Source organism: Pongo pygmaeus, chromosome 21 (genome assembly GCF_028885625.2).
Source record: "Pongo pygmaeus isolate AG05252 chromosome 21, NHGRI_mPonPyg2-v2.0_pri, whole genome shotgun sequence".
Lineage (NCBI taxonomy): Eukaryota > Metazoa > Chordata > Mammalia > Primates > Hominidae > Pongo > Pongo pygmaeus.
The window spans coordinates 39,920,482-39,991,128 of record NC_072394.2 but is presented as its reverse complement, the minus strand read 5'-3'; the positions used below and the strand labels follow the sequence as shown (position 1 = coordinate 39,991,128).

The window sequence follows — 70,647 nt, the reverse complement described above, 5'->3', positions numbered from 1 at the left end:
CATTTCCTAAGTCTAGAGACAGGCTTGGTGCTGTGGAATTTGGGACTGGAATTTAGGAGGTCTGAGTAGCCTCCCTTCGCCTCCCTGGGCCTCAGTTTCCCCTTCCTGGGGGCTCTGGGCGTCAGGCAGCCCGAGCGTGGTCTCTGGGGCCGCAGCCGCTCTCCGCGGAGCGCTGGCGCCCCCTGCGGGAGCGGAACGGAAAGAGCAGGCCGGGCTCTCGCCGCCGCCGCGATTTTCCCACAGTCTCCTCCCAGGCTCCGGGAGGTGGCGGGCGCTGCCTGAAGGCGGAGGTCGGCCTCTTGGGGTCTGCAGCGCCACCGGGCCCGGAACCACAGACGCGACAGATTTACAGACACACAGAGACACAAACACCCACCGACCTCAAAGACTCCAGACCCCTAAACCATGCACACAGGTCCACCCACCCTTTACCCAGGCAACCCCGGCCACTTCCCGCGGTCCCAGGAGCCCCGAAGAGGAAGGGGCAGCTGTTGGCAGAAGGCGTGGACAGAACTCGGACACGCGGGCCGGGTGTCCTCACGCGAGTGCGTCCTGGAGGCCGCTTAGAGGGTGGGAAGGAGAAGGGGAGGGGCTGGGCCTGCATAAGCCCCCCATACAAGAGACAGCCTCGGTCCCCATGTAACCACCCCGTGGGTTCACTTTGCCCGCTGCCCGGAGACAGCCAGATTTCTCAGAGCTGGCTGGACATGGGAGTTTTATTTGTACTCAAATCGGCCTCCCTGAAGATTCTGAGGCTAGAGTTTTTCAAGGATAGTTTGGCGGGCCAGGAAATGGGTGCCGCTGACTGGCTGGGGATGCAATCCCAGGGGTGTGGAAAATTGTCCTGGGGTGCTGAGTCCGCTTCTGGGTGGGGCCACAGGACTGGGGTGCCACGCGCACCCCCATGCCCCAGCCATTGGTAGTAAGAAATGCCAAAAAACCTGAAAACTTATCTCAAAAAGTCGATCTTAGACTCTCCAAGAGTGATGTTATCTGCAGGAGTAACCGGGGAAGTTGCGAATCTTGTGGCCTCTGGAATAATGACTGATAACCGGTTACAGCTCCACCTTAGCAGAATGTAGGCTCCTCTCATCCTCCTAAACCACTGCTCTTTCATTATCTTTACAAAGGCGGTTTAGTTTGGGAGATGGGCTATTATCATTTAAACTATAAACTAAATGTCTCCCAAAGTTAGCTTGGCCCAAGTCCAGGAATGCCTAAGGGCAGTTTAGAGGTGAAAGGCAAGATAGGGGTTGGTTAGATGGGTCTCTTTCACTGTCCTAATTTTCTCACTGTTATAATTTCTGCAAAGGCAGTTTCATCAAGGGAGAAGAGTGGGGCCGGGGACACAGCTGCCCCATCTCAGCATCACAGGAAGCCCTAAGGGAAATTCCAGGTGTGGGACAGAGACCCCTGGCGTGACTGTGGTGACCCCTCTCCTTTGTCAACCTCAACAGGGTTCACAAAAGTGTCCAGGCCCCCTCCCCCAACTCCCCTCCCCTCCCAGCCCCCACACCTGCCAGGATTCCCAGCAGTAGCCTGTGGATGGGGAGGAGGCAGAACAACAAATTCCTGGGTGTAGCCCTTATGTTTGGAAATCAGGCTGGCTGGCTTTTTATTCATTCAGGTGGACTTGCAGCACTGGCTACATGCCATGTGTGTGCTGGGCACCGTGCACATTCTGTAATGAGCAAAGTCTCTGTCCTCCTGGAGCTTACCTGTATAATACCTCATATTATATAGGTAATGTAATGCCAGTTGGTAATCCAGCACTTGCACTGTTAGGTATACCCAAGAGACATGAAAACATACAGATATGTCCCTGTATGAAAGGTGTGTAAACCAGAGCAACTCCATCTTGAATGGGGCTAGGTAAAAGGAGGCTGAGACCTACTGGTCTGCATTCCCAGACGGTTAAGGCATTCTAAGTCATAGGATCAGATAGAAGGTCAGCACAAGATTCAGGTCATAAAGACCTTGCTGATAATAGAGGTTGCAGTAAAGAAGCTGGTCAAAACCTGCCAAAAGCAAGATGGTGACGAGAGTGACCTCTGGTCATCCTCACTGCTACACTCCCACCAGCGCCATGACAGTTTACAAATGCCATGGCAACGTCAGGAAGTTACCCTATATGGTCTAAAAAGGGGAGGCATGAATAATCCACCCCTTGTTTAGCGTATCAAGAAATAACCATAAAACTGGGCAACCCGCAGCCCTCAGGGCTGTTCTGTCTATGGAGTAGTCATTCTTTTATTCCTTTACTTTCATAATAAACTTGCTTTCACTTTACTCTGTGGACTTGCCCTGAATTCTTCCTTGTGTATGATCCAAGAACCCTCTCTCGGGGTCTGGATTGGGACCCCTTTCCTGTAACACCTATGTTTGCACAAAGACTTGCATGCGAGTGTTCATAGCTACCTGCTTGCTTTCTTTCTTTCTTTTTCTTTCTTTCTTTCTTTCTTTCTTTCTTTCTTTTTTAGACGGAGTCTTGCTCTGTCACCCAGGCTGGAGTGCAGTGGAGTGATCTCCGCTCACTGAAACCTCCACCTCCCGGGTTCAAGCAATTCTCCTACTTCAGCCTCCCAAGTAGCTGGGATTACAGGTGCATGCCACCTTGCCCGGCTAATTTTTTGTATTTTTAGTAAAGACGGGATTTCACCATGCTGGCCAGGCTGGTCTTGAACTCCTGACTTCATGATCCACCCACCTTGGCCTCCCAAAATGCTAGGATTACAGGCGTGAGCCAGCGTGCCCAGCATGCTGCTTTATTTCTGATAGTTGAAAACTGGAAACAGCCCAGCTGTCCATCATCAACAGGAGAGTGGATAAGCAACCCGGTGCATTTGTACGATGGGATACAGCTTGGCGATAAAACAGAATGAACCCCTGGTACACGCAACAACATACGTGAATCTCAAAAACATCATGCTGAGCAAAAGAAATCAGACACAAAAGAGGACATGCCAGATTATTCCATGGGTGTGAAATTCTAGAAAAGTAAAGCTAAGCTATAGTGATCCAACGCAGATCAGTGCCTGTACTACAGGAAAGGGGTCCCGATCCAGACCCCAAGAGAGGGTTCTTGGATCTTGCACAATAAAGAATTCAGGGCGAGTCCACAGTGCAAAGCAAAAACAAGTTTATTAAGAAAGTAAAGTGGTGAAAGTACAGCTACACCATAGACAGAGTAAGATGTTCCCGAAAGTAAGAGGAGGAGGCCAGGCGTGGTGGCTCACGCCTGTAATCCCAGCACTTTGGGAGGCCGAAGCAGGCAGATCACGAGGTCAAGAGATTGAGACCATCCTGGCCAACGTGGTAAAACCCTGTCTCTACTAAAAATAAAAAAATTAGCAGGGCATGGTGGCGCGTGCCTGTAATCCCAGCTACTCGGGAGGCTGAGGCAGGAGAATCACTTGAACCCGGGAGGCAGAGATTGCAATGAGCCGAAATCATGCTGCTGCACTCCAGCCTGGGTGACAGAGCGAGACTCTGTCTCAAAAACAAAACAAAACAAAAAAGTAAGTGGAAGAATGCATCCACCCTAGGTACAATGGTCGTATATATGGGGAGATGTGCTCTGCTACAAGGGTTTGTGATAAAGAATTAATTTTCTTAATTACTGTATTTCTCAAGAATCAATATTATCTTTAGAGTAAAATTAGAAACGCCTTTGTTCAGCCAGGTGCAGTGGCTCACTCCTGTAAACCCAGCACTTTGGGAGGCTGAGGTGGGCAGATCACGAGGTCAGGAGATCGAGACCATCCTGGCTAATGTGGTAAAACCCTGTGTCTACTAAAAATACAAAAAATTAGCCAGATGTGGTTGTGGGTGCCTATAATCCCAGCTACTCGGAGGCTGAAGCAGGAGAATCACTCAAACCCGGGAGGTGGAGCTTGCAGTGAGCCGAGATCATGCCACTGCCCTCCAGCCTGAGCAACAGAGCAAGACTCCATCTCAAAAAAAAAAAAAAAAGAAAGAAAGAAAAAGAAATGCCTTTGTTCTCCAGATATTGGGATAGCTGGACATTCCCAATCTGGGTCTGTTTAGTGAACATTATTAATTTGTTCCCTTAACCATAAACCTCTAAGAGTCTAGGAATGCCTGACTTTCTGGGAATGCAGCCTAGCAAGTCTCAGCCTCATTTTCCCAGCCCTCACTCAAAATGGAGTCACTCCGGTTCAAACACCTCTGACACCTGGGGCAGGGAGGGAACCTTCTAACTGAACCTTTTGGGGTGATGGAAATGTTGATTGGATGGTGGTTACCAGGAAATACGTATTTGTCAAAACTCCAAACTGTACACTTCAAGTGAATGTATTTTATTGTGTGCGAATTATTCCTCAATAAAGTTGATTTTTAAAAAGATATAATGCCAGGAGCTATAACGACAATAGGATGAAAGAGAAAGGGGTATATTTAAGATAATGTGGTCAGAGAGGCCTCTCTGAGGAGATGCTGTTTGAGACTGAATGAAGTGAGGGATCTGGACTTAGGGCTATCTTAGGGGGAAACATTCCAGGTGGCAGAATCAGCAGTTGCAAATGCCCTGAGGCAAGAAAGCCTCTTCCTCCATGCCCCAAATAATTGAAACAAAGGTTATGCTGGTGTCTCCGGAAAGGGGTCCCAATCCAGACCCTAAGAAAGGGTTCTTGGATCTCGAAGTGAATTCATAAAGTGAAAGCAAGTTTCTTAAGAAAGTAAAGGAATAGGAGAGGCATGGTGGCTCACGCCTGTAATCCCAGCACTTTGGGAGGCCAAGGAGGGTGGATCACTTGAGGTCAGAAGTTTGAAACCAGCCTGGGCAACATAGTGAAACCCCATCTCTACCAAAAATACAAAAAATTAGCCTGGCGTGGTGGAGCACATCTGTGGTCCCAGCTGCTCTGGAGGCTGAGGCAGGAGGATCACCTGAACCTGGGAGGTGAAGGTTGCAGTGAACTGAGGTTGCACCACTGCACTCCAGCCTGGGTGACAGAGCGAGACCCAAAAAAACAAAGTAAAGGAATAAAAGAATGGTTACTCCAAAGGCAGAACAGCCCTGAGAGCTACCGGGTGGTTACTTTTTGGTTATTTCTTCATCATATGCTAAACATGGATTATTCATGAGTTTTCCAGGAAAGGGGTGGACAGTCCCTGGAACTCACAGTTCCTCCCCCTTTTAGACCATATAGGGTAACTCCTGGACATTGCCATGGCAATGGTAAACTGTCATGGCGCTGGTGGGCATGTTGTCTAGCATGCTAATATATTATAATTAGTGTATAATGAGCAGTGAGGACGACCAGAGGGCACTTTCATCGCCATCTTGGTTTTGGTGGGGTTTGGCCGGCTTCTTTACCACATCCTGTTTTATCAGCAGGGTCTTTGTGACCTGTATCTTGTGCCAACCTCCTGTCTCATCCTGTGACTAAGACTGCCTAACCTCCCGGGAATGCAGCCCAGCAGGTCTCAGCCTCATTTCACCCAGCCTCCATTCAAGATGGAGTTGCTCTGGTTCAAACACCTCTGACTCTGGCATGTACCCAAGGGCTGCCAATTGTTGACTTAATTAAAACAATTAAAAAGGGGGCCTGCTCCGCCCTCACTCCGATCGTGGGCCTCCAGTTGTGTCCACAAAGACAGCTGCATGTGGTGGGCTGTGAGGGCCCATATCAGCTGGAAAAATGACGCCTGCAGCTCCAGAGGAGGCTGGGGAAGTAGTGGTGACCCTAACGTTTCTTGCTTGTTTTGTTTTGGGGTTCCCATGAAAGCAGACCCTGAGGCAAAAATTTGGGTGCAGGTGGTTTCTTTGGGAGGTGGTTCCAGGAAGCACAATTTGAGAGTCAGGAAGCCATCCAGGGAAGGGAATGAAGCCAGTACAGGGCGCTAATGAATGGGTTCCTGCTGTGGACAGCAGGGGCTCAGTTTGGCTGAGGTCCCTCTGGGAAACTGCAGACCACACCTCAGAGCTATGCCACTGAGAGGAGAGGCTGGGCCATTTACCCAGCTCCCATCTTCTGCTGGACCATGACGAGTCTGGGACGTGTGTAGACTGAGCTGGCCCTGGCCAGAGAATGCCCTTGGGCAGAGAGACACAGAAAGCTGCTGGTGAGCACGGTACTGTCTGCACGTCAATTCCAAGATGGGTCAAGGGAAGGGTGTGGACAGGGTGCCAATCACGTCTGCTACAGCATTTGACTGGGGACACGGGAAGGAACCCTTTTGTCACACAGAGGTCTGCAAACTTTGTTTCGTTGCAGTGAATAAGAATCCAAGTCTTAGAAAAAGAGGTTCTGTAACATGCCCAACTGTGACACCTCCTGTTAGAAGCAGCCTGGTACCTTCAATCCCCAAACCAGGGCATCCCTCAACTTCTGGCCCACTTCATTCCCACATCCAATCAGACTCCCAGGCCTGTAGATTCTCCCTTCCTCCCGGTCCCACAGGCCCTGGCCTCATGCCTTCCAGCCTAGTGCACGTTCCCCAGTCCATCCAGTTGGGCCTTCAACTCCAGCCCCACCGCCCTCTTCCCTCATTCTGTCCTTGCTGAGGTTCCCACCATCCACAGCAGCATTTGCCAAATGTCTGCCCTGGGGTTTCACCTGTATTTATTATTTACTTAATATATTTCTTCAAGTCGACTTGCCTTTTTGATTTATATACATTTATCTTTAAAAGGAAACTATTAAAATGATTTACTATTTTAAAATCCTTATAAAAGGATTTACTGCTATAAAATCCTTATGAGTTTGGCTGAGCATGGTGGCTCACACCTGTAATCCCAGTACTTTGGGAGGCCGAGTTAGGAAGATCACGTGAGCCCAAGAGTGTGAGATCAGCCTGGGCAATATAGTGAGACCCTGTCTCAAAAGAAAAAAAAGAAAAGAAAGAATTATGAGTCCTACATCAAATCACCCAGACAGGCACCACCTCCTCTCTCCAGTGAAACTGACTTCACACTAAGAAGACTGCTGGAAGTTAGAATCAATCTTTAGCTGAGTGTTAAAAACCTTTTATTTAATTAAATTAATTAATTAATTTATTTATTTTTGAGACAGGGTATCACTCTGTTGCCCAGGCTGGAGTGCAGTGGCACAACTGTAGCTCACTGCAAACTTAACCTCCCAGGCTCAAGTGATCCTCCTGCCTCAGCCTCCCAAGTAGCTGAGACTACAGGCGCGCCACCATGCTCAGCTAATTTTTCATTTTTTGGGTAGAGATGGGGTCTCGCCACGTTGCCCAGGCTGGTCTTGAACTCCTGCGCTCAAGTGTTCTCCCTGCCTTGGCCTCCCAAATTGCTGGGATTACAGGCATGAGCCACCATGCCTGGCCTTAAAAACCTTTTGTGTCCAGGGTTCTACCTGCACCTCCAGATTCACACCCTACCACCCTACACACACACACACACACACACACACACACACATTCACACTCACACACATATGCACACACATGCACTCACACAGCCAGAGGCAGTGGCTCTTATCTATTCCAAACTCTTCTCTATGCTCTTATCTCTGCCTGAGATTTTCTTCCAATGTCCTTACGTACCCAGTGCTCTCCTATTCATCCTTCAAAACCCAATTCACATTGCACTTGCTCTCTAGATTTTCTTCCCTCTCTGAGCTCCCAGAATTAATTTCTGCCTCTTTTAGCTTCCTGCACTCCTCTGCTCACCTGCCCGTCATAGCACAGACCACCTGGTACCACAGGTGCCTGCCTCAATGCCTCCCTCCCCCACTTAGGAGTGCTTGTTTAGGGGAGCAGGGCCAGGGGTGTGTTGCATTCATAAGGCACCTGACAAGCATTTATTGAGCACCACCTATGTGCCAGGCACAGAGAAGGGTATGGTGGATACAGCCACGAGCAAAACAGACCCAGTCCCTCTCTCCTAAATCTCACTGCCTGGTAGGGAAGACAGACACTAAATACTTAGAAAAACAAATGAGTACACACTTTCCGAATGAAGATAAGTGCTATTAAGAAAATATTCTGAGTGTTATGAGAGAGAATAATGGAGAACATTTTGGGACAGGGCAGGAAGAGAAGCCCTCTCTGAGGAGGTGACATTTGGGCTGAGTCTTGAAGGATGAGATAGGAAGGGGGTGGGGACAGTGCTTCAGGGAGGAGAAACAGCCTGTGTGAGGGCCCCAGGGTGGGAAAGTGGTGTATTCCTTGAAAGAGAACCGAGGCCAGGAGGAGAAGAACAGGGAAGATGGTGGTAGCCAGATGACACCAAGAATGGCAGACGCTGACAATGCCACAGACATCGGTGGCCACGCAGCCTGATGGCTTCTTGTGTCTTAGCCCAGGGGAGTCACCCGCCCACAGTCCTGAGCTTGGATGGATACAGAGGGCAAGCCAGGAGAGTTAAACCCCAGAATCAGAATTTAGAGGATAAATACCCCCATCTTCCACCAGGACCAGGACTAGGGTGTAGCAGGGAGGTACAAGGGCACAAAACATGAGGCTCTCACCCTCAGGCTCTACAAGGGCAGAAGCAGCACCTGATGGTGGGGGCCCTCTTAAATGTTTGTTGTTGTTGTTGTTATTGTTGTCATTGTTTGTTTGTTTGTTTTGAAATGAGTCTCACTCTGTCGCCCAGGCTGGAGTGTAGTGGTGCGCTCTCGGCTCACTTCAACCTCCGCCTTCAGGGTTCCAGTGATTCTCCTGCCTCAGCCTCCCAAGTAGCTAGGATTACAGGTGTGCACCACCACACCTGGCTAATTTTTGTATTTTTAATACAGACAGGGCTTAACCATGTTGGCCAGGCTGGTCTTGAACTCCTGACCTCAAGCAATCCACTCACCTCAGCCTCCCAAAGTACTGGGAATACAGGCATGAGCCTCTATGCCCAGCTTAAATGTTTTTATAACAACGTTATTGAGATATAATTCACATACCCCAAAGTTCGCCCTTTAAAGTATACAATTCAGTAATTTTGAGTATATTCACAAAGTTTTGCCTTTCTATATAAATTTTAGAACAAGCTTGTCTATGTCTACAAAAACCTCTCTGGGACTTTTACACGAATTGCACTCAATATATAAATCAATTTAGGGAGAACTGACATCTTTACTGTGTTAAGTGATCCAATCCATGAACACAATGTCTCTCTCTTTATTTAGATCTTCTTTGAATTTGTTCATCAGCATTTTGTAATTTTCAGCATACAGATCCTGTATGTGTTTTGTAAGTTTGTACCTTAGTATTTCATTTTCTTTGAAGATACTTTAAATGGTACCATTGTAATTTGGGGCTTTCACATGTTCGTTGTTAGTATATAGAAACAAAACAAAGTTACCTGATCTTAGAAAAATTTTAATATGGGATTCCATTTCTGCTTAGGATATAGAAAGCTGCAACAGAAGGCCAGCCACGGTGGCTCATGCCTGTAATCCCAGCACTTTGGAAGGCTGAGGTGGGTGGATCACTCGAGATCGAGAGCTCGACACCAGCCTGGCCAACATGGCAAAACCCCATCTCTACTAAATATACAAAAATTAGCCAGGCATGGTGGTGCGTGCCCGTAGTCCCAGCTAGTCGGGAGGCTGAGGCAGGAGAATCGCTTGAACACAGAAGGCAGAGGTTGCAGTGAGCCAAGATTGCACCACTGCACTCCAGCCTGGGCAACAGAGCAAGACACTGTCTCAAAAAAAAAAAAAAAAAAAAAAAAAAGGCTGCAAGAGAATGGTGCACTTATCCTAAAAAAGAGAAAAAGATAATTTATTTATAAAATCATAACTTTTCTTGAGCTCATCAGAGAACTGAGATCACAATGTGAGCAGTGGTAAATCTGTATGGGTCTGCAGCAACCTCAATTCTTGCCTCCTCAGAGGAAAGAATTCAACTGAGGGCCATAAGACAGAGCGGGAGACCAAGGCAAGTTTTAGAGCAGAAGTAAACGTTTATTAAAAAGTTTTAGAGCAGGAATGAAAGGAAGTAAAGTACACTTGGAAGAGGGCCAAGCTGGCGACTTGAGAGAGTCAAGTGTGTGGTCTGACCTTTGACTTGGGGTCTTATACTTTGGCATGCTTCTGGGGTTGCGTGACTTCTCCCCTGATTCTTCCCTTGGGGTGGGCTGTCTGCATGCACAGGGGCCTGCCCGCATTTGGGAGGGGCCGCATGCGCAGTGTATTTACTGCAGTTGTACACATGCTCACTTGAGGCATTCTTCCCTTACCATTCGAGTGTTCCTAGAAGGCCACATACCAGTTAAACCCCACCATTTTGCCTTTTAGTGCGCATGCTTGAGCCCACTCGCCCAACTCCTGAGATCTTATCGGTAAGCTGATCACCCATTTCAGGTGTTTTTATCTATTGGGAGACTGCCTTTCCCTGGCGCCTGCTGCAACCAATTATTATTTTAAAGCAACAGTTTTAACAGCTGTCTGAACATCACCTGATGGTTGCCTGACATTCCTGGGTTTGGGGGGCCTCTCCTGCCCTGCTTGTGTCTGAGTAGCTACTTACTTACCTACTGTGACAACAAGGTGACCAAATGAATTGAGTTCTAAGGAGTAATAATCTCCTTGAGGAAGAGACAGGACCTGCTGTAAAGCAGGTTCACTGTGCACTGGTTACCACCTCAGCCCCCTGCATCTTAGTCTGTGCTTTGTTGTTTTGCTCAAGTCTATTGAGGCAGAATGCTCACACACACAAGTTACATGAAGATTTATTACTTACAGATAGCAGCAAGGAACAGTTAAAGCCTAGGATTCATGATGAGCTGGTCCTCCAAGGCTGAGGAGAGCTACCCAAGGCAGGTGGAGACTCATAGCCCAAGCCCAAAACATTTCATCCAACTGCTGACAAATATACATTCTACTCATCTGCACGTGGAACATTCTCCAGGACAGACCGTATTTTAGACCACAAAACAAGTCTTAACCAATTTTTAAAAATTTAAATTATACCAAACATCTTTTCTGACCATAATGGAATGACACTGGAAATAAATAACGAGGAACTTTTGAAATTGTACAGATACATGGAAATTAAACAACATGTCCAGGAATTTGTCCATTTCTTCTAGGTTTTCCAATTTGTTGGTATACAGCTGTTCATAATACTCTCTAATGATCCTTTGAATTTCTGTGCTATCAGTTGTAAGGACTCCCTTTTCATCTCTGATTTTATTTATGTAGGTCTTCTCTTTTTTTTAATTGGTTAGTCTAGATAAAGGTTTGTTAATTTTGTTTATATTTTCAAAAAACCAACTTTTTGTTTCATTGATCTTTTGTATTTTTTTTATTTCAGCTTCATTTATTTCTGTTTTTATCACTATTATTTCTTTCCTTCTAGTAATATTGGGTTTGGTTTGTTCTTGCTTTTCTATTTCTTTAAGGTACATCATTAGGTTGTTTATTTAAAGTCTTTCTACTTTTTTTTTTTTTGAGACTGGATCTTGCTTTGTCACCTAGGCTGGAGTACAGTGGCACAATCACAGATCACTGCAATCCCAACTTCCCGGGCTCAAGGAACCCTCCCACCTCAGCCTCCCAAGTAACTAGGACCACAGGCATGGGCCACCATACCCAACTGATTTATTTTTTATTTTTTATTTTTTCTGTAGAGACAAGGTCTCACTCTGTTGCCCAGGCTGGTCTCAAACTCCTGGCCTCAAGTGATCCTCCTTCCTTGGCCTCCCAAAGTACTGGGATTATAGGTGTGAGACAGTGCACCTAGCCCTTTCTACTTTTTTGGATATGGGTGCTTATTGCTATAAACCTCCCTTTTTATACACTATTTTGCTGTATCCCATACGTTTGGGGATGTTGTGTTTCTATTTTCATTTGTTTCAAAACAATTTAAAATTTTCTTCTTAATTTTTTTATTGACACATTGGTTGTTCAGGAGCACTAACTAATAAAAAGGAGAGAAGACCCACCTAAATAAAAGCAGAGATGAAAAAGGAGGCCTACAACCGATACCACAGAAATTCAAAGCCTCATTAGAGAGTATTATGAACAACTGTATACCAACAAATTGGAACACTTAGAAGAAATGGACAAATTCCTGGACATGTACAATCTACCAATGTTGAACCATGAAGCTATACAAAATCTGAACAGAACAATAACGAATAGCAAGATGAAATCAGTAACAAAAAGTCTCCCATCAAACAAAAGCCTAGGAACTGATTGGCTTCACTGCTGAAATTCCACGAAACATTTAAAGAATACCACTTCTACTCAAACTATTCCAAAAAATTGAAAAGGGAATACTTCTAAACTTATTCTGTGAGTCCAGAATTACCTTGATACCAAAACCAGACAAGGACGAAACAAGAAAATAAAACCACAGCCAATATCTCTATGAACACAGATGCAAAAATCCTCAATGCAATACTAGCAATCAAATCCACCAACACATTAAAAACATCACTCACCATGATCAAGTGGGTTTCATTCCAGAGATACAAGGATGAGTCAACATATGCAAATCAAAAGACATGACACATCACATTAACAGATTCAAGAACAAAAGCCATGTGATCATTTTAATAGATGCTGAAAAAGCATTTGATAAAATTCAGCATCCCTTTATAACAAAAACTCAACAGTTTTTATAGAAGGAACATACCTCAAAACAATAAAGGCTACGTATGACAAACTCAAAGCTAACATTATACTGAACAGGGAAAATGTGAAAGTATTTCTCCTAAGATCTGGAACAAGGCAGAGATTCTCACTTTAGGTCTCAGCCAGAGCAGTTACACAAGAGAAATAAATTAAGGGCATCCAAATTGGAAAGAAAGAAGTCAAATTTTCCTTGTTTGCAGACAACACAATCTTTATTTAGAAAAATGTAAAGATACTAAATATTTTTAGAACTGATAAGGAAATTCAGTAAAGTTGCAGGATACAAAATCAACATACAAGAATCAGTAGCATTTATATATGCCAACAACAAATAATCTGAAAAAAAAATTAAGAAAGTGATTCTATTTATAATAGCCACAAAAAATACCTAGGAATAAATTTAACCAAAGAAGTAAAAGATTTTTACAATGAAAACTGTAAAACACTGATGAAAGAAATTGAAGAGGAAGGGCTGGGTACAGTGCCTGTAATCCCAGCATTTTGGGAAGCCAAGGCAGGAGGATCACTGGAGCCCAGGAGATCAAGGTCAGCCTGGGCAACATAGGGAGACACCATCTCTACAAAAAATAAACACATAAATTAGCTGGGCTTGGTGGCACATGCCTGCAGTCCCAGCTACTCATGAGGCTGAGGTAAGAGGATCTCTGGAGCCTGGGAGGTTGAAGCTGCAGTGAGCCATGATCATGCCACCACTGCACTTCAGCCTAAGCAACAGAGTGAGACCCTGTCTCAAAAAAAAAAAAAAGAAAGAAAGAGAGAGAGAGAGAAAGAAAGAAAGAAAGAAAAAATAGTTGAAGAGTACACACACACACAAAAAAGGAAAGTTTATCACATGTTCATGGATTGGAAGAATTAATATTGTTAAAATATTCATACTACCAAAAGCAATCTACAGATTCAATGTAATCCCTATCAAAATTCCAATGACGTTTTTCACAGACATAAGAGAAAACAATACTAAAATGTGTAAAGGGGCTAGGCATGGTGGCTTATGCCCGTAATCCCAGCACTTTGGGAGACCGAGGTGGGTGGATCACCTGAGGTCAGGAGTTCAAGACCAGTCTGACCAACATGGAGAAAACCCATCTCTACTAAAAATACAAAATTAGCTGGGTGTGGTGGTGCATGCCTATAATCCCAGCTACTTGGGAGGCTGAGGCAGGAGAATCGCTTGAACCCAGGAGGTGGAGGTTGCGATGACCCAAGATCACACCATTGCACTCCAGCCTGGGCAACAAGAGCAAAACTCCGTCTTAAAAAAATAAAAATAAATAAATAAATAAAGTATAAGGAACCACAAAAGACCCCAAATAACCAAAGAAATCCTGAGCAAAAAAACCAGTTGGTAGTATCACACTAGCTGACTTCAAAATATACTACAAAGTTAACCAAAACAGCATGGTACTGGCATAAAAACAGACACTTAGACCAATGGAACAGAATAGAGAACCCAGAAATAAATCCATGCCTTTACAGCCAACTCATTTTTGACAAAGGCACCAAAAGCATACATTGGAGAAATATTAATAATAGTCTCTTCATTAAATAATGCTGGGAACACTGAATATTCATATGCTGAAGAATGAAACTAGACAACTTTATATATTTTACCATATATAAAAATCAAATAGAAATAGAGTAAAGGCTGAAATAAAAGACCTGAAACTATGAAACTACTAGAAGAAAACATTGGGGAAATCCTTCAAGACATTGGTCTGGGCAAATATTTTTGAAGTAAGACTTCAAAAGCACAGGCAACAAAAGTAAAAGTAGACAAGTGGGATTTCATCAAGCTAAAAAGCTTCTGCACAGCAAACGAACAATCAACAAAGTGAAAAGAAAACATACAGAATGAGAGAGAATATTTGCAAGCTATCCATCCAACAAGGGACTAATAAACAGAAATAAAAGGTATTCAAACAACTTAACAGCAAAAAAAAAAAAAAAAAGAAAAAAAAAAGTCAAATTATCAGTTTCAAAAATGGGCAAAATACCTGAATAGGCATTTCTATGTCCTCAAAAGAAGACATACGAATGGCTAACAGGTATATGAAAAAATCCTTAACAGCACTAATCATCAGGGAAATTCAAATCACAACCACAATGAAATATCATCTCAACCCATTAAAAATGGCTATTATCAAAATGACAGAATAACAGATGCTGGCAAGAAGGCAGAGAAAGGGGAATGCTCATACACTGTTAGTGGGAAAGAAAATTAGTACAGACACTATGGAAAACAGTATGGAGTCTTCTTAATAAAACTAAAAATAGGCCAGGTGTGGTGGCTGACACCTGTAATCCCAGCACTTTGGGAGGCCAAGGAGGGTTGATCATGAGATCAAGAGTTCAAGACCAGCCTGGCCAGCATGGTGAAACCCTGCCTTTACTAAAAATACAAAAAAAAAAAAATTTAGCAATTAGCCGGTCATGGTGGCATGCACCTGTAGTCCCAGCTACTCAGGAGGCTGAGACAGGAGAATTGTTTGAACCCAGCAGGTGGAGGTTGCAGTGAGCCGAGATTGAGCCACTGCACTCCAGCCTGGGTAACAGAGCAAGATTCCATTTCCAAAAAAAAAAAAAAAAAAAACTAAAAATAGAACTACCGTATCATTCAGCAATCCCACTATTGGGTAGCTATCCAAAGGAAAGGAAATCAATATATCAATGAGATACCTGCGCTCTCATGTTTATTACAGCACTATTCACAACAGCTGAGATATGGAATCAACCTAAGTGTCCATCAACAGATGAACGGATAAAGAAAATGCAGTATATACACACAATGAAATATTACTCAGCCATAAAAACTATGAAATTCTGTCATTTGCAGCAACATGGATGGAACTGGAGGTCATTATGTTAAGTAAAATAATCCAGGCACAGAAAGACAAATATCACATGTTCTCATTCATATGTGGGAGCTAAAAAAATAGACTTGATGGATATAGTGAGTAGAATGTTGGTTACCAGAGGCTGGGAAGGGTAGAGGGAAGGGTGGATAGAGAGAGTTTGGTTACTGGGTACAAAAATACAATTAGACAAAAGGAATAAGTTCTAGTGTTCGACAGCACAATAGGGTGACTACAGTTAACAATAATTTGTTATGTATTTTAAAATAGCTAAAAGAGAAGATTTGGAATGTCCCCAGCACAAGGAAATGATAAATGTTTGAGGTTCCTAATTACCCTCACTTGATCATTATCCATTGTATACATGTATCGAAATGTCGCATGTATTCTATAAATATGTACAACTATTAGGTATCCCAAAAAAAGACTTTCCAGGCAAATAGAAGCAGAGATATTTCATTTGCAGTAGACCTTCACTACAAGAAATAATAAAGGAAGTTCTTCAAGCAGAGGAAGTAATAAAGAGCTGAGATTACAGATGTGAGCCACCACACCCGGCCGATATATTTTTTTTTTTTTAATTACTCTGGTTATTTTAGGTCCTTTCCATTTCTATATAAGGTTTAGAATTATCTCATCAGCCTTTACAAAAGTCTTTTGGAATTTTCCTTGGGATTGTGTTTAATTTGTAAATGAATTTGGTAAGAAATAATTTCTTAATATCAAGTCATAAGGCCCATGAACATAGCATGTCTCTCCATTTATTTCAGTCTTTTGAAATTTCTCTCAGCAAGGCTTTTTCGTGTCGAGGTGTGGTGTTGTATATACTTCAGTTTTTGCCCACTGTTCTTGGCTCCTAACTCCCACAGCCCTTGTTACAATCTTTTGCGATCATGTTTCTGTCAGGCCTCAGGTGGGCCTCTTTCTGGCCTTCTCCTGCCCTCCTTGCTCCTGCCCTAAGGCAGGATTCTAATGTTCACCTACTTTTCTGATTTGGGGTCTTAAGATCCTTCCATGACAGGGTCCTACTTAGGGAAAGGAATGCTGATGTCATGAAGCTTCCAGAAAAACCCAAGAAGACAGGGGTCGGTGAACTTCTAAATAGCTGAACACTGGGAGGTTCCTGGAGGGTGGCGCCCTGGGGAAGGTATGGAAGTGCCTCACCTCTTCCCCCAAATCTCACCCTTCACTCTCTTCATCTGTATCCTATGCAATATCCTTTATAATAAATCAGTAAACATAAGTGTTTCCCTGAGTCCTATGAGCTGCTCCAGCAAACTAATCCAATCCAAAGAGAGGGTCGTTGGAAGCTCAACTTGAAGATGATCAGTCAGAAGTTCTGGAGGCCTGGACTGGTGGGCACGGGTGGATGGGCACGGGTGGCAGTCTTGGGGACGGAGCCCTCAACTTGTGTGATCTGACACTGTGTCTGTGTAGACAGTGTCGGAACTGAATTAGAGGACACCCAGCTGGTGTCTGCTGCTTGGTGTGTGGGGACAGAACCCCACACATTTGGTCACAGAAGTCTTCTGCATTGATGACTGTTGTAGTGTGAGAGCAGAAGAAAAACACGGTTAGAGAGAGTTTTCCCTACACAAAATGTCTTGGATATCTTTTGTGAAATTCATTCCTAAATATTTTATTTTTTGATGCTAGTGTAAATGGAAGTTTAAAAAATTCATTTCCAATTATTTGCTGCTAGTAGATAGGAATTTATTCATTTATTCATATATCTTTTATAGAATTTTTTTAATTTAAGAGTATAGCATGTGAGTGCATAAGCTTCTCAGTAAGGAGAAAGCAATGTTTATGATCAGTCAGAACAAGCCTGTCAGTGCTGCTTTGTTTTGGATGAAGATGAAGTTCTAAGCCAAAGTAATTGGATGATTTTAGATTTTTTAAAAATCCAGCAGTAAGAATCCCTCCTCAAATGTATATCCACTCAGAAAGTACTCAGATTCATTCAACAAATATTCACTGAGCACCTATACTATTTCACCAGGTACTATGCTACAAAGAAAGAGTTACATCAGTGAACACAACAGGCAAATATCCCTGCCCACATGGAGCTTTCGTTGTAGAGGAGGAGACAGGTGATAAACACTAACCATAGCTGCGAGCGGTGGCTTACGCCTGTAATCCTAGCACTTTGGGAGGCCAAGGCGGGCAGATAACTTGAGGTCAGGAGTTCAAGACCAGCCTAGGCAACTGGTGAAACCCAGTCTCTAACAAAAATACAAAAATTAGCTGGGTGTGGTGGTGTGGGCCTGTGGTCCCCGCTACTCAGGAGGTTGAGGTGGGAGAATCGCTTAAGCCCAGGAGGCATAGGCTGCAGTGAGCCACAATTGTGGCACTGCACTCCAGCCTAGGTGACAGAGTGAAGTCCTGTCTCAAAACAAAAACAAACAAACAAAGCAATAAGCATACTAAATAAAAATTACGTAATATCTTACCAGGCCATCAGTGCTACGGGGAAAAACATAGAGCAGGGGGAGAGGGATTCGAGGGTGGGGGTAGGTTGCAGTTTCAGAAAGGATGGTCAGGGTCAGCCTCTTTATAGGACATACTTAAGTAAAGACTTACAGGACATGGGCTGGGCATGGTGGCTCATGCCTGTAATCCCAGCACTTTGGGAGGCCGAGGTGGGCAAATCACGAGGTCAGGGGTTCGAGACCAGCCTGGCCAACATGGTGAAACCCTGTCTCTACTAAAAATACAAAAAATTAGCTGGGCGTGGTGATGTGTACCTGTAATCCCAGCTACTCGGGAGGGTGAGGCAGGAGAATCAATCGCTTGAACCCGGGAGGTGGAGGTTGCAGTGAGCCAAGATCGCACCACTGCACTCCAGACCGGGCAACAGTGCAAGACTCCCTCTCAACTGAAAAACAAAACAAAACAAAAAAAAAACCTTACAGGACGTGAAGGAATGAGTCATGAAAATATCTGGGAAGAGCATTCCAGCAGGGGGAACGGCCAGTGCAAGTTTGTAAGTGGGGAGCATGTCTGCAATCTTCACGGAATGACAATGAGGCTGGAGTGGTGTGAAGATGAGGTCAGAGGGATAGGAGAGAGCCAATTCGCAGAGGGTCTTACAGGATTTAGTATTTAATTCTGGAAGAGATAGAGGGACAGCGAGAATTTTGAGTACAGTATTAACATAATCTGGTTTTTGGTTTTGTTTTTGCTTTGAAACAAGGTCTCGCTCTATCGCCCAGGCTGGAATGCAGTAGGTTGATCCCGGCTCAAGTGATCCTCCCACCTTAGCCTCCCGACTAGCTGGGACTACAGGTGCGTGCCACCACACCTGTCTAGTATTGACATAATCTAATTTATTTTTAACAAAATTACTCTGGCTGCTTGTCTGGACTATAGCAGAGCAAGGCTAGAAACACGAAGGGCAGGAAGGAGGCATTTGCAATAATCCAGGTGAAAGATGTTCATACCTTGGACCAGGGTATTACTCATAGAAATGGTGAGATGTAGTTGGATTCTGGAGATGTTTCAAAGGTAGAGTCACAGAGATTGACCAGATGTAGAGAAAGAAGAGTGAAGGATGATTTGAAGGTGTTTCACCTGAGAAAATGGAAGGATGGCATTACCATCAATGAGACAGGACCACAGGTAGAGCAGTTGGGGATCAAGAAACAAGGGTCAAGATTTCTGTTTTGGACGTGTTGGATTTGAGATGCCTGTTAGACATCCAAGTGAAGGTAACCAGTAGACAGTTGAACATACAAACTTGGAATCCAGAAGAATGATATTAACCCCCTTCTCTGATAGAGGTGGACACTGATAATTCATTCCTTATCAAAATGATGTAATGACTTTTGTACAACAACCTTTTGTTTCTGGAAGCCATCTAAAGCAATCTCCAGAATCTGTCCTTCCATAGAGTGTGTCAAGTTATTCACTGCTGTCCACAAAACGATGGAAGAAGGGTTCTTATCTACTCACAGCTGCTTTCCAGCTTGGGAAAATACTTACGAAGACCTTTTAATTCAATCATTTAAATGTCTCTTCATCGTGTTCAAAATACTTTCACCAAGTTCTTCAGCTGAGTTTATAACCTGATCATTGAGACCACAAAAAGGTTTTCAGCATTTGTCTTACGGTTTACAAGTGTGTGGGAATAGAGATCTCCTTCACAGGACCCAGAAGTTTGCATGGGATCCCAGGGGTTGCAAGGGCCACTGCTGCTTCCTGGGTGTTCTCTGTATGCCATGTCCTGTGCCAAGCACTGCATCTGCATAAACACATTGAATATCACAACCATCCCGGGAGAACAGTGCTATGATTAGACCTGTACAGCTGAGGAATCTGATGCTTCAAAAGGTAAAGTGACTTGCCCAAGGTCACACAGGGCATGAATGTTGCAGGCAGGACTGAAATACTCTGAGGGACCACAGAGATGTCCTTGAATCCAAGCTGCTAAGCTCTGCTGGCTTAGTGCAGTGGGGGCTGATTCAGGGTCGGGGGTATTGGAGGCTCTAGCTTCCCTCTCTGAGCCTTGGCTGAGGGCTGGGCCACCCAGCCCTCTAGGACCTGGAGCCATTCTGGCCTCCTAGGCCTGGCCTCAAGATACATGTCCCTGCTAGTCTGTAGTCCCCATGGAGGGGCCGTGGGGACAGGACAACCACTGCTAGGTGTGCGTGGGAAGGCACTAAGGATCAAAAAGAGTCCCTCAGAGCCCCTGCTCTCATTTCCCCTTCTTTTCAGACCTCCTTCCTTGCACCACCTAGGATGCCCCCGCATCTCCACGTTTTAAAAACAGGTAGGGTGTTGAGGGCAGGAGAGGGTTATTAATCACTTTTTCTGAAAAATCAGTTTTTCCCTGATTATCACCCTGATAATCCTTGAGATCCCCCTCCGTCCTCCTCTCATCACCACCAGCCCCATTCCTAGGAGATGGACAGACAGGGAAGGAGGAGGTCAAGGTGATCATGAAATTGGAGCGAGGCCCAGGAAAGCTGGTGGTGGGGAGTAGTGGCAGGGAGGGTGGCATTCTGATAGGGACCTTTCTGTTGAGTGTGAGGTGCCTCTCAAACTTGGGAGATAGGTGATACAACCAGCCACAGTCCTCTGTAGGTATATTTGTGTTTGGGCCTGGAAATTAGTGTCTAGCATGCCATGAGCAGTTGAGTGCGATGTATATTGCACAAGCGCATTCAGCCAAGGAAGGACAAAAATCTAGCTTTGTTTCCTCGCTGTGAAACTGTATCCAGCCAGAAGAGGGAGTGACTGTTTCTGATTCACACAAACATGCTATATGGGCTGGCAGTCAGTGAATTTTTTTTGAAGTCTTAAAATGCTAGATACAAAGCCTCAGTGTTTTATTTTAACTTAAAACATATAAACGTGTATTCACTCTCCAATCTTTTGAAATGGGGCTAAGGCTTTTCTTTGAGGAGTCCACTGATCAGAATTCCAGTTCATTACTACATCTATGATTTCCAATTTTTGCGTCTTTAAAATGCAATAAGAACTCAAGACTTGTAAAGTGACCTGCATGCAGACTTCTTGAAAATTTCTCTCTCACAGTTGCCCTGCTCATGTCTTACTAGAGAGCAGTATTCTAACAACTTGCCAATATTGGGTCTTTTGCTTGTTTTTTTCTCCAACATTTTAAATGAAACATTTCAAACTTACAGAAAATCTTAAATAATTTTACAGTTAATACCCTCATATATCCCACCTAGATTCTGCATGTAACATTTTGTTATATTTGCTTTATCAAATGTTGACCTCTCTGTCCATCCATTCATCTTATTATTATTATTATTTAGACAGGTTCTCACTCTGTTGCCCAAGCTGAAGTATAGTGGCACAGTCTCAGCTTACTGCAGCCTCAACCTCCTGGGCTCAAGCAGTTCTCCTATCTCTGCCTCCTAAGTAGCTGGGACTACTGACATGTGCTGACACCTGGCTAATTTTTAATTTTTTTTGTAGCGGGGGCAGTCTCACTATGTTGCCTGGACTGGCCTCGAACTTGACCACCTGGGCTCCTGCTTCTGCCTCCCAAAGTACTAGGATTACAGGCATGAGCCTCCACGCCCAGCCATCTTTTTGATGCATTTCAAAGTAAGTTGCAAATATCAGTATGCTCCTTTCTAAACCCTTCAACATCTGTATATATTATTATTATTATTATTATTGAGGCAGAGCCTTGCTCTGTTGCCCAGGCGAGAGTGCAGTGGCGTGATCTTGGGTCACTGCAACCTCTGTCTCCTGGGTTCAAGCAATTCTCCTGTCTCAGCCTCCTGAGTAGCTGGGATTACAGGCATGCGCCACCACGCCCAGCTAATTTTTGTATTTTTAGTAAAGACAGGGTTTCACCATCTTGGGCAGGATGGTCTCAAAATCCTGACCTCCAGTGATCTGCCTGCCTTGGACTCCCAAAGTGCTGGGATTACATGCATGAGCCACCATACCTGGCCTCAACATCTGTATCATTAACCAGAGTTCAATATTTGCTTATGTAAAAGTTACATGTGATGGAATGCACAAATCTTAACCGGATCATTCTGAGCTTTGGCAAATTCACACACCTGTGTAACCCGAATGTGTATGAATGTAGAAAAATACCTGTTGCATGGCAAGAGTGACGCCATCTTGAAGTGAAACCATGATGACCGATGTTTGACTCCTGCATACCAACGTGTTCCTGTAGCATAGACAATCCCTCATAAACACACAATGCCTATAGCACAGGTCACCCCTCATAAAGATGTTTATCTAACCTCCACAGGGGTCACGAGTTTCAAAAGAAAGTCTGAGACGTGACCAGCTGCACAAGCTTTACTCTGAAAGCTTGCTATAAAAAGGATATTTTCAGGAGGGAAGGTGCAGGGAGCCACCATCCTGAGGCTGCCCAAGACATTGCTTTTGCTTGTAAGTCCCTATTATATGTTTCTGAGAAACTAGATTTGTCTGCCTGTTTCTTGGGTCTCTCAGCTCCCTTGTGCTTCCTGCTCACAAAGGAACAATGAAGATGTAAAACAAGGCCATCAATCCAGAAAGTTCCCTCATGCCCCTTCCCAGCAATCCCTGACCCCAAAACCATCGTTCTGATGTTCCACCATGGATTAGTTTTGCCTTTTCTAAAACTTCATGTGAATGGAATCAGATGGCATGGACTCTTTTCTGTCTAGCTTCTTTCACTCAACATAAATGTTTCTGAGATTCATCTATAATCTATAATTTTGTGATCTATTTTGTCAGTTTGCATATTAATTTTTTTTTTTTTTTTTTGAGACAGAGTCTTACTCTGTTGCCCAAGCTGGAGTACAGTGATGCAATCTTGGCCCACTACAACCTTGGCCTTCCCAGGTTCAAGCAATTCTCCTGCCTCAGCCTCCCGAGTAGCTGGGATTATGGGCACGCACCATGACGCCTGGCTAATGTTTGTATTTTTAGTAGAGATGGGGTTTCACCATGTTGGCCAGGCTGGTCCCAAACTCCTGACCTCAGGTGATCCGCTCGCCTTGGCCTCCGAAAGTGCTGGGATTACAGGTGTGAGCACCATGCTCAGCCTGCGTATTAAATTAAGTTGGATGGTTACAATGATTCGATCAATGGCCATAAACAGGTTTGCGAACAGGCACAGCTGACTCTTGGTGAACTTGGAGTTGTCTGGGTGGGGCAGGGGCTCCTGCACATGCCACAGTACACCAGATGCTCAGAAGGGTACGGTCCCTGTTGCTGTGTTTTACAGGGGACTGGAGAGCACGGGGTAAGTAGAAGTTGGTTTAAAGGAGCTTATAGTAGTTTGTTTGTTTTTATCTCTTTGTGGAAGTATAATTGACATACAAGGAACTGTACATATTTAAAAAACAGAGTTTGGTAAGTTTTGACATGTGCATACATATACCTATGAAATTGTCACCATAATCATGATAATTAATGTATTCATTACCCCAAAAGTTTTCTACTAGTTTTTTAGCTAGCATTTTTAAAGCATTTACTATGTGTCGGCTTTATGCTAAAGATTTTTCATCCATTTTGTGATTTGTACTCATAGCCACACTAAGAATTATCAGCCCCATTATACAGATGAGAAAACTGAGGCATAGGGAGGCGAAATGAAATGATTTGCCTCACTTTCTGATCACACCCTTTCATGTGTACTCAGTTCTTTTCTTTTCTTTTCTTTTTTTTTTTTTGAGACAGAGTCTTGCTCTGTCATCCAGGCTAGAGTGCAGCAGCGCAATCTCAGCTCCCTGCAACCTCTGCATCCTGGGTTCAAGCCATTCTCCTACCTCAGCCTCCTGAGTAGCTGGGACTATAGGCGTGAACCACCACACCTGGCTAATATTGCTTTTTTTTAATAGAGATGAAGTTTCGCCATGTGGGCCAGGCAGGTCCCAAACTCCTAACCTCGGGTGATCCGCCTACCTCGGCCTCCCAAAGTGCTGGGATTACAGGCCTGAGCCACTGCGCCTGGCCATGTGTATTCAGTTCTGACAGTTTTTTTCACATTGCTAAAATAGGAATTTTGATGAAATATAGATTAGAGAAGCCATGATTTTTTTCTTTTTTTCTTTTTATTTTAATTTCTTGTGAACCCAAATTGACAGAAACCATGATTTTTAAATGTGTTGTTTTGTAAGTTTTTCACTTTTATTCTGAAATAATTTCCAACTTAACAAAAACAGTTATGAGAACAGCACAAAGATTTCCCATATACCCTTTACCTCAAATCACATATTGCTAACATTTTGCCACATCTATTTTAAAATTCTCTCTCTCAGATAAATAGATAGTGTAAACGAGAAATAAAATTCTAAGTCCCCTGCCCCCAACCATCTGAATGGACTTCCCCCTCAGCCAGGGCTCTTCGAATTTAACTTAAGAGACTGTTTTGGGACGTGATGGGAAGTGGGAGTCGAACATGTCTCCTTATACCTCCCTGGCATTAACATCAACACAGACTTTCAGTCTGATAAGAAACGTTTTACAACCTGTTCTCTCTGAAGCCTGCTTCCTGAAGGCTTCCTCTGCAAATAAGAACTTTGGTCTCCACAATATCTTAACCCAGACATTCATTTCTATTGATCCCAGGTCTTTAGATAAACTCAACCAATTGCCAACCAGACAAATTTTAAATCTACCTATAAGCTGGAACACCCCCCTCCCCCAACCTCTGCTTCAAGTTGTCCCACCTTTCTGGACCAAACCAATGTATTTCTTTCTTTCTTTTTTTTTTAACCATGAATATATCCAGTTTATGATATTTTGGGTGATTTTCATTGTCTTTTTGTTGTCTTTATGCAGTAATTTTTTATTGTTATTTTGTAAAATTTAAAAAAAAAGTATTTCTTAAATGTATTTGATTGAAGTCTCGTGCCTCTGTAAAATGTATGAAACCAAGCTGCACCCCCACCACCTGGGTCACATGTTCTCAGCACCTCCTGAGGGCTGCGTCATGGGCCATGGTTACTCACATTTGGTTGAGAATAAATTTCTTCAAATATTTTACAGTGTGACTCTTTTCATCCATGATTGATTGGTAGATAGATAGATAGACAGGTAGATAGATAGATAGATAGATAGATAGATAGATAGATAGATAGATGATAGATCAATCTGAATCATTTGAAAGTAAGTTGCAGACATCGTGCCTCTATTTTTCTAAAGATTTCAGATGAACAAGGATCTAGTCTTTTGTAATCGTAGTATAATTATTAAAATCAGGAAATTTAACAATAAATAATATGCTATTATCTAGTTTATCATCCACGTTCAAGTTTTGCCAACTTTCCCAATAATGTCCTTTGTAGCAAATCTTTTCCAGTGCAGTATTCAGTTCAGAATTACGTGTTTCATTTAATTATATATCTTTTGTCTCCTTTAAACTGGAACAGCTCCTTTCTTTTTCTATCTTAGAAAAAGTCATTTTTAAAGAGACAGGCCAGTTATTTTGTAGACTGTCCCCAAACTTCAGTTTGTCTAATTGTTTTCTCATGACTAGATTATGTACTTTTGGCAGGAATACCAGAGAAGTGTGGTTTGTCCTGTTATTGGTGATGTTAACTTTGATCACTCAGTTAAGGTGTAGCCTGTCAGGTTTCTTCACTATATTGTCATTTTTTTTTTCCTTTGTAATTAATAAGCTGTTTGGCATTCAACTTGTAAGGAAGAGCTCTCCTTTGCTTCCATTTATTTCTTTATTAACAGCATAGACTCATGGATTCTTATTTTATTCAGTGTGTAATAATGTATTACTATCATTATGCTGATGTTTCATTGTCACAAAGAGGCAGGATTTGAACCCAGGTCTTTCTGATTCCAAAGCCTATGTTCTTAATGTCTATATTAGTCCGTTTTCACACTGCTGTACAGAACTACCTGAGACTGGGTAATTTATGAAGCAAACAGGTTTAATTGACTCACAGTTCCACAGGCTTAACAGGAAGCCTGACTGGGAGGCCTCAGGAAACTTACAGTAATGGCGTAAGGTGAAGAGGAAGCAAGGACTTTCTTTACATGGTAGCAAGAAAGAGAGAAAGAGTGCGAAAGTGCCACACCCTTTTAAACCATCAGATCTCGTGAGAACTCACTCATTATCACAAGAAGCAAGGGGGAAATCCGCCCTCATGATCCAATCACCTCCCACCAGGTACCCCCCGAACACTGAGAATTACAATTTGACGTGACATTTGGGTAGGGACACAGACCAAACCATATTAAGGTCTATGCTACTTGCAGCTGTATTACCTTGAGTAAATCACTTAACCTCTCTAAAACTCAGCTTTATTGGAAGAGGCATGTGTGACAGATGACAAAGATCCTCAGGGGAAAGTCTGTGTCTTTCATGCTCAGCTGTTCTAGGACTAACTCCCTCTTCCCTGCCAGGACCTCAGCACAATTCTGCTCAAACAACTTCAAGCTGCACCAGCCTCTGCCTTGTCCATCGATAGAGGCTTGCCACACACCAGTGAGCCATACCCAGCCCTTGCCAGATCTGAGGCTGCTCCATCAGACGGGGTCCCAGAGTAAAACAGCATGGAGCAGATACCGCTGAGCTGCAATGCACATGTAGCATGAACGAGAAAGAAACATCTGTCATCATCAGCCACTGAGGTTTTGGAGTTGTTTGTCCTTGCAGCATAATCTCATCTACCATTCCCTGTGCTAGGTTCTGGAAGTACAACAGGAACCAAGACAAACAGTCCCTGCCCTCATGGAGCTTACAGTCTACTTGGGAAGACAGATGTTAATCAAATGAATAATTATTAAGTCACAATGATATTAAGGGCTACAAAAGAAAAGGACCTGGTACCCAGACAACATCTGCCAGGGATACCAGCTTCATCAGGAAAACCAGGTAGGGATTTTAAGGAAGCAACATTAAAGCTAAGACCTTAAAAATGAGCTGGAGTCAGCCAGGTGAAGGGCAGGCAAGATCCTCCAGCAGCGGGAACAGCATGTGCAAAGGCCCTGCGGCAGGAAGAGAGAGCCTGCTGGGTTCCTGAGCTTTCCAAGTTTGCTTCTTCAATTGCCTCTCAATTCCATGAGCCCTAAGGTCCTGCTGATACATTTCCTTTGTACTTAAATTAGCTGTTTTCCACCAAAGGAATAAAATGGGTACACTTAATATTTTAGGTAGGAATTTGGGGCCACAGTTCTTACACACTTTTGTGGGAATCACATTAACCTGAGTCTTTCAAATAAATTTCCACCTCAATGGACTCATTTGCCAGAAAGAAGTTCCTATTCTAATGCATCTGTGGGCCCATCTGGCTTCTCCAAGAAATAATCAAAAGTATCCTCTTGAGCAATAAGTATTGAAAAGCACTGATTTCCATTATTCTTTTGTTGACTCTTCAGAAAGAGTCATTGGCACTATCCCATACAATGGCCAGGGCAGCAGAAGCCCAGGGGTCTCTTTGAGCAAAACTGACACCTATTACCGCCTCCCATTCCTGTGTCAGGGGCAATCTCCCAGGATAATCTGAGACAAACAGAACAAAAAGGATTCTCCATCCTCTGGGCAACTGAACTCAAGATAGTCTGCCTAAATCTGCTCTTCCCTAGGTTTTACCCATTTCAGTAAATCTATCTATTTTTCAAGCCAAAATTCCAAGATTGATCCTTGAGTCCTCTCCTCAACCCATCAAAGATAAAGGAATCTGAGGGAGCATAGACGTAAGCCATCATGGCTGTTGCAGAGACCAAAACAGCAGGTCAGTGTAACTGAACCTCTGAGAATGAGAAGGGAGCAACTTGGGTCATGGCCATATCACACAGGGTCTTACAGGCCAAGGAGAGGAGCAATGGATTGATTTTGTTACTGGTGGTGAATCCATACGGGTCTGCAGCAACCTCAGTTCTTGCCTCCTCAGAAGACAGAACTCAATCCAGGTGGCATAAGTGAGAAACCAAGGCAAGTTTCCAGAGCAGGAGTGAAAGTTTTGTAACCGCCCAAGGGGTTCACCTTGCCTGCTGCCTAGACAGAACCAATATCAAGACACGGGAATTGCAATCGAGAAAGTAATTCACGCAGAGACAGCTGCGCGGGAGACCGGAGTTTTATTATTACTCAAATCAGTCTCCCCAAGCATTTGGGGAGCAGAGTTTTTAAGGATAGCTTGATGGGTAGGGGGAAGCCAGTGAGCCAAGAATGCTGATTGGTCAGAGATGAAATCATAGGGACTCGGAGCTGTCTTCTTGCGTTCAGTCAGTTCCTGGGTGGGGGCCACAAGGTCAGATGAGCCAGTTTATTGATTTGAGTGGGGCCAGCTGATCCATCAAGTGCAGGGTCTGCAAAATATCTCAAGCATTGATCTCAAGAGCAGCTTAGGGAGGGTCAGAATCTTGTAGCCTCCAGCTGCATGACTCCTAAACCTTAATTTCTAATCTTGTGGCTAATGTTAGTCCTACAAAGGCAATGTAGTCTGCAGGCAAGAAGGAAGTCTGCTTTGGGAAAGGGCTGGTACCGTCTTTGTTTAAACTATAAACCATAAACTAAGTTTCTCACAAAGTTAGTTCGGCCTACGCCCAGGAATAAACAAGGACAGCTTGGAGATTAGAAGCAAGAGTCTGTTAAGTTGGATCTCTTTCACTGTCTCAGTCATAATTTTGCAAAGGTGGTTTCAGTTTATTAAAAAGCTTTAGAGCAGGAATGAAAGGAAGTAAAGTACACTTGGAAGGGGGCCAAGCTGGCGACTTGAGAGAGTCAAGTGTGTGGTTTGACCTTTGACTTGGGGTCTTATACGCTGGCATGCTTCTGGGGTTGCATGACTTCTCCCTTGATTCTTCCCTTGGGGTGGGCTGTCTGCACGCACAGGGGCCTGCCCGCACTTGGGAGGGGCTGTATGCGCAGTGTGTTTACTGCAGTTGTACACATGCTCACTTGAGGCATTCTTCCCTTACCATTCGAGTGTTCCTAGAAGGCTACATACCAGTTAAACCCCACGATTTTGCCTCATAGTGCGCATTCTTGAGCCCACTCACCCAACTCCTGTGATCTTATCAGGAAGCTGCTGATCACCAGTTTCAGGTGTTTCAGTCTACCACCTTTTCTGACGCCAGCTGCAACGAATTATTATTTTAGAGAGACAGTTTTAACAACCACCTGACCATCACCTGATGGTCGCCTGCGACTCCTGGTGGGTGGGGAGGCAGGGGGAAGAGCTCTCCTGCCCTGACCATGTCTGACTACCTACTGAACAATTTAACCCATCAGCAAGTCCTGACAGCCCTGCCTCCAAAGAAAGTCACAAACTAGCCTACTTTCCTATATCACCACTGCCTCCATGCTTAACCAGGCTACCACCACCCAGACCTGCCTCCACCTCCCAGACCTGCCTCCACCTCCCCACCACCTCCCCACTTCCTCTCTTGCTCTCCAATCCATTTACATCAGATACAGTGATCTTTTAAAAATGCAAGTCATGGCCAGGAGCGGTGGCTGACGTCTGTAATCCCAGCACTTTGGGAGGTCGAGGCGGGTGGATCACCTGAGGTCAGGAGTTTGAGATCAGCCTGGAGTCTGGCCAACATGGTGAAACCCCGTCTCTACTTAAAAAATACAAAAAATTAGCTGGGCATGGTGGCAGGCACCTATAATCCCAGCTATTCAGGAGGTTGAGGCAGTAGAATCGCTTGAACCCGGGAGGTGGAGGTTGCAGTGAGCCGAGATTGCACCATTGCACTCCAGCCTGGGCAACGAGAGAGAGACTCAGTCTCAAAAAAAAAAGCAAGTCAGATCAGATCACTTTCCTCTTTAAAACCTCCCACTGACCCTCCCATTTCTTTAGGAGGATTTAGATGGACTGGAGAGCAAGAGAAGAAGTGGGAAGAGGTGGTGGGGAAGTGGAGGCTGGTGTCTGGGTGGTGGTGGCTGGGTCAAGCGTGGTGGCAGTGGTGATATAAGAAGATGGGCTAGGTTGTGACTTATTTTGGAGGCAGGGCTTTCAGGACTTGCTGATTGGTTAAATCAATCAGCCTAAGCTGTGAACTAAGACAGTTCACACAGCTTTCAGTGTCTGGCCCATGGTAAGAGAGTGATATATAGTTATTGCTTGTACTATTAATAGGTTGATGAAAGTTTAGTAAGATCAGGCAGTTCCCCATTTTACCATTAGGTGTCACCACAGACCTGGCTAAAATAGCATACTTGCTTCCCAGATGAGAAAGCCCTGAGAAGTGTGGAACAAAAGGGCCTTAGAGTTGGGAACATTTCCCAAGGTCAGGAAAGTAGGTCAGGGATTTAAACCCAGTTGTCCTGACACCTTAAAAGCCATGGTGGGGAGAGGCCCTCCCTGCCAGGGCTCCCACAGTGCCTCCAGTCCCCAGGATAATTTTACATATTTGTAATAATAGGTAATTAAAGGTACTAACTATGTAACCCATGCTAGTCTTTTATTTTTTGAGATGGAGTTTTGTTCTTGTTGCCCGGGCTAGAATGCAATGGCGCAATCTCTGCTCATTGCAACCTCTGCCTCCTGGATTCAAGTGATTCTCCTGCCTCAGCCTCCCTAGTAGCTGGGATTACAGGCGTGCATCTCCACACCCGGCTAATTTTTGTATTTTTAGTAGAGACGGGGTTTCACCATGTTGGTCAGGCTGGTCTCAAACTCCTGACCTTAGGTAATCCACCCGCTCTGGCCTCCCAAAGTGCTGGGATTACAGGTGTGAGCCACTGCGCCCGGCCAACCAGTGTTATCCTAAGCATTTTATAATACAAACTCATTGAATTTGTATTATATTCAATACAAATTGAATTGTATTCACATAAGGTAGAGTCAAATGTGTCCCCATTTCACAGATGGAGAAACTGAGGGACAGAGAGGTTTATTAACTTGCTCAATGACATACAGCCGGTAAATGTAGAATGGAAATGAACCCTTGCATTCTGGCTGCAGTCTGTGCCATCCTGGAGCTTACTCCACTCTCTGGTCACCTTGGTAATAATTATTTTTATCCCTTTTAAAATCTTTTGATATCACATAGCTTCCTTAGTGCTTTAACATTTAACTATTGTTCCATTACAGGTTGAATTTCCTGAATATATAAGTATTGGTAAGGAGATAATGTTGATTTTTTTTTAAAGTAATTGTCAAGCAGAGTGATGTACAGGAAAGTAAGTATTGTGATTTCACAAAACATTATTCTATTCATAACATAACCATTTCCTGATTCTTTATCATTTGCCCCAAATTTGCCATCCAGTCCCAACTGAATTCCATAGACCTGGTTACCAGCTGAATCAGAGACTTGGAGGATACATGACAAAGGGAGGAGCTCGGTCTAGCTTTTCAATCATTCACTTATTCATTCAACAGTTACCGCCTCTTCCTTCCTACCAGACCCAAAATGAGCCCTGCCCTCCAAGAGCTCACGATCTCATGGGGGTTAACAGACAGAAAATGCACATGCATTGGCATTGCATAATTGCCCATCTCTCCAGACTGTCTGTAGTGTCTTTTTAGAAAACATCTATATATTCTTTTTTTTTTTTTTTTTTTTTGAGATAGAGTCTCCCTCTGTCACCCAGGCATTGTCACCAGGCACTGCACCCAGAGTGCAGTGGCATGATCATGACTCACTTGCAGCCTCAACTTCCCAGACTCAAGCAATCCTCCCACTTCAGCCTCCCAAGTAGCTAGGACCACAGGCACGCACCACCACGCCCAGCTAATTTTTTTATTTTTATTTTTTGTAGAGACAAGGTTTCACCATGTCACCCAGGCTGGTCTCAAACTCCTGAGCTCAAGTGATTCACCTGCCTCAGCCTCCCAAAGTGTTGGGATTATAGGCACGAGCCACTGTGCCCAGCTCTTATTCTCTTTCCTATCTTCCATGCCTAGCACAGTGCCTGGCACGTTTTAGGTAACCAAAAAATATTTGATGAATGAATGCAAAGGCTTCATGGAGGAGGTGGCATTTGATCTGGGCCTTTAAAGACTGGGGAAGATCTTGACAGATGAGGACAGGGGACAGGGGACACCACCTCAAGAAGAGTGACAAGGTCATTTTACAAAGATCATCCTGGGCCAGGCATGGTGGCTCATTCCTGTAATCCCAGCACTTTGGGAGGCCAGGCAGGCCGATCACCTGAGGTCAGGAGTTTGAGACCAGCCTGTCCAACATAGTGAAACCCATCTCTACTAAAAATACAAAAATTAGCTGGGCTTGGTGGTGCACACCTGAACTCCCAGCTACTTGGGGAAGCTAAGGTGGGAGGATCGCTTGAACCTGGGAGGCGGAGGTCACAGTGAGCTGAGACCGCACCACTGCACTCCAGCCTGGGCTACAGAGTAAGACTCCATCTCAAAAAAAAAAAAAAAAAAAAAAAAAGATCATCCTGGGTGGAAGATGAAGGTTCTGGGTGAGATAGGCAGCAGAGAGACCAGTGAGGAGGTTGCTGCAGGGTTCAGGGGAGAAGGGATGGTGGCCTGGACCAAACTTTGGCAGTGGGGACAGAAAAGGCCTAAAGGAAATTCAGGAGCAATGGGCAAGAGTTGCGGAGTATGAAGCAAGAGGGAGCAAGAGTCATGGGTGACTCCAGTTGTCTGGTGGGTGAGAGCAAGTTGGGGAAGCGTTGGTAGGAAGTTGAGTTTGGCTCAGCAAAATTTTAGGGCAGAATGACCTTCCAGGTCTCTCAAGTCAGAGCCAGTGTTGGTGGTGTTTCCACAGCCTGGAACTGAGCTGGGAAGGTGGAGCAATCTTGAGGATAGAGGGGAAAGGGTCCAGCTGAGCGAGAGCGAGTTCCATGTGCATTAGAAGCCCTGCCTCAGCTTCCCCAGTTTTCTGGGCCCCAGGGAGAAAGGGTTGGCCACTGAGGCCTTGTACATGCTAACACTCAGCCTGAAGTTACTGGAAGGTGGTATCCCCGAAAAACAGACCTGATCCTTGTTTAGCAGCATGTCACATTCCATGGGATGGCAGGACCCCTTCCTTTCTTCCATTTTTCTTGTTTTTGTTTTTGAGATGGAATCTCGCTCTGTCACCCAGGCCAGAGTACAGTGGTGCGATCTCGGCTCACTGCAACCTCCACCTTCCAGGTTCTAGTGATTCTCCTGCCTCAGCCTCCCGGGTAGCTGGGATTACAGGCGCGTGCCACCACATCCAGCTAATTTTTATATTTTTAGTACAGATGGGGTTTCACCATGTTGGCCAGGCTGGTCTCAAATTCCTGACCTTATGATCTGCCTGCCTTGGCCTCCCAAAGTGTTGGGATTACAGGCATGAGCCACCACACCCAGCCCCTTTCTTCTATTTTTCTTGAGGTATAACATACATAAAGCACATAAAGCCCCCAGTCTTTTTTCTTTCTTTCTTTTTTTTCCCCCCGAAACAGGGTCTCATTCTGTCGCCCAGACTGGAGAGCAGTGGCACCATCTCGGCTCACTGCAGGCTCCGCCTCCCGAAGTCCCCTAGTCTTATGGTGAATTTTTACTTGATGAATTTTCACTTACGTAATCACCAGTCAGAAGAAGATATAATCCTTCCAGCACCCCAGAAAAGTTCCTCTTGCTCCTTTCCCATCCCTACTCCTGACCTGACCCAGGTAACTACCATTTTGATTTCTAACCCTATAGATTAGTTGAGCTTTATATGAATGGATTCATATGATATGTACTGTTTTGTATCTGGCTTCTTTTAGTCCACATACTATATGTGAGATTAATTGGTGCTATTACATGTAACAGTAGTTTGTTCTTTTATACATAAAACACAGTATTCTATTGCATGAACATGCCACAATTTATCCATTCTCCGGTGATGGACATTGAAGTATTCCTAATTTGAGCTATGAATAAGTCTGCTATGAACATTCTTGCACAAGTGTCCATGTAAACATAGGCACTCATTTCTCTCGGGTACATACCTAGGAGTGGAAATTCTAGATCACAGCATAGGTGTATGTTTAGATTTTGTAGATACTATCAGTTTTCCAAAGTGGCTGTACCAATTTCCTCTGCCGTCAGCACTGCAAGAATTTGTTGCTCTCAACATTCAGCTCTCTTTTTCTTTTTTTGTTAGTTTTTATTTCATAATCGTAAACTCTGCAATCCACCTGGGCATGGAAGGGATCAAGGAAAACATGAAACCCAAAGGGAACTGCAGCGAGAGCACAAAGATTCTAGGATACTGCGAGCAAATGGGGTGAAAGGGTGCTCTCCTGAGCTACAGAAGGAATGGTCTGGTGGTGAAGATAAAACACAAGTCAAACTTATTGGAGTTGTCTACAGTCAGCAATGGTGATCTTCTTGCTGGTCTTGCCATTCCTGGACCCAAAGCGCTCCATGGCCTCCACAATCTTCATGCCTTCTTTCACCTTGCCAAAGACTACCTGCTTGCCATCCAACCACTCAGTCTTGGCAGTACAGATGACAAACTGGGAACCGTTTGTGTTGGGTCCAGCATTTACCACGGACAAGATGCCAGGACTTGTATGCTTTAGGATGAAGTTCTCATCATCAGATTTCTCCCCACAGATGGACTTGCCACCAGTGCCATTATGGCGTGTGAAGTCACCACCCTGACATATAAATCCTGGAATAATTCTGTGAAAGCCGGAAACCTTATAACTAAATCCTTTTTCTCCAGTGCTCACAGCACGAAAGTTTTCTGCTGCCTTTGGAATCTTGTCTGCAAATAGCTCGAAGGAGAAGGGACCTAAGGGCTCGTCATCGACAGTGATGTCGAAGAACAAGGTGGGGCTGACCATGGCTGATAGTATGGGGATCCCGGCGGCATCTGCAAAGCCAGCTCTCTCTTTTTCTAAACAAGAGCTTCCACTACAAGACTCCTCTTGTCATTCAGTGTTGGATACTGGGTGTGGCTGCCATGGATGCATTGATCCTTTAGCCTGTAAGCAGCAGGATGGTGGGAGGCCACATTCAGGCCTGTTTCGAGTCTCAGCTGGAGGAGAAATGGACATCTCCTTGCTTTGGATGTGACCCCAGGAACTGGAGAGCCATCTTGTGGCCATGAGCATGAAACCAGCACGAGGACAGAAGATAAAATGAACCTTGGTCCTTGATGACACTGCCTAGCCACTGAGTGGCAGGCTACTTATTTTTTTAAGCCAATTGATGTAGTTGTGTGTTTAACTTGCAACATAAAAGATACAGTCCACCAACCTTCTTTATTCCCAAACCCCAACGGCTCCATTTCTGTTCTCTACAGCATCAGCCCCACTGAGGACTCCCTTCTTCCTGAAACCTCCTCTCTAGGACCCACACTCACTTGGTCCTCTTTCTGCCCCACTGGCCACTGCTTCTCAGTCTCCTTTCCTGGATCCTCCTCTTCTTTTCTCTCCACCTTCTTTCACTTGCCTTCTCACCCAGCACCATGACCTTTGTATTGATGGCCCCCAAATATGTATCTCCTGCCCCAGCCTCCGTTCGCAGCTCCTGTGTCACATAAACCTGCCTACTCACCCTCTCTGCCTGCACGTTGCCCAGACATTTCAAACTTAACTTCTCAAAGCCGAACTTGATCTTCCCCCTCAGTCTGTTCCTCTTTCAGGCTTTATTGTCTTGGCCAAGGACTCTTTTACTCTTTCATTTACTCAAGGCTAAAACCTAGCGAGGAGTTATTGCCAATGCCTCCACATCCACCCACGTCCAATCTTCCACCCTTCCCTTCACCTCCCCAAGCCACCACCCTATCTGAGTCAGCATTAGCTTTTGTCTGGAAAGCTGCAACCATCTCCTAACTGGTCTGCCTACACCCACTCCTGAGTGCTTTCCAAGCCATGCGGCCTGGGTGGCCTTTCAGAAATCCAAATTTGCTGTCCTTTTCCTGATGAAAATGGCTTCCCCTGACTCTCAAGAGAAAAGCCAAATTCAGTATGTAGCTGACCTGTTTTCTTCCGTGCTCACCTCACCCTAACTCTGCCCCTTCCCAGCTCCAGATCTGGGACAAATGTTCTTTCTGCCTAGAACATTTCCCCTCTCACTCTTGCCCTAATCGTCCTTGGTTTCTCAACCTAAACGCCATCTTCCCAAGGAGGTTCCACCCTTTCCCTACATTAGGACTCCATTAATTTCTCCTAACACTCTCTACTTCTTCTCACAGCACTTCCCATGATGTGTAATTACGTATTGATTAAAGTCACTAATATACAGTGATTATATGACTGTCTCCCCGCCTACCCGCCATTAGACTGGCAGCGCCTTGAGGTCAGGGACAGACCCAGGTTAGCCACTCTACCTGCCCTTAGCACTGCGCTTGAGTACAGTACGCGCCCACGGAATATGCTTAATTAGCTAATAAATGACTACACGGACTCATTCAAGCCTCATAAAAGCCCTAAGGTGGGCATTTCATCAGAAGCCGGGTCGGGGTGGGCGAGGGGCTCGCTGGCCCAAGGTACCGGGCAAGTGGGGGAGCCGGGGCCTGACCCAAGTCAGTCCCAAGTTCTGAGCCCGGACCTTTCAGCTCCTGAGCCTTGGCTGCATGATGAAACGCTAGGGAGGGGGTGGACTTTGAGCCACGAGAAGGTTTTCCCCGAGTCCACGGACCATCCACGCGGGCAAGAACGAAGCGGGTTCACCAACAGGAACACAACCCGGCCCGCCCCGCGCTCACGGAGTAAAGATCACAATCTGCTGCATATGCATGAGGGGACAGGCCGCGCTTCGGGGCTGTCCACACCTCGCCTGATAAAAATTATTCGGGCTTGAGGACCTCGGCGCCCCAGAGTTTTGTAAAAATGCGTACAAAGTCCTCAAAGGTGGTCTGTGGCGGATATTTAAGGGAAATGGGGCGAGGGTGAGCCCCTTCTTCGGGCCGTATGATCAGGCGTCTGCGGTAGACAGCCCGATCCCAGGATGGGTCCTCGGCCGGCTCGACTAGAAGACTAAGGGGGCGTCTCCCCGGCTTCCTGCGGCGTCGGTGGCGAGCTGAGGTGGAGGCAGGCTGCGGCACACGGCGACAGTGGCGGCGGCGCCATGGCAGGGCTTGCAGGTACCGTGGCGTCAACCTGCTTGGGGCGGGATGAGAGGCCCTCCATGCGGCCGCGCCGCCATATTGTCCCTTCTGAGTCACCTTAGGCGTCTCCGGGTCCCCGTCACTGGGGTTTTCCTTCCGCATACCCCGGGAAGGCAGGGCCCCCCTGTCCGGCTTCAGGTGATTGCCGTGATTGGACCTAGCCTGGGCCTTGGGGGTCCCTTCCCAGCCCGGGGGTGGGTCATAGTATCCCTGGGTGCTGGCTCTGGCCTTGTCCAAGGTCAGCGCCCTTGCAGGATGAGACAGGCAGAGCCGGGGGCATGGGGCTGGGGAGCGCGACCACCATCTCTGCGGCCCCGGGTTCCATGGCAGGGTGCCCAGCTTGTGAGGGGCCTGTCACTTGGTCCCCATCAGTGTAGTTGCGTTGCTTTAGTTGCTTTTTTTGCGGGGGGGGCGTGGGGGTGAGGGGAGAGAGGGTCTCCTGAGGCTCCGCTTCGGTGTCTGGGGTGATAGGCTGACGCTCTGCTAAGAGTCGCGGGCGCTTCTTACTCCCTCCAACTTTACATCAAGGGTGGACATCTCTTCCCTTTCCTTCTATAGACGTGGGGAGTGGCCCTCAAGGGCAGCTGAAGGAACGGAATGCCTGGCGCACTAATGGCCTGGAAAGGAAGCATGGGGGATGGGGGACAGTTGTTTTTTTCCTTCCCCTTTCCAAATCTCCTTTAGTTTCCTTCCAGGCCTCTGTGTCCCATTTCAGCGCTAAATGTTGGGAGACTGGGGTCTGTCCTCGGAAAGAAACAGCCTTTCTGTTTATAGGTTTGGATCGTCTTTCCCTTTCAGGGAACTGGTGTGTTGGGGACGGCTTCTCTGCCCTGCCTGACATGGTCCAGTCATCCCGTCAGCCTTCTGGACAGCAACACCAAAGCTGGGACCAAAAAAAAGTTCCAGCTTAAGTGCTAATGCCAAGTGTTAGATCTTGTTTGCTTGTTTGTTTTAAATCAGAGACTAATTAATGTCAAGCAAATCTGTTAAAAGATTTGATCACGGGAAGCCTGGTCGGTTTCCAGTGACCAGGTCAATTCCATATCTGAAATTAGTCTTGTTAGAGTTGCTGCCAAAAACAGTTTAACCTTTAATCTGTAATATGTTGTTTCAAAGAGGAATCTGGGTTAGGCTGTCTTTTTTTGTTGTTGTTCTCCTATCTTTGAAACACATGCATTGCATTTCAAGCCTGTCCCTGTGCGATATACCAAGAACCACGCGTTGCCTGCCCCTCTGACTTCCTGCTCTGGAAATGCTCAGGAATCTGGATCCTGCAGGGGCATGGGCCCTGTGGGAGGGCGAGGCAGGGAGGGGAGGATAAACAGGATCACTCCCAGGGAAGATGGTGACAACATGTCTCTGGGGCATATAGAGGAAGTCAGAGGTCACGGGGGAAAAGAGATTGTTGTTTGACTAGTGTTTTGTGTATGTGCATGAGTGCACATGTTTAAATCTCTGGAGGGGGGGTGGGGGCGGTGGGGGGAAGTTAACTGCAAATTCAGAATCTCCCTTTGGGGTGTTGGCTCCTGAGGAGATACACATTTCAAAATAGATATCTAGTAAATGGCTCACAGCAAACCTGCTCCCCGATCCAACAGTAATCTGTTGCCCAAGCTCAAGGAACTTGCCCCTGCCCTTCCCTGACAGCAGACATCCCTTCCTTCAGTGACAATTCAAATATTCCACAGATAAAGGTAACAGTGTCACATAGCACCCTGCACCCCTAAAAGTCATGGTACCTAAACACCTCTGGACTTAACTTCAGCTGGTTAGGCTAAGAAACTAACATACTGGAGCATTAGTCTCAAGGTTCTCTCACCTGTTGCTGGAGTCCCACAGAGCTATTCCCAATTCCTTCCCAACCGATCTGCTCTGTCCTTGGCCTTGTGGGGGCAAAGTCTTCTGGGAGCAATGATGGTTCAGGCAAAGGGGACATTCAGCACTGTGACTAAGGGCTGTGCAGTAAAACACTAGTCATTTTCAATTCTTCGCATTGCTCTCTATCAGAATAAAAAGTTTAATGGTATAGTTTGTGGAAAAAATTTTATAAACAAGGTGTGTTTGGACCATCTAGGCATTGCATGGCATTGCACTGGATGGAAAGTGAATGCACTGTCTTCTCTGGTGGGTTAAGTTTGCTGCCAGAACATGAGGTTTTGTGGGTGGAGGATGCAAATGGGGAGTGGACATTGCACATTGAAGCCCACACATGCAGGTGCAGGCCACCAGGGCAGCCCTTGCCTGGAAATCTGTCATCTCACCTTGCCACACTCACAGCCCTGCTGATGGACGGATGGAGGAAAAGGGCTTTGCCAAGGTGATATGGAAAGCTCTGGGGCTATCAGCAGCCTCTTGTCTTCTAAGTGGGGGCACAGGAGGTGCTGTGTCCAGAGCAGCCAGCTCTTACCATGCTGCTTTGGCCCACCTCCCTGAAATCTGCTACCTTGTCACTTGGGCTGAGGTTAGAGCATCAACGGCAGTGGGGCTATGGGCATATCCCTCAAAAGCTCTGAAGGGAGGGTCAGCCTTCATGGAGAACACAAGTTGGTATGTTCATGATTATCTGGGTTTAGTGTGGAAAACCACAGAAACTCCCAGTTTTGAGGCCTGCCAAGATACGGGGTTCAGAAGGGAGGAGGTGTGCCTGCTGATGAGTCACACTGGGGCAAGAGGAGACCTGCCTCACCTTCAGGCTATGGTAGCAGCTATAGCCACCCAGCCTAAGAAAGATGAAGTCTCAGATTGCGCATCCTCTCCGAGTCCTGATGAGTCCTGATTGCCACTGCGATGGCAGTTTCTATCGTGTTAGGGTTCACTGGCATCTCAGAGGCCCTCTTCGAGAGGGAAACTGAAGATGAAGGGTATAAGGTGACATGTCCAGGTTCCCTAGGCTGATTGATGGCAAAGCCAAGACCAGGACCGGGATCTGCAACTCCCCACGCCTATAATTCTCTGATACCAAATGAAGTTTTAGATGCCTTTAGAGGTGCTGGTGATTGGGCTAAGAAACTTAAGGGCTTGCTTAGGGGAGGGAAACATGATCAGGCTTAAGGGGGCAAGGTACTTTGTGCTCCAGAAGTATTTGTGACAGCTGTGACTAAGGGATTCGAAGAAGTGGCAGGAAGAGAGATTTATGGCCCTCCAACTCCCTCCCTTGGTGTTGACCCAGCAACAGGTGTGTAGTGACAGGGACACATAAAGCCAGAGACAAGGCTGAACAGGCGGCAGGGCCATTTGGTGAGACAGTCAGCTGACCCCATGTAGAAAGAGCCCTGACTCACTGGGGAGTGGGAGAGGAAGACAAGTCCGAGGCCGAGCACTGCCCACCCTGATGTGATGGCAGGGGAGAGCCCAGGGCCAGGGACCTGGTAAGCATCCCTAAGAATAAGGAGGCTGGTGCTGGGAAAAGCAGAAACCCAGTATTGGGGAGAGAGGTTTCTGGGGTGAGGTGGGGCCAGGAGACCCTGCAGAGTAGCAAGGCCAGGCAGATTGTCTTTGTAGTGGTCCTGGTGGATATGGGGCCTGCAGCATTAAGCTGGGTGGAGAAGGCGCCACGCTGCACCTCTTATCCTGTTCTCATTGTCTAAGCCACTGTCCACCCTGCCCAGTACTCATTTCCTTGGGGCTCCTGGATGGAGACCTGAAGTAAGGCTTTGTGTTCTGAAATCACCCCCTTGGTCCCTAGTACCTCTTTGGAGGGCTACTCCCACCTTTTTCCCCTCGTCTCATCTTTCCCAAAGTGATTACCTACTTTGGCCCCTCATCCTAAGACCACAAGTAAAGCACCTATCCCTTTGGGGAGGGGGAAGTGGTCCCTTATTCCAGGACCACAAGTGAAGATGTCAGCCTTTCTCTTTGGAGAGAGGGGGAAATGGTCCTTTATCACAGGACAGCATTGAGATGGGGTTGGGTGTGTGAGGGGCCCAGCTTATTGCAATTTTGATGGCCCTCCTTTTCCTCCCTCCCCCAAGCAGTGTGCCTGTTCCACAATGGGCACATCAGCTGAGTCTTAGAAGTGTATGTTGATGTCGCTAAAGAAATCACAAGAGACAAAGTTTTGGTGCGCCTCCACTGCACCGCAGGGTCCTGGGACACTGTGCGAGACAGGGGAGGTACTTTTTTTATTTTTTGTAGAGGTGGTCCCTGTCCTCCAGGAGCTTACAATCTAGCTGGGGAGACACAACTAATGCACACTTAATCAGTACAATTAGCGATTACCACAATATTGACCACAACTGCATGAGACCAGGGAAAAGCAAGATCAGTGAGGGGCAAGGGGGGTTCAGAGAAAGTGTTTTAGTAAAGGTGGGGTTCATTTACTTTTACTGCTTGAATAGTTCCAAATCAAGTGACACATTATTTTGGAGTAGGATGGGCTTGGGAGGCAGTGAGGAGGAAAGGGGAATCGAGGGAGCAAATGCAGCAAGGCTGGAATGCAAGTGCCCTGGGCAAGGGACAGCGAGAGGGCCCCACTGTATTTCTTAACCACCCTCCTTCCTCAACTGTGCCCTCCAGTCCCGCCACACAGGCACGCGGTTGGTGCTGCACCAAGATTCAGGGCTTCGGCTGGCGATGTCAGAATGTCCATTCTGCTGGCTGGTGTGGTGTTTTGATTTCCATGGTAGGGCCTGCTGGCATGGCCCTGGCTTCGGGGCTGGGATGGTGCTGTCCCGACTTTGTCCAGATCAGAATGCGGTGCCTATGCCCAGATCTCAGGGGTCTGCTCCCCCTATCCCCCCTCCACTCTCGACGCTGCCCCTTAGTGGGACCGGTGCAAAGGGGTTGGGAAGGGATCTGGTATCTTCATCATTGTCGGTACTGCTTCTCCGGGGGTCTACTGGCCCCTCACTGACCTTGCCAAGTGCTCCTCTGGCGAGGGAACACAGGGGACCCCACATTCCTGCGCGGCACTGGCTCCCGTGCTGGTCGAGATGCACAGGAGCACCTGATGATACGGCCGCCCAGGGCTGGGAGCTGGGGCCTCAGTTGGGGGCTCGCTGCCTGCGCTCCCCCAACACCTGCCGCCCGGTCCGCGACACCGTGTACGCCAGCTTCTGCAGGGAGTACCTGAACACCTGCGGCGAGAAACCCAGGACCCACCCTTAGTGGAGAGCACCCACAGCATGTCTGTGGTGCTGCCGTGCCCACCCCCGCCCCACCCCCTGCCCCGCCCGCCCATCTAGCGTAGGCTGGAGAGGCGGGCGCGGGCGCAGCTTGTCCACGAGTCAGGGCAGCTGGAGCTTTTCCAACTGTGCTGAGAGCTGCATGGCGGCAAGCTGATTGGACCCACAACTTAGGTATACCTCACTTCTCGCAATGGGCTGTGTCCCTGGAGGATTTCGAAAAGCGAATCCTACCCAGTAAATGCAGCATTCCAGGAACACCTTGAAGGAAATATGCGATTCCTTTGGCAAAGGATTCCTTTAGCAGGGAATTCTTCCTGCAAAGGGAGCTTTTAGGGTAAATGATTTTATGGGCAAAGCGCTTTCTTCTGATTTATCTCTTTTTACACAAAGCGCTTTTGTCTCTTTTTGATTTTTTTTTTTTTTTTTTGTAAAGCAATTGTCCTTTTTTGGAAGCGCTTTTTTTCCCCTTCTATTTTTCTCTCGAGGGGCTTTTTCCTCTAATTTTTTTCTTTAAAGCGTTTTTGCCCGATCCATTTTTTTCCGTTAGCTCCCTTGTCTAATTTTCTTCTGCAGTGCGTTTTTAATCTAATGCATTTCTTTCTGCCAAGTGCTTTTCTCCGATTTATTTTTCCTGCAATGCGCGTTTTTCTGTTTTCCTGTGAACTACTTTTTCTCTAATTGGTTGTAGGATTTTTTTTTTTTTTTTTGCGAAGTAATTTTTATTTTTTCTGAGAAGTGCCTTTTTCTAACTTATTTTTTGTTCCACCCCCGCAAGCGCTATATGTTTTTTTAAATAAAATTTCTCCGCAATGCGCAATTTTTTAAGGTGGAAAATTTTCACTCTGCGAGCTGTAAAGTCTTGCAACACAGTAGTGCCCCGCCTCCCTCCTGGGGTCGAGTCCGGGTGTAGCGGGTTTTTCTTACCGCGTAGGTCGCTAAATGCCTGGGTGATCGTCCGCAGCGGTCGCCCGCCGCGCCCCGAGTCTTTGTTCCCGGGCAGGCGCGGGCGCACTAGGGAGGGTCAGCGCGAGGAGGACGGCGCAGGGAATGGGCAGGGGGCGCGCGGTGCCGGCAGCGGCACTTGGGCAGGCAAGGATCGCGGCAATCAGAATAGGACGGGTCCGGGAAGCGGCAATCGCGACGCGGTCTTGGGGGTTCTAGGGGCGCGAGTTGGGAACCCTCTCCCACCCGAAACCCCGGCAGACTTACCTGCAGCAGCACGCGGAAGATGTACCAGCCGATGATGAGCAGTTCAGCCGAGGCTGCCGCCACTGCCGCCATGGTTCCAAGAGTGGTAGGTGGGTGGTAGAGAAAGAGGGTTTGCGGAGATCCGCTGGTCTCGGAGTCCGCTGTTGGGCGCACTGCCGCAGCCGCGGTGGCCGCGCCTTAAGTACCCGCCCGCCACCTAAGTGCGCATGCGCGCCTTGGGGGGTGTTTATGAGGAGGGGTGGCTGGGGGCGCTCCTCATTCGCCAGGAGAGGAAAAAAATAATCCATCTGCTCTTTCCATACCGACCCCCGCCTCCTGAGTTCCATCTTAGCCCCCTTCCAGAAGATTCCGCCGTGCTTGCTTTTGGATTTTGCTTTAAAATGGAGGGGTACCATGACTCTGGGTAGAGTACAGGGCGAGGATGGGGGTGCAGGTCTCTTAGTGTGGCGCCCTTCTCCCCAGTCCCTGGCCTGCAAATTTGAGCTCAGTCTCCGGTGCCACTCCAGAGCCTACCTTGGGGATGGATGGAAAACCGAAATTAGGGAGGGGTCATCTGCCCCATAGAGCAAAAAACGTGGTGCCCCTTTCAGAAGCTTTGGCATAATAGGCCCGTGCTCGGCGCTCTTTTACTAATACTGAATGAGTTGAAAGCCCAGGTCCTCAGCTTCATGAGGGTGCCTGAGCGCGTAACCCGTCTGATTCTTTACATCTCTCTTACGGTAGCGAGGAGATGAGAATCTGCGGTGGAGGTCGCTACCGTAGGGAGCTGAGCCAGGGCACTGCGCTTTGGGCGCAAAAGCAGTAGTCACCCGGTATCTGTGGGAGGGATACAGGAAGGATTGGCGCCCTTCGTATGCGCGGAAGGAATGAGCTCTGCGGAGAAGTGGTTGGAATATGCTCGGGGATAGTTTTCTGCTGGACAGGTCGTTTCGACCTCTGCCTTCCGCTCCCCTCCCCCAAGCCCTGGTAGGTCGGCCTTAGCCAGTGGGGTTCTTTGTACCCGTTGCGCTGGGCGGCTGGATCACCGAAAGGGGTTACGCTACCGCTACCGGAGGGTTGTGGCTACCGCAGCCCCGTTTCCAAGTGAGGCGGGTCCCTTTCAGACCCTTGTGGGTCCCTCGCACAGCGCGGATTTTGCGGGCGGGAAGACCGGAATGCGGTTTGTGAGTGTGGTCCCCGCGCACCGGTGGCCAGCCGAAAGCACCTCTTTCCAGCAAGCTGCCTGGCCCAGGGGCCAACTGGCATTTGCCCCTATGTGGCTAGAAAATTAATTTTCATTAAAAGCTCCCAGAGGTCAGGTTCTATACAGTGCCAGCAGCAGATGGAGGTGTAATGATCCAAGCGACTTCAGTTTGGACAAAGTAGCATAGTGACTTTTTTTCTACCTTGACTTTCGGAGAAGTTGGCAGATTCTGGCAAAGTGACGCCGGGCTATTTGAAAAAGGCAAGCTTAGCCTAGGCTGCCATCTTAAAATATTTCGAGGCTGTAGCTGCCTCAGGATCCTTTGCCTGTGGTCTGGTGGCCGGCAGTGCCCCGCTAACAGCTTTAACTCTGCACTCAGTGCCTGAGCACCTATGGCTGTGAGAGATGCTAGATACAGAATCCTGTCCTTACCACGTGGGGGCACAGCAGGGAGCCCTTGGTCGTCCTTTGGCAACCACTGGGCGGTATTGTGAGGTCTGGGCCCCTTGAGGACGGGCTGCAGCCCCAGGAGGCGATACATGATCTCTGCTGGGCAGGGCCCAGGCAAAGCCAGTCCACTGTGTGAAACCGTGCCAAAGAGCCCTCTCCCCGATCCCCCAGGAGAAGCCCCGGGGAGACATCCCAGGAAGCTTCCCGAATTAGTGACTTGGAGAGGAGTAGAACTTTCACGGGTGGGCAGGGAGGAAAGGGCATTTCACATTTGCTGTTGTTAACCATGATCCATTTTCCCAAATAAGTATACATTCTGTTCCTGTTTTTTTTGTTGTTGTGTTTTTTTTTTTTTTTTTTTTTTGTCTGTCTGTCTGTTCTTTGTCTGTTTGTCTGTTGTGTTGACTTTTCTCTTCAGGATCCCTGCTGCCTTGGTGATCCCGGGCTGACAGCCAGAGAGCACAGCGGCTCAGCTCCTGGAGAGTGAGGGTTGAAGAAAGCGGAGGGCAGCCGCCTGCGCCCGCTGGCTCCCATTAGGTCGGTTCCTGCAGCGGTGCCCGGCAGCCTTGGTGAAGGCCCTGCCCGGCAGAGATCATGTATTGCCTCCAGTGGCTGCTGCCTGTCCTCCTCATCCCCAAGCCCCTCAACCCCGCCCTGTGGTTCAGCCACTCCATGTTCATGGGCTTCTACCTGCTCAGCTTCCTCCTGGAACGGAAGCCTTGCACAATTTGTGCCTTGGTTTTCCTGGCAGCCCTGTTCCTTATCTGCTATAGCTGCTGGGGAAACTGTTTCCTGTACCACTGCTCCGATTCCCCGCTTCCAGAATCGGCGCATGATCCCGGCGTTGTGGGCACCTAACGGCCTGCCCTGTTAGCTTTCCAAGGAAGCAGAAGACGGGAGGGGAGGCATTGACATAGGTCATAAAGCATTGGAGTTTCAAATCCCGCAGCCTCGCGGGTGTCACATTCCTGACGGCGCCTTTTTGGCCTGTGATGTTTTATCCTTATAATGTGAATAATGGCACTGACCGGTGCTTTTATTGTAAAGTCCTATAGTCGTGGGTGGTCTTGTGGTTGTGTGTGTTCTGTCCCCATCTAGGTCCTGGCTGGCCGCATGACCACCCCCCTCGCCTCATTACTGCGAGGAGTCTGGGTCCATCCTGGTCAACCGCCCCAATGTGACCTGGGGCAGATAAAATGCCAGTCTCATTGTCACCTCTGTGACCCCTCCTTGTCAGGGTCTCCTTCCTTCCCAGAATGTTACTGACTCCTCAGTCCCTCTTCTGGTTTCCCTTTATTTCTCTTCTACCCTTTTCCTTTTTTGGGGAGTACCTGTCCAAGACAGGACTCATTTTTGCACTTATCTCGAATTCGAAGAGATTGCTGACGCCCGAGAGCCTCGCTTTTTCATCCTTCTTTCCTTGTTCAGCAGGCTAGACAGAAACATGTCTTGACTGTTAGTTGTCCACAAATCTTCAGTATTTTCTCCACTTCATTTTTAAGAAAGGAAGCAACAGATAGATGTTGCTCTTTCACCTGGGTGTCTGGGCTCATGCTTTCCCGCCCAGCCTCACTTCCTTTGCCCTTCCTCCTGCCTTTCTCAACTGTCCCAAGGAGGGGGCCTCATTGTGTCTCCCGTGCATGCTCTGCAGCATTGAAGTATGGTGTGTTCACGTAGTTCTAGCAGTCCCCAGCTGAGTGAGTGGGAGAGTACCTGTGTGTTTCATAACGGCCATGATCCCCTTGATAGATGTTTGGATATTTTTTGGTGTGCCCTGTGCGTGTGTGTGTACAAATACATGTGTATATTCCTTTTAAAGAAGCTTTATCGAACGTGTTCTGATTTTGAGGTTTAGCAATAGCTAGCTATATATGGTAGGTGCCGCTACAGTTTTTATTTAGCATGGGGATTGCAGAGTGACCAGCACACTGGACTCCGAGGTGGTTCAGACAAGACAGAGGGGAGCAGTGGCCATCATCCTCCCTCCAGGAGCTTCTTCGTTCCTTCGCATATAGACTGTACATTATGAAGAATACCCCGGAAGACTTTGTGACTGTCACTTGCTGCTTTTTCTGCGCTTCAGTAACAAGTGTTGGCAAACGAGACTTTCTCCTGGCCCCTGCCTACTGGAGATCAGCATGCCTGTCCTTTCAGTCTGATCCATCCATCTCTCTCTTGCCTGAGGGGAAAGAGAGATGGGCCAGGCAGAGAACAGAACTGGAGGCAGTCCATCTAGGGAATGGGACTGTGAGGCCATACTTGTGAAACGTTTGGACTGCTATTCTAGAGCTTTTATTTGGTGTGTTCGTTGCACAGCTGTTTGAAATGTTTAATAAAGCTTTATAAACTTTACTTTGTGGTTTTATGTGGCTGCAGTCCATTTGGGTCGTGGTGTTGGATTTCGGAGTTGGTGGGGGGCAGGGGGAAGCATGGAGGGGCTGAGTCTTTGGCGCCAGAGTACCTTAGCCCGAAAATTTGATCTGCTTTCTGGAGAGCAGATGGTGGGGATGGGGGAGGGGGAGCAGGGGGCAGGACAGGCGGTGAACAGGGGGGAGTCTGAAAGTTTTCAGAGATGAGACATTTGCGTTTCTCAGCTCCCATGGCTTCTCGCCTGAAATTGTTTCCCTCCATAGGAGATTTGAGTAACCGATCCCTTGACAAACAACTTAAGACAGCTGGAGCTCTAATCATCAAGGATTTTTATGGTGCTGCTTTTGAAGTAAAAATAGTGAAACCCCTTATGGCATTTCAAGTGGAAAAATAAATAAGACTGGCTGTCCAACCAGCCGGATGTAAGGTGATGGCTAGAAGTGCCGGGAGTGGCGTGATTCCATGTTGTAGATATGCACGTGCTCCCATGGCCATGGCCTTTGAGACAGTGTAGGCTAGTTTGTCAGGTCCTGTGCTGGGTATTCACCTCTGAATCTCCTTCTAGGAAGCATAGTAGGAATACTGCCTGTCCAAGGCACAGGGCTGTCGTGAGGTTTTATTGAGTCACAGTCGTGAAGGGCTTTGGTAATTTCATAGAAGATCACCTGTTCTACCTAGGCTTTAAATTTGTTGCTATAAAATTGAGTATGGTTTTCTCCTGTTCACTTAAGTCTCCCCATTGTCACTTTATTCTTTTTTTCATTCAAAACTTGCCAAAGATTTGTCTATTTTAGAGGTATTTTCAAAGAACCAAACTTTTATTGATCATATCTGCTGGGTAATTTTCTTATCTGATTCTTTTGTGCTTTTATCTCTGAATTCTTCTTTTCTGTGTTTCTGGATAGATTTCGTGGTTCTGCAAAGTCTTGACAAGCTGAGGAGTCATACCTGAAAAGGATGGTTTGTTCAACAAACATCGAGACCCTGTACTAGGCTTGCTGGGGATTTCAGGGGCAAGACTCAGGCCTGACTCTTCAGGAGCTCATGATTGTAGCCTAGTGGGAAGACTTAACAAAACAGACAATTGCAAATTCCAAAAGCAACAAAACAAAAAGGCTTTTGTGTCCCTACTCTCCTGTGGCGACACCTGGATGATAAATGAAGCCAAGATTATTGCTTATTTTGCCCTCCCTCGGAAAGCAGCTTTCTGTTTTAGGTCAAGCCCACCTAAGAGTCACAAACAGGCCTCCCTCTGAAAGATTTGTGGCCCTTTCCAGCAGGGAGCCTGCAGCCCACCCCTTCCCAAAGTGACTGCCAGATCAGCATTCTGTCACCCCACAATGCTTCCTACCTTGCCAGGCAACCGCCCCCTCTTCCTGAACTGCCTTTTAGGAAAATGAGAAGTAGATACCTTTTCTGGAAAAGAGTAGGGGCAGCAGGCTTAGAAAAACACACAATTACGTTGAGCACTGTGGCTCAGTATGAGATGGTCGCCCACCTGGTACCTGGTGACCACAAGACCCCACGAGGCCTAGGTCTGGGCTTCTTTAGGAACGGGTCCTTGCCCTGCTGTGGGCCCCAGTTTCCAGACAGGTAAAATGTGGTCTTTGGAGCAGACAGTTTTTCTAGTCCTAATATCCTGGGACTTCTTTCTCCCAAGATCTAGGGTCTTCCTGGACCCATTTGAGGATGTTAGCTGGGCTCTGAGTAGGTGGCAGTGCACTTTCAGGATAGCATGGGCTTTATGCTTTAGTCAGTGTACCATGTGAGCCCAGGTACTTCCTCTGTCAGGAAGCTTCCCTGGATTTCTTCTCCCTGGGGATCTACTTGACTGGAGCATTTCACTCAGCCTTCTGTTGAGTGCTACTGCTAGTGTTAGGCAGACTTCCCCTTCTGTAGCGACTGAGTTCCTAGAGGGCATGGCCCATGAGGGCTCCTCTTGTCTCCCAAGGGGGCCTGCATTATCAGTCATTTGGCTGGTATTTGGCAGAATCCCACGCAGGAATAGGCCTTGGGACTACAGGGTGGACAGTTCCTGCCATTAGGGAGCCCTCCAGGCTAATGGGAAAGGGCACAACATTGAGCAGATAATGCCAGCGATACACAACCATGGACTGTGTCAGCTGCTAGAAGAGAAGGTCTAAGAGGGGACCCAATGTAGGCCTGGAAGGATTGACTTTCAGGTGGAGCCCTGAAGAACAAATATAAAGGTTTGAGCAGTGAAGTAATAAATGAGATGTTATTATTATTTTACCATCTAATCAAGCATCTCTGCTTACAGATAAAGAGACTGGGATGAAAGTAAAATGAAGGACCACCACTATCTGGCTGCCCTAGAATCAGAACCCAAAAAGGCTTTTTGGGATAAAGAGGTCAGTCTATCTAAAGCTAGCGAATTGTTGGGAGATACTGAGGGAACCTAAAGCTGAAATGCTATTGGCAGGCCCCAAAACTCAGCCCTGAGAACTCTTCATTTCCATCCGACTGGGAACCATCACAAACGAGGATCTGATGGGAGTTGGGGAGTAACCCAGTCAGAACAGCCTTTGAGATGGGATTCTGTCAGCAAGAAACAGGACAGCATTTGCGTGGTGAAAGTAGCAGGGCCATGGAGAAGGCTACTGGCTTCTCTAGATTACTGGGAATGGGGAGAAGTAGACATAAGGAGTGAGTGTGGATGAGGTAGGGACACAGGAGAAAGGGTAGGCCGGGGAGAAGGAGGCAGTGAAAGATGATAGAAGGAAAGCCAACTTCTATTGAATAGCTTCAGGAAAGGAGGCCAGAGAAGGGCTGTCACCTGTGTCCATTCGGTGGGCAGAGCCAGAACCCTGTCTCCTAGCATCCAATGCAAAGCTCACTCCCCAGCACACCAAAATATGTGAAAGGGCCACTGTTCTGAAAAGAGGAATGACTGAAGAAGTGCTCTCCTTGATGGAAGATGGTCCTGCCTAGGGAACTTGGCCTGTCTCAGCCCAGCAACCCTCCCTCCCCAGTATCTTCCTGAAAGTCCTAGGAAGAACACAGTTTGATCTGCCAGGCTTCAGGAGGAGAATGAAGTATGTTGAGAAAAACGTCTATTGTTAGGCAGGCTTGAGGTAAAGAAGAGAACCTGGCTAAGCAGCAACTGAAGGCTTCAGACAGAAGCTCTGGGTCTCCCTTTGGGATCCTGGAAAAGGGACTCCAGAGGCTGGGCAGAGATAGATTTTAAGGACTGAAGAACCTTGATGCAAGGCTTGAGGGAGTCCCAGCACTTACGCCCTGCCTTTGTGACTATACCTCACCTGTCACATAGAGAACATACCACCACCACAGCATCTGCCCCAAGGCATAGTCCCCATAAATGTTATTTCCTCTGTTTTATGGCTCCCTGCCACTGGCCCTTACTAAGCTCCAGCCTGTTAGGGATGTGATCTGATCCCCCAGCTCTCCCTCTTACTCATTCATTTGAGGAGCATTTGCCAGGCTCTTTTCCAAGCTCTGAGAAGCTGGTGCAGAATGACTATGCCCTCCTTGAGGAGCTCAGATCAGCAGGAGGGAGGGCAGAGTCATTCTTGTGGGTAGATAATACCATGTTATTAGGGCTTTAGTGGAGTTAGGTGGAGATTATTTGGGAGACCATATCTCAGTACCTCTGTGTGAAGTCCATTAATTATTTTTTACCTTCTCTGCAAAGGCAGTATCCTGAAACGGAAAACACCAAGGTGTAGCTTTCTTTCTGGGAGACCAAAGTCCTCAGTTTGAGCCCCTACTTAGCCACCAGTTTACCCAGCAACCCTCCATGGATTTCCCTGTCTTGGAGAGTAACCCGTCTGTCCAGCCTCCTCCCAACGAGGAACCAGAGGAGGCATATGTTTGAGAGCGCTTTGTCAAATATCCCAAAGGGTCAGACATGAGTCTTCTCCAAAGACTAATCTTCTGGGTGGTTCTGGCCTCTCACTGCTTTTTCTGAACAGCTTGTGTGGAGCCTGTACTTGGACAGCTCAGCACCTTTTCCAAAGCCAAACCCTCTGCCAGCCTCCTGCCCCACACTGGTAGTGGTGACCCTCCAAGGAGGGGGCAGGCAGGCAGGTGCTAAGGCCCTGGGGCTGATTCCCATCCACTTTCCATGTGGCTTTGCTCTCCTTACTCTTCTCTAGGCCTCTGTTTCCCCATTTATAAGTCAAGGAGGGGGCTGGACCAAGATGTCTTTAACATTTTCAAAGCTGTCTTCTGTGAAACATCAGTGACATTTATCTCCTTGTTATTTTAGTCTTAGAGATAGTGGTTGAAAGAAAGTGTATTAAGACAATCAAGTGTTTAATCAAAGGATCTTTTGCATTAAAAAATAAACTTGAAGTCTCTTGGGTGCAGAACTGTCAAGGATCTTAGCTTAGAGCCAAAGAAGACATGGAAGTGTCTATGAGGCAGGAAAGACAGACAAAGCCCTTCAGTAATTCCATATTTGTTTATGGGCCCAATCCCTTGGCTTGGTCATTAAGTCCCTGCACAACCCTTGAACATAAGAGGCTTAGTCTTTGTTCCTTGACCAAGCACAGAACCTACCTGACCAGGCCTGGCATAATACCTGCTGGTTGGCTGACCTGGTGGCTAGATGAATAGGTGGTTCAATCAATTGCTAAGAGTCCCTAAGTAATTAGGTGGCCCAGTCTTTCCTAGAAGGAAAGGAACTCCGTTTGCCTCCCAAATCTCTTGGCAACTCTGAAGTGACAGAGATTATTTTCCAGCCTCCAGACTAGTATTATGAACAAAGATATGTGAGAAGAACCTTATAAAAGACTGCCCAGCCTGGCATCCTCGCTGTGGCAACAGCCCACATGTGGTTTAGGAGTAGCCCCACCAGGTGGTAGACACCCTGTAAGGTCTGGATGTAGGTGGACTCCTGGGTCAGTTGTAAGCCAAGGGGATTCCCTCTTCTTCCCTCCCTCTACCTTTCCCACACCCTAACCCTGCATATGGGACTTCCCCAGCTTTCCCGCTTTTATGAATTCCTCCCCATAGGCTGGCAGGCAGGTGCGCTTGCAGGAGTGCAGATCGTGAACCACTGTTTCACAGAGAGTTGACCAAAGCTCTGCTGAGAGGTTTCTTGACTTGCCCAAGAGTTCACAGCTAGGCCAGGCTGGCCCTTGATTCCTGAACTCTGATCACATCTTAGATGGTCCTCTGCCTTGCTCATTTTCCCATTTCCATCTCCTCTTCCCCTCCTAGATCATGAGTGTCCTCTTTAGAGTAACAGTCTAAGAACTCCCTGCAGCCGGGCCCCACTGCCACACACACCCATATGGGCCCATTACCGGGATTTAAGTCCTTTCGTCCTATTCCCTCAGACCATTCCGGGGAGAAACTGTCCTCAATCCAACCCCCAGACTCCAACTACAATACGGTGGGGGTTAGACTACTATTCACAGATGGGATGGGCCATTTGGGGGCCTGCTTTTTGTGGTTGGCTTTTGGTTTTGTTTGTTTTTACTTACTGGCCAAATAGGATCCAGTTCTTCTTTCCACCCTCAGAGCCATTTTTTTGAACGCCATATGGTTCCATTTTGTACTGACAGGAACTGGGGACCACAGGCACATAGCACACACCACAGCTACTGTGACTAATAGCCCTGGCAGCTGTGCCCTCCTAACAGTCTGGGTGTGCAGTATGAGTGATGTCCAGAACCAGCAAGATTGGATTGGGCCTCCCGATCCCTGGTCGTGATGACACCATTGCACCTCTAGTCCTGTCTCTCTGGTCCCTTGATCTTTCCTATATCCATCTCCTTCTTTTAATGCAGATCATCTCTTGCTGAACAGTTGCACCAGATGTCTCTCTGCTTTCAATCTTGTCTCTTTCAACCCATCAACCAAATGGCCACCATTGGCCATCTTTACTAGCTTAGGTCATGTTCTGTGGCTCTTGGCTTAACTTCGTCCTTCCCTATTGCCTAGAGGATGGCATTCTCTCTGTTAATGGAGCAGAGTGTTTCGCAGTCTGGTTCCCTACCCCTAGGTGTTCCTGCTCTGCTTCTGCAGGTGCCCAGCCAGAGGAGCCCACCTGTCCTCCTGGAAGAGATGGCCCCTTTCACTTGAGATTCCAGGAGATTGCCCAGGGAGAAGGTGTGGAGGGAGGGGTTTTGAGAAGGAATATGAAGCCTCCAGCGGTAAGCAGCACCAGCAAGACGACCGAGAAGAGGCAGTTGGGTTGGTCAGTTAGGAGGTCTTGTCATCCATCTTGGGGTTGGCAGAGCAATAGAGGCAGACATCACATCACCATGGGAAGAGAAGAGAATAAGAGGAAGAAGTGGAGATGAGAGGAACAGGTCACCTCTTCCAACTATGAAGGGAAAGAGGTGGATGAGTGGAAGTGACCCGTTTGGACTGTTCTTTTTTTATTTAGCTAATATTTGGCCTGTACTTTTCTGGATCAGGCCCTGATGAGCATTTTGTCAACAATACCTCCCTGAAACCTTAAGAGAACATCCTAGGGTTGACATGGTTTTGCCCACTATACCAAAGAGCTTCAAAAGATGAAGGCACTTGCCCAAGATGGGGGGCAGAGCTGGGATTTGTGTCCCATTCTGTTGCCCTTCAGAGCCTCACTTTTACCACTGTCCTTGTCTTCCCTGTAGTCATGAGGGGAAGAAGGAGGTGGAGGGCTGCCTGCAGTTAGGGAGCTGGGGCAAAGGCACCAGGGAGGCTCCCGGTGCTCAGATAGGACTGGAAGTCTGGAACACATCATTTTTCAGAGGGGGAAGAGGCCAGGGAAGAGAGAGGCTATTTTTAATAGCCAAATAGGAGATATGAGCCCATTGAAAACCAGGAGGAAAGGAATAAAATGTTTAACAAGTATCTGAGTAGAGGACCTCTCTAAGCTGAAAAGCAGTGAAATGACATCAAGAAGACAAAGGCCAACAGCGAACAGGGATAAGTGATGGCCTGTGTCCCAAGTGGCCTGGAGTGGACGGCACTAGATGGACAGGTAGGGGCTTAGCCTCGGATAGCAAGCATGCAACGACCCACCAACCCAAACCTGGGAGGCTTAGCACTCGGCAGGTGACCTCATCTGTTCTCAAGCCATCACTGGGAGGTGCTCAATAAGTATTTGCTGGGGTGAAATAACTGAAATGGGAAATTAGATCAAAGGGGAAAAATACTAGCGTTAAGCTATTGACGATAGAAGAAGCGGCCAGGTGCCATGGTTCACGCCTATAATCCCAGCACTTTGGGAGGCCAAGGCGGGTGGATCACCTGAGGCCAGGAGTTCGAGACTAGCCTGGCCAACATGGCAAAACTCCGTCTCTACTAAAAATACAAAAAATTAGCTGGGCATGGTGGCATGCACCTGTAACCCCAGCTACTCGGGTGACTGAGGCATAAGAATCACTTAAACCCGGGAGGCGGAGCTACAGTGAGCTGAGATCATGCTGCTGCACTCCAGCCTCAGTGGCAGAGCGAGACCCTGTCTCAAAAAAAAAAAAAAAAAGATGATAGAAGAAGGCCAGGAACCACCCTTGGCTAGTTAAGTCGGGCTGCCTAGAGTATTGAGAATTGACACCTACATGGTGGTCAGTACTAGGATGACCAACCTCTCCTATGGGCACAGTTCTGTACAGTTTACAAGGGTTTTTTTTTTCTTTCTTTCTTTTTTTTTTCGGCGGGGGGGTCTCACATACTCATGGTATTACCCATTTAGGGTCTTGAGGTTTGAGGACCCTATGTAGACTTACCCTCAGTCTGTTGGGTGAGTTTGCTTCTATCATCTTGGATTCTTGATTATCCCTATTTTTTAGAGGAGAGAACAAACTTCAGTTCTTCCAGAAAGAACTGGCAAAAATAGGCCTGTACTCCTCTGACTTCACTGTCTTCTTTACGCACCATGCCACTTTCCTGAACAATATACAAATTTACCATGTAATTATTTTAGAACCCAGGGTCCAAATATTTTTATGGTCAAGATTCGACGAGCAAAGTCCTCATACTGAGTTTTCCCGGCAAGGATGCTTTCCACTCACTTGCTGGATGGCTGTGGGTCACCTCCCCTCACTGGGCCTTGGTTTCCCCATCTGTGAAATGAGGTAGTTGGATTAGATAATTCCACAGTTCCCTTCCAGCTCTAGCATTACCCTCAGATACCCTGGTGCCTAGAGCAGTAATTGAACAAGGAGCACGGTGACCCCAGGTTCTGGGTCAAGAACTCATCTTGCAGCATGGAGTAATCGTGATGATGGCTGCAGCCCCCAGAAGATGAACTTGGCAGGAGCTGGCTGAGATGATTTTTCTGCTGATGGTGAAATGTGCTGGCAGAGTCTATACAGGTAGGTTGGTGCAGGTGAGGAGTGGGGTGGGTACTTTGTCTCTTGTGACCCCGAATAATGTTTCCTTGCAGAATTGGAAGCCTCTAGGACGGGTGGATGCCAGCTAGATTTAGCCATTCACATTGGCAAAGTAGGTGATCCATCTTTCCACACACACTTCTGTCAGGCTTCCAGAAAGGCTTTCTGCTCCCATGGCTTAAACACCTCCCTGTGTTTCACTGTCACTGTGCCTGGAATCATACCTTCCTGTAGCCTTCCAGTTCCTGTTCAGGTGGTATGTGCTCTGAGAAGGCTGTGACCATAAATGCTGTAATCAGCCAGGAATAGCTAAGCTCAGAGCCAGAGCCAAGAAGGAAAGGGTTACCCAAAACTGAGGCATGAACTGTTGATTCACTAAAAAGAGAAAAAGTCCATTCCAACTTCACCTCAGAGCACACACCCAAATTCAAAAATTATTTTCAAAGGTCAAAAGGAAAAACGAGCCCATTAAAAACCAGAGGGAAAAGGAATATTTAACAAGTGACTGAATGGGGGAGCCCATTTAAGCTAAAAAGCAACAAAATGACATCAAGAAGGCAAAGGCCAACCAACTTGACTACATTAAAACTAAATATTTTCAAAGTCAAGTAATATCACAAACAATCAAAAAGCAGAGTGGTTGCAGATTCTTAATGTATAAAAGAACACACCCAAAAGTTTAATAGTAAAAGCAAAACAGGTAAGTGTGTGTAAGTCACCTAAATTGAGTTTACAGGAAAAGAAATGGAATTGACTGAAAAACTTTTTGAAAAAACATTCAACTTCACTAATAACCAAAGATCAACAATAGAAACAACAAGGAAATACAAATTTTCCCTAACAAATTAGGGGAAGAAATTTAAGAATACCCAACATTGATGAGGATAGTGGAATAGGCACTGTTTCACACTCCTGGGGGGAATGTGAATTGGTGTACACTTCTTGGAAAGTCGGAAGAAGAGAGAAGTTTTCAGAGAGAGTAAGTGGCCTGTAACTTTACTCATCATTTATTGAGTATCTACTTTGCGTCAGGCATGATGATAGGTTTTTAAATATTGGCCAGGCCCAGTGGCTCATGCTTGTAATCTCAGCAGTTTAGGAGGCCAAGGCAGGAGGATTGCTTGAGCTCAGAAGTTCAAGACCAGCCTGAGCAACATAGCATGACCCTGTATCTATAAAAGTACACACACACACACACACACACACACACACACACACACACACACAAAGATAAATATGATCCTTGCCCTTGGGAGTTCAAAGAGTTAAGAAAAACACACAGACAGACACTAAAATGATACACAGGAAGGAGAAGGCCAGAGAGATGCCTGGGACATGGAAGCATGGGCAGCTGGGGTTGGTGGTGCAGGTGTGCAATTTCATGGGAATATCCAAGGAGGTTCCTAGAAGAGGTGACTGGATGGGTAGGAGTTATTCAAGTAGAAGGCAGAGGCAGAGGTGAGAGGCATCATGGATGAACTCAGACAGCTGGGGGTTGCCGAAGCGTGAAATGAGAGGCTAGGGGTGGAGAAAGCAGAACCAGATCACATAGTGCTAGTATGTCTAATTTAAGACTTGGGTCTTCAGTTGCAAAAGGGAGCCCCTGAAGCGTTTTGTGCAAGCAGGTGCCATGGTAGGATTTCTCTTTTGGGGCGATTACTCTGGTTGCTTGGAGAAATTTGGAGGCGTGTGGTCCAGAGAGGAGATGATTGCCTTGGTCCAGGTGGGGTCCAGGAGGGATAAGGGTAGGGGCTAAGAGGATGGAAGAAAGTGGTCAGATCCAGGAGGTGAAATTGGGAGAATCTGCTGACTGGTTGGTTGCTGGTGTTAAAGAAGGAGAGTAAAGGATACCTTTCCTGTTTTGTGTCATGAGTGACTGGGTGAATGGAAGAACACCCAGGAGAAAGAGCAGGTTTGGGGGCTGAGAGAAAATTATTGAGCTCAATTTTGGACAGGTTGAGTCAGAGGTGGGCATCCAGGAGGAGGTGGCCTGCAAGGAGCTAGATAGAAGGTCTAGATCCTAGCAGGAGATTTAAACAAGAGATTTGGATTGAGACTATGGTCATTGTAGCCATGGGCTTTGGTGAACTGGCTCTAGCAGAACGTGTCAGCTGAGAAAAGAGGGTTCCAGGAACAAGAGCCTTGCCCCCATTTAAGGGGTGGGCAGAGAGAGGGGAGCCCACAAAGGTGAAAAAGAAGTCACAGAGACATAGAAAAAGCACCTGCAGCCTGTGTTGGCATGGGAACCTGGGGATGTGGAGCACTTCCAAAAGAGAGCCAACAGACAAAAGAGAAAGGCCAGCTAGACAGGGACCGAGAGCCCACTGGATGTAGTAATTAGGGGCCACTAGACCCTCATCAAGAGCAGTTTCCTGTGAGAGATGGGGCAGAGGAAAATGAAAGGGCAAGGAAAGCAGGCAGCATGGTCACCTCTCAGGGAAAGCTGCTAGAGTAACAGTTTGGGCCAGGGGACAATTTCTGAGCTGGTTCTGGACTGAGATGACGTAAGGATAGATGTGATAGGAGCAGTCCGGAAGGCTATCACCTAGAGTCCTTCCACCTGTCTGAGTCAGAGACAGGAGCAAAGGGCGAGGTTGAGCAAGGAAGGAAAATGTACATAGCTGGCATCAAGTAGGAAAGTGTATGTACCTGTACTGGTTGGGAGCTCACCAAAGAAGGGTGGGCATCTCAACAGGGATAGATGAAGAACCAGAGATGCACTCAAAGAAGAAGGACAAGGCCAGAAACAAGTTCATGACATTTTAGGAATGGGTACAGGAAGAGAGTCCTGCTGAGGAGACTGAGAAGGAGGGGCCAGAGGAGAAGACCAAAAACGTGGGGTTCCTAGAAGCCAGAGGAGAGTTTCCAAAAGGACAGAGTGGCCACTGGTGGGCCACATGCACAGAGGTCAGCAGAGGCTCAGGCATCTCCTAGACCTGGCCTTTGGGGACTTTTGTCACAGCAACTTTGGGGCAAGGGGCAGAAGCTCCTCTTGGTGTGGGGGGAATGAACTGGGTCTGGCTGAGAAAGGAGGGAGGGGTAGTTGGAGCAGGCAGAGGGTCCAGGAAGGAGCTGATTCTTCCAGGAGACATGGGAGGGAGGAAGCAGTGCAAGCCCCGTTGGAAGAACAGGGCGGGGCAGTGAGAGGGGCCCTGGAGCTCTGGGATTAAGTGTAGAGGTGAAGGGATTAGCCATGTTGGTGAAAAGGGACAAAAGTAAATTATGTACATTTTAGCAAGTAATCTGATCTCCATGTTCTTTGGGAGGCCTTTTCTCTGCCCTCTGGGTACTGACTCCAGCTCTAATTAGCACGGGTTTGTCTGCCTCGTGGCTGGGGCCATGTCTTTCTCATTTGCTTGTACCTTTCGGCACCTAGCAACAGGCAGCCAGCTAGGTAGGGGCAGAATAATTATTTTCTGCTTGAAACCCAGTGTCTGAAATAGAGATTCAGGAATTTTTCTTTGTATTAAAAAGGCTTTGTGACAATATCCAGGGAGCAATGAAGTAGGTAAGGTCCAGGTCACAGGCTTGAATGGGACATTCAGGGTCTCATTAGCAGTTCTATTTGTTGGTATTGCCTAGACATCAAAGAATTCTATTTCTTCCCTATTTGGACAGAAGTCAAAGTCCAGAGAGAGGCTTGGTTTAGCTGGCTGAGCTTGGGCCTTGTGCCATCCCCGATAGGACCTGGGTGGTAAGAGGCAAGACCTGGAGGAGGGGCCTCCATAGCTTCCATGTGAGAGAATGGCCCAGGTCCCACCACAGCCACATAAGATGGAAAATTTCCCTAAAAGTAATAAGGGGCTTCAGGGAGGAATAAGGCATGCTAAAAAGCCAAAACTCCCAGATATCCATTAGAAGAAGTTGCCAGCTCAGAGGCAGGAGACCTCCAGGTAAGAGAGGGAAAGGCCTGAAGTAGACCAGTGGGGATGGAGAGAGATCAGAACTTGTGGTAGATAAAAACCAGAAATAATTAGTGAGTGCTTATCTGTGAGAGTGAGAGAGAAGGTCAAGCCAAAGGTAGTTCCCATGTGTCTTGGTTTTGTTTGTTTGTTTGTTCATAGAGACAGGGTCTCACCATGTTGCCCAGGCTGATCTCCATCTCCAGGGCTCAAGCAATCTTCCCACTTTGACCTCCCAAAGTGCTGCAATTACAGGCATGAGCCACCGTGCCCAGCCCCATGTATCTTGAGTGGAGTCCTGGGTGGATGGTGGGGAGGCCCCTGGGGTGGGGAACACAGCATGGAGAGCGAGTTTGAGGGACAGGATGGTGGACTCAGACACAGCCAAGTGGGGCCCAGCAGACACTTGGATCCTGGTGTTCAGGGCTCAGGAAGAGATTTAGCTGGACGCACTAGCCCAGGGCTGTCACCACTCAGAGTAATGGGGACCCTGAGCATAAGTGAGATTACCAGGGAGAGTGTGTAGAGAAAAAATGGGAGAGGCTCAGGGTAGAATCCTGAGTCATAGTGACATTTGAGGAGCCAGGTGTGGGCAGGCGAAAAAGGAGAAAGAGAAGGAAGGGCCTGAGAGATGCGACAAACAACCAGGAGAGGGGGTTGCCATGACAACCAAGGTAGGGAAGAGTTTCAAGGAGAAAGTAATCAACACTGTCAAATGCAGCAGAGAATTCCAATAAGATAGAGAATTTTTCCTTTGGATTTCATGATTAGTAAGTTTTGATGGCCTTAATAAGAGCATGTTGAGGGAGTGATGGCCTAGGCTGGAATAATGGTGAGATGTGAGAGGACATGGATCTATCACTAAGAGTCCTCTAAGAAGTCCAGAAGGGAGATTTGGAGATGTGAAGGGTAGGGGCTGGGAGGCTGAGGCTAGGAAAGATGAGCAGGTATATAGGCTCAGCTCCCAAAGTGTTAAGCATCCATTGTTTAATACGAAAGTTGATACATTCCACATAATTCTCTTTTAGCACTTAATTGTGTGCCCAGCCCAGCAGTATGCCTAGCACTGTGGATACTTGGGTGAATTAATTAAAATAGTCAGAATCCCTGTTCTCATGGAGCGGGCATGGTAGTAGGGGAGAAAGACATAGTCAGATGATCATATATGTAAATGTACAATTTCCAACACTCACAGGCACTCTGAAGGAAAGGTACTTTGTACTGAAGGGTGTGCCACCAGGGGACCTGCCCTCATCTGACTCTGGGAGGCTTCCCTGAGGAGGTGATCCTCCAAACCAAGATGGAAAGAAGAGAACAAAGTTAACGGCAAAGCAAATTGGAAAGCATTCTGAGCAAAGGGCCTGACTAGGGAGGAAGGAGAGGTGAGACCAGACAAGCAGTTCTGGCTATACAGAGCTTTGGAGACGAGGGCTGAGCTCCTGCCAACATCCTGAGAGCAAGGGAAGCAGGGGATGTGACCTGCCCTGGTATGCTGCTGTAATCTGCCTGAGACTCTGGCTGTTCTGTGGAGAAATCATTAGAGCAGCATGGGTAGACAGGGAGGCAAGTTCAGAAGCTTTGTTGTAGTGGACAGGATTTGGACATGATCTGCATATTCTGGTTAGTCTTGGTGCTGGATGGAATGAAGAGGGGCTGGAAGAGGGCAGCATTCAGGATGACCCTTGAGCTTCTGGTTTGCCTTACTGGTGAGATGGCAATGCCATTTTGAGAGCTGGGGAGCCCTGGAAAGGGGCCGGGTCTGGAAGGTAGACCCCAAATCCAGTGGTAAAAGCTGAGACATCCCAATGCGGATGGAGAAGAAACAGCTGAAGGCACAGCTCCAGAGCACAAGGTGAGAAATTATGGAGACCAGTCCAGGGCTCCAGGGGGCTCCCAAATGGAAATATGGATCCAGATGTTGACAGGCTTCTGGGGCATTTTTAGGCCAGGGGATGGCTGAGGACAAAGAAATCAAGCCCAAGGAGCACCCACATTTGGAGATTAGAAAAGAGAAGAAGAATCCTCTGAGAGCACTGAAAAGAAAGAGCTGGGAGGTGTCTCAGCAGAAAGACGGGGTGGTCAGCAGTGGGTGTGTGCAGAGAGGTCAGGAGGACCAGGGCGATCCCTGAACTCCTCCAGTGTGCACCTGCACAACCTCCATGGTGCCTCTGGAATTGGGTAGTATGGTGGCCCTGCTGATGAGCATCCCAAGGGGCCATTGGGGGACCTCTGAGAATCTCTGCCAGAGCAGTTTGGGTGGCAGTCGATTAAGGAAAGAAGAAGCAAGATCCAGGACTTTTAATCTTAAAAGAGAGAGCAATGCTGGCAGATGAACATTCTGAGGATAAGGAGCCTGAGTAATTGAGCGATTAGGGATGGAGACAATTAGTGATATGAGCTCCCAAAGGGGCTGGGATCAACTGTGGAGGTGGATAAATTAGTTTGGGCCAATAATGGGTATTTGACTGAATGGGGCAAAATTAAATTATGTACCTTTTAGAGAGTAACTTGATCTCCATGTTCTTTTGGGAGCTTTTATCTGACCTGCGTACCGACTATAGTTCTAATTAGCACCAGTTTTATCCTGTCTTTTGGCTGGGATTATGTCTTATTATTTTGTGTGTTTCTCAGCACCTAGCAACAGGTAGTAAGCTCCTTGGGTGCCGAATCAGTATTTTCTGCCTTGGAATCAAATGTCAGAAGTCAACACTCAAACTTCTTTTGACCAAAAAGATTCTACGACAATTATCCAGAAGTTACAATGCAAGGAAGAAGAAATGGATGTTAAGTCTTGCATAGCAGGGGTTATGGGGAGTGGATCAAGACAAAGTAGAGGTATCTGCTCCCCTCATCCTTATAAGCTCCATGCCATTTATCCATGCTCACATTCATCATTTCATACAAGCTTCACATTTCCCCACAAGAAATGGAGCATTTCCCCATTACCTACTCATAGAGGAGGAGCTGGAAGCCAGAGAGGGAGATGCCTTATTGACACAGAGCACAAGTGGCAGGAGCTGGCTTCAGACCTCAGTCCATCAGGTGTGGCAGTCCCTCTTCCCAGGACCAGGTGGAGCTGGAGAGAAAGAGGAAAAGGAGTCTGTGAGGTCCAGATGGAGATGCTCAGCAGGCCCTTTCCAAAGGTGGGAGGTGAGGTCGGTCTGGAACCCTACTGGATGCTAAAGTGTCCTGCCAAACTGCTGATGAAAGCAGGTCCCCACCACAGCCTATATACATTGTGTGTTTGCATCTAAAACGTCTATAGTTGTTTGAAATGTTTAAATCTTTAACCCATCTGAGATGTATTTTCATGTATGGTGTGACACAGAGCTCTAATTTGCTCTTTTTCCAGATAGATATCCAGTTTGCTAAGCACCATTTATTGTTCCAACCCCATCTTTTCTCTCAATTCCCTGTCTAGACTCCAGTTCTGTTGATCTATTTGTCTGTTTCTGAGCCAATAGTACATATTAATGAGCAAAGCTTAATAAAGTGTCTAATGGCTGGATAAGATAAGCACTCCACCCTTCCCCCAAGGCCTTTATTCCTTTTTTTCTTTTTGAGACAGAGTCTTGCTCTGCCGCCCAGGCTGGGGTTCAGTGGTGCAGTCTCCGCTCACTGCAACCTTCACCTCCCAGGTTCAAGTGATTATCCTACCTCAGCCTCCTGAGTAGCTGGGACTACAGGCACGCGCCATCATGCCCGGCTAATTTTTGTATTTTTTGGTAGAGATAGGGTTTCACCATGTTGGCCAGGCTAGTCTCGAACTCCTGACCTCAAGTGATCCACCCATCTCGGCCTCCCAAGGTGCTGGGATTATAGGCATGAGCCACCGTGCCCAGCCCCTTACTCTTTTTTAAAATTGTCTTGGTCATATTGCACATTTACTTTTTCAGGTACGTTTTATAATCAGCTTGTCAAAGTTCTGTGAACAAAATATCTGTTAGAAGTTTGAGAAGAATTGCATTGAAGGGGAAATTAACATGTTTAGAATATCAGTTCTTCCCATCTGTGGACATGGTGTCTGTCTCCTTTTCATCAGAATTGTATTTGTTTTGTTTTGTTTTTAATGCCTTTTAATAAAGGTTGGTTGCTTTTGTCGTAAAGATTTTTCACAGTTCTTAATAGGTTTGTTCCTGAGAACCTTATTAGTTTTGTTGCTTTTCTGAGTGGAAAAACTTTCCCGTTTTTCATTTTGCTTTCCAAATTTTAATCAGTTTACTAATCACTATGCTTCATTCACAGACACACACACAGCAAATGTGCTTTGTCCCTGGGCACACAAATGAAAACACAGCACACATGTAAATCAGAGCTAATTGGCTAAAAATGAATTAGAATTTTTGAATTAAATTTTAATTATACAAGTAATACATGAATACATTTTCCTTTAAATAAAATTAGAGCATTTCAGGTAAAGAAGTCTCTACTGACCTCCCCAACCTGACCTCAGGCCCCTTCCCCACTTTAGAGGTAACTGCTGTTAGGCATTTGCTGTTGATCCAAAATGTTTTCCTATGCGCATTGAAACATGTCCTGTGTTCTATTGTTGTTTTTGTTTGCTTGCATAGATGTGGTGGTGTACAAACTGGAGGTGCTGCTCCCGAGCTCAGGGCGCCTTACGGGACTCTCCTCATGTCGTGTGTCACCTGCCGCAGCTGGCTCCACTGCCCCTTTCAGCTGGCTGCTGGCAACCAGAACTGATTGTGCTATGATTTATTTAGTTGTTGCTTATTGATCAACTATTAAAAGGCTTCCATCTTGTTTCAATAAGACAAACCTGTAACAGCATCCTTGTATATACCACTTTTGCTCATGTACAAGTGTTTTTCTCGGGTAGATACTTAGAATTGATGGGTCATAGAGTCTACACATCTTAAATTCTAATAGTAACTGCTAAAATGTTCTTCAAAGTACCTTTCTGATTTAATTTCTTGCCAGCAATATGTGTGTCCATTTCTCCAGACCATCTCCAAGTTTTATATTTTAACCAATCTGGTGGGTGAAAAATAATATCTTGTTTTAGTTTGCATTTTTCTGAATTATCAGGATGGCTGAAGTCTGTGTGTGTTTCCTATCCATTTATATTTCCTTCTCTGCATTACTTGTCCAAATCTTTTGCCCATTTCTTTTTTTTTAGGGTATGTTGTCTTTTCCTTATTGATTTTTTAGAAGTTCTTTATGTATTTTGTATACTTTATGTGTATTGCAAATATTTTCTTTATTGTGATTCTTGTCATTTAATTGTATTGTGTCTTTTGAGCAATCTTAAATTTTGATACAGTCAAATTGATCTATTTTAATTTTATGTCTTTTTTGCAATTTTATTTAAGAAAGCCTTTCCTGTATTGAGGTCATAAGCATTTTTCCTGTATTTCTTCTCTAATATTTATCATTTACATATGTGTGTGTGTGTGTGTGTGTGTGTATGCCTTTTTACCACATGCAAAAAATAAATTCCATATGCACACATGAATCTTAGGATCTAACTTTAGTTCCCCCACATCCCCCCAACAATGGTTAAATAATTTTAGTCCCAATACTACTTGTGGAATTCTATATCATTTCCCCACTAATTTAAAATTGCTACCTTTTTCCGATACTAGATCCCAGTAGGAAATCTGGTCCACTGATCTATTTGTCTGCTCCTGAGCTTGATAATATGCTTTGCTAACTGGCAGGACAAATCTCACCCTCTTTGTTGTTTTTGCAAAATTACCTTGGTCATTCTTGCATATTAGTCCTACCACATGAATTTTAAAATAAGCCTTTCAAGTTTGGGGAAAATTTCTGCTGGGATTTTATTGGGGTTACATTGAGTTTGTGGATTATTTTATTTTTTTTTTTTAGATGGAGTCGCGCTCTGTTCCCCAGGCTGGAGTGCAGTGGCATGATCTTAGCTTATTGCAACCTCCACTTCCCCGGTTCAAGCGATTCTCCTGCCTCAGCCTCCCAAGTAGCTGGGACTACAGGCGTGTGCCACCATGCCCGGCTAATTTTTGTATTCTTAGTAGAGACAGGGTTTCACCATGCTGGCCAGGCTGGTCTTGAACTCCTGACCTCGTGATTCACTCGCCTCGGCCTCCCAAAGTGCTGAGATTATAGGCATGAGTCACTGCACCTGGCCTGAGTTTATGGATAAATTTAAGGAAAACTGACATCTTTATCATATAGAGTCTTCCTACCACAGCACATTGCTCTACTCTCAATTCAGGTCATCTTTTACATCTTTCAAGACAGTTTTATGGTTTTCTCTGGTTAAAGTCTGACATATTTCTTGTTGAATTCATTCCTAGGTATATTATAGGTTTTGCTATTAACTGTGAATAGGTTGCCCTCTGCGCTTATTTGTTTGGCCCTTGTTTTTTCATATCCCATTTCAACCTGTTTACTAATCACTGCGCTTGATTCACAGACACACACGAAGTAAACATTCTCCCTCCCTGGGCACAAACATTTGAGCACAGCCAGACGCACAGAGGCAGCATAATTGGCTGAAAACAAATTAGAATCTTTTCAAATTATACTTTAATTAAACAAGTAAAATGTGCATACATTCTCCTTTTTAAAAGTAGGACAATATGAATATAACTGTAGTCCCCTTTGGCCACCCTCTGGAGTCCTCATTTCCCACTCCCTCCACAGTTTTATGTGTCTCCATCCATAGTAACACATAGTCCTGATGTATTTTCAATGAGTCATACCACATTATAGCGATTTTACTATAAGCTGCAGGTTTTTTTCACTCAGTGTTACATTTTTACAATATACTCCTATTGCTACACATAGCTTGCTTTCGCCTTTAATAGCTATGTTGTATTCATTCCCATGAATGTACCACATTTTATCTTCTGTAAGCTCCATGGACATGTAATTGCTTCTTTTTCTTTCCTCCATCATGAGCAGTGCTGCAGAAACCACATTGCATGTTCCTCTGTGGTGGGATATCTCTGGGAGTGATTGGGAAATGGAATGTTGGGTCTCAAGATGTCCACAGTTTTAGTTTTAGCAGATACTACCAGTGTCCTCCATGATTTCTGTACCATTTAAGCTTCCAGCCAGAGGATATGAGAGGGCTGTAATCCCCACACCCATAGGCAGTTGTTTTAAATATTTGCCAATCTCATGGGTGAAAAATTGAATCCTTTTTAAAACTTGTATTTTCCTGTTTGCTTGTGAGATTTTCATATGTATATTGAGCATTTGTATTTTCTCTTTTGTGAATTGCCTGTTATTTTTTCTCATTTTAAGCATTAGGTTGTCTTTATCCCACTGGCTTGTGGAGTTTTGTAATATAATCTGGATATTGATCTTTTGTAGATATGTGACAAATATTTTCTTCCAGCTTGTCATTGCCTTTAACTCTTTGTAGAATCTTTTGTTAGAAGTTATTAGTTTTGACATAATCCAATTTACCAATCTTTTCCTTTGATCCTTTTTTATACAGATACCATGTTTAGTCCTTCCCTACTCCTAAGATTTAAATATATTATTTCTTCTTTTCTAATAATTTTATAATTTTGTTTTTATTTGGTTCTTTAATGCATCTGGAATATATTTTGATTATCATATTGATGTATGAGCTAACCTTTCTCCAAACGGGCAGCCAATTATTGCAGTATGAGGGGTTGAATAGTTCTTCCTTTCCCCTCTGACCTGAAGTAAAACTCCCTGATATTCTGAGTCAGGTGGGTCTGAAGCCCCTGTTTTTCCCAACAATCCATTTATTCCTTTCAGTACAAGACTATTTTCTTTGCTGTCCCACCTTTTGATATCTGTGAAGTCAAATGCCATGTTTCGTTGTGCTTCCTTCTCAGCTCTCTTAGCTAACTAGTACCGCACACTAACTCCTCCACGTGAATTGTAAAGCCGGCTTGTCAAGTTGGAGAAATTGACATCAATGCAATACCGAGCCTTTGAATTCATGAATACAGTAGAGCTCTACGTTTATTCTTATTATCTTGTATGTCCTTCACTCATGCACTGTTGTTCTCCCCATAAAGACCTTGCCCATTTCCTAATGGGTTTATTCCTATAGTTTTTATTATTGTTGTGAATTAGTTCTCTCCAGCCCCCTTTTTTGTTTTGCTTTTGCTTGCTACATTTCTTTTTCATCTACTTACTAGTCACTCTACTTCATTCACAGGCACACACAAAGTAAATATTCCTCCTCCCTGGGCACAAACACACAAGCACATCCAAACACACGGAGCCCACGTTATTGGCTGAAAATGAATAGTATTTTTTTTTTAAATTGGAGTTGAATGACACAAGCAAAACATGAATACGTTCCCCTTTTTGAAAAAAGAGAACATTGCAGATGAAGCCAGAGTCCCTTTTGGCCACCCGCTGCCACCCTATTCCCTTCCTCCTCTCCAGAGGTAACCACAGTAATGGGCTCAATGTGTACTCTTCTAGACTTTTCTAAAAACTTACATATATAGATACCCAGAGGAAATATATGGTATACTTAAATAATGAAAATGTTATCTTTCTAGTTTTCATTAATATTCAACTTTTGTATTGACCTGAATTTTATTATGGTTGCAGAATAGAATGTCAACATTATCATCTGTCACAATGTGAAAGTAAACATATAAAAGTTGGAAAGTAGCAGTGAAGGGAAGAGGGTAGGAAGGCTGACAGGGACAATAGTGGGGAGGCAAGAGCTTATGTGGACATGTGGTAGAATAAGGAATGAAGGGGCAAGTAGGTTTCTTAAAATTAAAAAGATAACCAACAGAGGTACTTAAAGACTGTGTTAGGAGAAGTAGGGATAGAGGGGAGTAGTTTCCAAGTGACCCAATGCCTAATCCACTGGGACATCAGTGGATCTTATGAACTAGAAATGGGGTGTAGCAGATGCTGTCTAGAGGGCTCCCATGACCCAGTTTTGACTTGGGACTTGTAAGGGGATCTCTTCGGGCAGCTTCAGGGAAACACTTTCCTCCCTGATTAAAGAGATGCATGTGGGGCCAGGCACAGTGGCTCTTACCTGTAGTCCCAGCACTTTGGGAGGTTGAGGCGGGCGGACAGCTTGAGCCTAGGAGTTCGAGACCAGCCTGGGCAACATTGTGAAGCCCCATCTCTACAAAAAATAGAAAAGTTAACCAGGTATGGTGGCATGCACCTGTGGTCCCAGCTGCTCAAGAGGCTGAGGTGAGGAGATTGCTTTAGCTTGGGAGGTTGAGGCTTCAGTGAGCTACTACCACGCCGTTCTATTCCAGCCTGGGTGGCAGAGTGAGACCGTGTCTCGAAAAAAAGAAAAAAAGAAAAAGAGGGATGCACTTGGAGAGGTTTCTTGGCTGCCCCCTTTCTTTCTGCCTAGGTGCTGTTGAGTGAAAACATAATGCTTGGAGCCCTGACAGCTACCTATCTTGTGACCAGGAGGGGAAGGCCAGGAGACTCGTGGTTCTCTGTTCACTCAGATCTCACATACCTGGAACCACTGACTTTTGAACTTTTCATTACTTGAAATAAATGTTCTTGTTGTTTAGCCACTTTTAGGTGATATATTACGTTCTGGTGAAAGCATTCTTCCTAATACAAGCTGAGAGCTTACAGCTAGGAGACAACCTCCAGGAGCAGAGATCACACACTCTCGGGTAAGAGTTTGGGGTTGGGAGAGGGTCCATCCCGAACTTGCTGCTCTTCATCAAAAGCCCTTCTATTCTCTTGGATTTAAAAAAAAAAATTCTGATAAGCCAGGCACATCGTGCACCTGTATTCCCACCTACCTTGGAGGCTGAGGCAGGAGGATCGCTTGAGCCCAGGAGCTCAAGGCTGCCGTGCGCTATGATTGTGCCTGTGAATAGCCACTGCATTCCAGCCTGGTCAGCAGAACCAGGCACTGTCCCTAAAAACAAACAATTCTGATAAAAAGTGTGTCAAGATGTGAACAGTGGTTGCCTCGGTACATTTGGATACTTTGCAGTTTTCTAAGGTGTTGTCAAATGTTCTTAGGAGCTGACACATAAGAGAAGTTAAGTTTTGACTCCAGAAAAGGAAAGGCCCACAGCTGGTGAGACTGCCCGGGTGAAATCCTAGATGGATTCAAGGGGTGTTAGAGCTGGGGATGAGGAGCAAGCTGTGGGTGGATCTCACCTCACCTGATCCTGGAGGGCCAGCAACCTTCCTGGGTTCTTAAGGGAACTGCAGGGAGTCCAGCCGATTTGAGACACACAGGGTTGGGGGCATGGGTGTGGCAGGAGGGAGAGCAGTGACAGATCAGGCTGGCTGCACCTGCAGTGCTGCTGTGTCATGACAAGAAGTGAGCTTCTATCCAAAGGTAATGAGGAACCAGTGGCTGTTTTTTTTGTTTTGTTTTTTAATGGACGGAATCTCACTCTGTTGCCCAGTTTGGAGTGCAGTGGCGTGATCTTGGCTCACTGCAATGTCTGCCTCCCAGGTCAGCGATTCTCCTGCCTCAGCCTCCCGAGTAGATGGGATTACAGGCATGTGCCACCACACCCAGTTAATTTTTATATTTTTAGTACAGACAGGATTTCACCATGTTGGCCAGGATGGTCTCAAACTCCTGACCTCAGGTGATCTGCCCATCTTGGCCTCTCAAAGTGCTGGGATCACAGGCATGAGCCACCGTGCCCGGCCATGGCCGTTCTTAAGCAGGGAGACAGGTGTGATCACTTTCATTTAGTTAAGTTTCTTTTCTTTGCCAGTGAAAGAAGCTCAACTCAAACCAGCTCAGGCACAGAAGGAACTTAATTGGCTTCTATACGCAAACCACAGGCCAAGCTAGGTTCAGTTGACCTTCCGGTCCCCCGGGGCCAGGGACTCAACTGGCAGCCTGCCCCTCTCCCATCTCCACGTCTCCACATGTCTCTGTCTGCCAGCTCCCTCTCTCAGGCATGCCTCTTCCACACACTGGCGTTCGTGACTGCCAATGTTTCACACCTCTCAGGTTCATACCACAAAGAGATCGAGGTAGGAGCGCAGGAACTTGGTCAAGCATCAGGGCTACTTGCTTACTCATTGTTTTGTCTAATTTCTCTGTCTTCAGTGTCCTCACATAGGTAATGGGGGTAACAACAGCACCAGCTTAATGCTGTGAGGGTCAAAGGAGATGATGTCCATCAAGTACTTACCTCGGGGATGGACACTAAGTGCTCCATACATGTTATGAGCTCTCTCTGTTCCCAAGTCCAGAAATCTAGACAAAGGCTTCCATTGGCCCAGTTGAGTTGGGGTT

At 46.3% G+C, this 70,647-nt stretch overlaps 3 protein-coding genes across 5 annotated transcripts; 1 reads left to right on the top strand and 2 right to left on the bottom strand.

The window, feature by feature from the left end:
- Positions 1 to 33,909: 33,909 nt before the first annotated feature.
- Positions 33,910 to 36,616, bottom strand: LOC129021840 (peptidyl-prolyl cis-trans isomerase A-like). The gene has a single exon (XM_054467774.2). It carries the CDS (start codon positions 34,611 to 34,613, stop codon positions 34,116 to 34,118), a length of 498 nt encoding a protein of 165 aa, XP_054323749.1. The 5' UTR covers positions 34,614 to 36,616; the 3' UTR covers positions 33,910 to 34,115.
- Positions 36,617 to 36,757: 141 nt separating this feature from the next.
- BLCAP (BLCAP apoptosis inducing factor) lies at positions 36,758 to 47,203 on the top strand. Its single transcript, XM_054467775.2, has 2 exons — positions 36,758 to 36,859; positions 45,270 to 47,203. The coding sequence occupies exon 2, from the start codon at positions 45,446 to 45,448 to the stop codon at positions 45,707 to 45,709; it is 264 nt and encodes an 87-aa protein (XP_054323750.1). The 5' UTR covers positions 36,758 to 36,859; positions 45,270 to 45,445; the 3' UTR covers positions 45,710 to 47,203.
- Positions 40,939 to 44,867, bottom strand: NNAT (neuronatin). 3 transcript variants are annotated; one of them, XM_054467776.2, is made up of 3 exons: positions 43,219 to 43,457; positions 42,187 to 42,267; positions 40,939 to 41,958 (listed from the first exon to the last, which is right to left on the bottom strand). In XM_054467776.2, the coding sequence occupies exons 1-3, from the start codon at positions 43,288 to 43,290 to the stop codon at positions 41,866 to 41,868; spliced, it is 246 nt and encodes an 81-aa protein (XP_054323751.1). In that variant the 5' UTR covers positions 43,291 to 43,457; the 3' UTR covers positions 40,939 to 41,865. The 3 variants fall into 3 exon arrangements, with proteins under 3 accessions (XP_054323751.1, XP_054323753.1, XP_054323752.1); XM_054467778.2 differs by having other exon boundaries at positions 42,192 to 42,267; positions 43,219 to 43,455; XM_054467777.1 differs by lacking the exon at positions 42,187 to 42,267 and having other exon boundaries at positions 43,219 to 44,867.
- Positions 47,204 to 70,647: the final 23,444 nt, after the last annotated feature.

Bases quoted from the DNA above. Each gene is read 5' to 3' on its own strand.
- LOC129021840 (XM_054467774.2), bottom strand. From the start codon at position 34,613: ATGGTCAGCCCCACCTTGTTCTTCGACATCACTGTCGATGACGAGCCC.
- NNAT (XM_054467778.2), bottom strand. From the start codon at position 43,290: ATGGCGGCAGTGGCGGCAGCCTCGGCTGAACTGCTCATCATCGGCTGG. The intron at 42,268-43,218 runs GTAAGTCTGCCG...ATTTCCTTCAAG, and splicing joins TCTTCCGCGTGCTGCTGCAG to GTGTTCCTGGAATGCTGCAT. The intron at 41,959-42,191 runs GTGAGGTATACC...TTCTCGCCGCAG, and splicing joins GACACAGCCCATTGCGAGAA to GTGTTCAGGTACTCCCTGCA.
- BLCAP (XM_054467775.2), top strand. From the start codon at position 45,446: ATGTATTGCCTCCAGTGGCTGCTGCCTGTCCTCCTCATCCCCAAGCCC.